The sequence below is a fragment of the Thalia democratica genome, chromosome 1, assembly GCF_965202585.1.
Source record: "Thalia democratica chromosome 1, ktThaDemo2.hap1.1, whole genome shotgun sequence".
NCBI classification, from domain to species: domain Eukaryota; kingdom Metazoa; phylum Chordata; class Thaliacea; order Salpida; family Salpidae; genus Thalia; species Thalia democratica.
In genome coordinates this window covers 67,332,593-67,395,895 of record NC_139165.1, presented here as the reverse complement: position 1 = coordinate 67,395,895, position 63,303 = coordinate 67,332,593, and the positions used below count along the sequence as shown (strand labels likewise).

Below are 63,303 nucleotides of genomic sequence, written 5' to 3'. Positions count from 1 at the left end.
AAATTGATGTAGAGAAAGTTATGAAAAACAAGGAATATAATATAAGTCATCACTAATAGTTCAGAAATAATCTAGTAAACTTAAAAAATTTGTTTAAGAGTACATATATGTCAAAATTTCCTCTCAGGAGTGCATAAATGAATACTAAGCTTTTCAGGACGAAATAACAGCAATTTTTTTCGCACGTATACGTTTCTGTAGATTTGCAGAAACGTACCTAGATACGTGCCTGGTTTGCACCAATATGGTAATTTTATATAACTTATGTTTAATATTTTTTGGTATATGATTTCTTTATAAAAGTTTGTCTAATAATTCTACTTTGCGTTTGCCAATTTCAACTGATTTACAAAATGAATGTGGAGGGGTATTTACTTTTTTTTTGGTCTTATCGTTGTTGTTATAATAAAGTTACTTAAGATTTAATCCAATTCAACATGATTGAAACTCATTTTGTTTGTTGCATTTTGGTATAAGCTTATTGTGATATTATAAAACATGTTATCAAGGTTTTTGGAACCGTTAATGATATTATTGGTTCTATTATTTGGTTTTGGTATGGGCTACAGGGGCGTGATTTGACTGGTTTCCTATTTCACAACCCCTGAAAAAACTGGAACAAACGTAATAAAAAGCGGTTGAAAATGTTTTTTTTAAACAGTTTACTTAAAATTCATATTTTGCTGTTACCTTTTTGTTAAGAAAATTTTAATTTTTAATTTTTGCAAAAATTGACGCTGTTTTATAAGTTATTCATTAAAAAAATTGAGCAGCAGAGTAACGACTATAAAATCAAACAAATGTTTCAAATTTTATATTAGCAATAAATCGGCAATAATAATCGATAGAATACTATAAAAAGTATAAGATTTATAATTTTATTGACTTCTTCTTAGAGATACAAACTTTTAAATATTTTTATTATAAAAGAAACTTTTTTTTACAAAGATACAGTCAAATTTTTAGTAGTCTAAGCTTGTTTTTAAATAAGTACAGCAACGTTTTTTTAATGTTTTAAATCAACTGATTTTAAGTTTTATCTAAATCTTGTCAATTATAAGGTTATCATTTTTAAATATTTAGTATTAATTTATTATACTCTTCTTTAAACTTTAAACGCAATATATTTTCTGAAGGACAAAGAGTACCATAGAAAAACGTTTTAAGGACTTCTAACGTGTAGTTCTTAACTAGTGTAGATTTTAATTAAGTAATAATTTTAAAGTAAAGAATATTAGTACTATCAATCTTAAAGACTGACCTAAAAACTTTTACTAACACAGGTCTAAAATTTATAAAACATTGAACAGTTGATTTAATTTTTTCTAATGACTAAAAAATTATGTCTTTGTCTTCATACTTTTATCAGCCAATTTTCATAAGTTTTAGCAAATTTTTTTATTGTAACAGTTTTGCAGTACAATATCTAACTTTCTATATCTTTTTGATTGTATTGAGTGCTTAAACAGGATTGCTACTCGACAAGATTTAAAACAATTACTAACAACTTGACTGAATTTTTAAATAATCTCTTAGAAGCTTATTTGAACTTTGTAAATTATGTTATTGTCCTAGACTTTAAAAGGTATCCGTGGTGTGCGACTCAATAACCGAAAAGGTTTTTTCTGCACCAGGTCCTAGGACCAAATATTTTGAGCGCTTTTTTTTGTCGTTCAATAAACTATACTAAACAAAATGCTTTTAAAACAAACGAAAAATTTTAAATTTACAATACATAGCGTTTGAAGTTTATTTGAAAAAAAAATCGGACACGACTATTTAAATTATTTAATAGACTTTTTAGCATTTCTAGAAAAGTATCTAAGTATAATAAAACTATAAAAAAAATTTTTTTTAAGTATTGAAATATAAAATAATGGGACACGTTCAAAATCCAACCGTGATCGAAATCCATCCGCGTTCAAAATCCACTCAGTCAAATTTGAAAACCGCTCACCGATCGAGGGTAAGGGTTAGGGGTTACAGTGATAGTGAAAAATGGATAAAAAATAAATTTTAAAAATACGAAAAAATATATGAAATAAGTTAATAAATAAAGAAAATAAAAAAATAAATCGGGTGGATTTTGAACGCGGGTGGATTTTGATAGTATACCAAAATAATATTGTTACATTTAAAGCTTGTAGAATATTACAAAAAATATTCAAAGCTGCTGTTTGAAAATTCAGTGTGCATAAGCACCTATATTTCATGTCATCTACGCTAGTCCTTTTAAACCACAACAATTTATGAGTTTTATTTTCCAGATTATTGATAAAGATTTTAAAATTTATATATAAATGTAATTTATGCACACTTATTTCTTTTAATTTTGGCTATGCTTTTATAATTACTGTTTTTATAATTGATATATTTTATAATTTAAAAACATATAATAAAAATTTAAAATAAAATATGTAACCACGTTAAATAATACCTTCGTAAAATTTTAAAAAATTCAAGTTTTCAAAAAGAACTGTTCTGTTATTTATTTTATATTTAAAATAAATATGGTAATCATTTGAAAACATTATCTAAAAACAATTTAAATTTTTGCTATGAAACTTGATTCGAAGGTGTTATACTTTGTCTTTTAATTTAAAATCACAAGTAAGAGTTAAATCAAGTTTAAACTTACAGTCCTAGAAGCAATTACTTTTAGCGCTTTTTTTTGTTAACTAAACAATTTCAAGTATAAATGTTTACTTTTAGTAAAGTTTGACTTAGCCTTTATTAATATTTAACTTCTGATTCATAAGATGTTTCATTTTTGCTTAGGTATGCTGTAATAATTTTTAGTAGAAGAACTGGGAACAACTTTAGCAAACTCGCTACTTTATTGAACTTAGCTGTTTATTCTCATTGAACTAAAATAACACAGTTATGAAAAAGATAAAAAAATTGAATTAACAAAAAGAACCTTTAATTATAAGGAGTTATGAAAAGAATGCTTAAAAAGAAAAGCAATTTTTAATGCCTACTGTCTATAAAAGACGTTGAAAATTTTAAAGGTTTTAGATACGGGTCATAATTTGAAAATTTTAAGGGGCTATAAGCTGCAAAAGATGCCAAAGGGGTATAAAGAATGACTAGTAAAGGGGCCATTAATTGAAACTTACAATAGATATCCTGTTTTGATGTTGAAAGACAAAAAAAAGTTTTAGGCATATTTAAGGATAGTTTTGGAACTTACACCAGATGTTATGGAAAATTTTGAAACTTTTACTAGGCCACGGCTTCCCAAAATGTGCCATTTTACAAAGTTAGGAGGGCCATAAGTTGTAAAAGGAGGGGACATAAGAAACTTACACTAGATATTCTTGAGTTAGTAATGAACAGCAAAAACAAATTTTAGTTTAGTTTTTTGAGAAATTTCAAAGGGGCCTTATAAAAAATAGTTTAGGAAACTTTGTTTTAGATATTTGAAAGACAGCAATATTAAAACTGTACATGCACTTTTTTTAGTAGTAGGCGGTTTGGAAACCACTACTAAAAATTACGTTAAGAGTAGTGTTTGGTAAGACGGAGCTTATTACAATTGTAGCAAAACTAATGAAGAAATGTTTTATAACGGTAAACCCGGAAAAGGATGGTGCTACAAAATTTTCATAAACTTTGAACAACTAACACATGTAAATGAATCAAAAATAATGAAGTTTAATTGTGGTACATATTTTCATGCATAGGTTTTGTGCCTACGAAAAAAAGAACTGTTTCTTTGGAAACAAAGTCTAAAAACCATGGGAAAAGTTTAAATCAAAAAAATCAGATAAATCAGATAAAAGTCAACAGTAAAGTAATTAAAACATACTAAACAACAAGTTTTGATAGTAAACGTATTAGCAGAACAGAAATTTAAAAAATTGCAACAACCAACAATTTTTCAGCAAACTTCTCAACTGAAAAAGGATAATAAGAAAACAACTGGTATAAAACTTCAAAACGCTAGTAGTACACTTTTTCAGGTAAAATAAAAGCGTCTTAAACAAAGGTCCAAACCAAATTCAAAAAAATACACCTACCATTTATAGTCTAACTATTGACTAACATAAAAAACAATCGAAAAATAAAACTACAAAATATGATAAAAGTTCTATTGACATTAAAAAAATATAATGACAACTAACAAACTATAAAACAATACACAGCAGAGTAAAAACTAGCATGATTCAATTGCTACTAAGGGTCAAATATTACAAAAAAAAATTAAACACTACCATGAGCTCAAAAAAACTGTTATATCCTAAACACGTACAGAAGTAAACACAAAAAAATACAATGGTCAGACCGACCACTTCAAACTAAATAACATCTACCGAAAAAATTAAATCTCTGTCGCAAGTACAAAGTTAATTATGCTGGGAGAGTCGTTTTAATTTTTTATTGCAATATTATTTATGGTTTGTCGCAAAAAAAATCACAAGTCTACGAAGTTAATAAAGCTGAAGTTATTAGAAATGGGAAATCCTACCAGGAAAAAATTAAATAAAGCTTTTTATTGAAAAGTCAAAACTTTATAATTTTTTGTTTCAACTGTTTTTGTTGTGCAATGTTTAAAAATGTTAATAATTTTTTCGTCCTTAACTTTTTGCTATTCGTTAAGTCAAAGTTTAAATGTTCTTTTAAAATTTTTAGTACTAACAGGTCAAGTTATTTTTTTACAAATACTTGAAAATTTTATTAAAGTTAGTAAAGAATTTATTTAAAATTGTTCTACAATTACATTTCCCCGAATTCGAATATCTTTTAAAACTAGTAAAATATAGCTTTTGTTTAAACAATTGAATAAAAAAACAATATTTTTTCCTTATAGTATACTCTACTAAAAAGTTAATGTCTATTTTGAAATGGTACAAACACTAGGTATACTATAAAGATAAGCTGTGAAGAACAGTAAACTTTCTACTAAGTACGCACATTGAACACAGCCTAAACACGTACTTAACAGGAAGTGCGTACCTAAAAAGTACCATAAAAATTGCAAATTTAACTTTAAACAAACATTTTCGGCTTAAACTAGGTACAAAACAGGAAGATTACTGTATTGTATTGTAAGTGTTTATTTATTGTTAATTTAATTTTTTTGAAAATATTTAATTTTTAATAGTGGCAACTTTGTTAGTTTTTTTAAGTTTAAAAATATTGAAGTTTTAGGTATCTGAAAAAAAATAACTAAATGTTTTTTTCAATACAAATAAACTAATTTTTTACGTGTGAAAGTTTTTATTCTTGGAAAAAGAAAAAATTCGACAAATAAATAATTTATTAGTTGAATTTTATCAATAATTTAAAACTTACAGTTAACTTAATCAAATTAATTTGATGTTCTAAGTCCTTAAAAAAAAGCTGCAATACAATGAATAAACTGAAAAAATCATAATTTTATAAACAAGTTTCACTTTATTAAAAATTGATTATTATTTGTTTCAACTAAGAATTAACTTAAAAACACTTTCAGTTTTTAAATTAAATTTAAAACTGATTATTTAGTAAAATACATACATGTATAGAAATAAACTATATTCACGGTTGTTATATATTTAATAAAAAGTACAAAATTGCTTTATCATAAGCTAAAAGAAAACTTTCAGAGTTTAGCCAGAAAAACATTATTTTTTAGAACGTGCAATAAGAAGAACTTGGTAAAGTCGATGCAAACTTCATGAAATATATGACACAGTTTACTGAGGGACGAAAACATCAGAATGAAGTGTAAAGCGTTAAAAAAAAGTGTATAAACTGAGTTTTGACGAAACAAAAAAGATTGCAATAACGATATAAAACAAGCATAACTGATTCAGGTCTCTCAGAGGTATTGCTAATTATTGCTGGAACCTCAAACAAAAGCTCAAAACATACATTTATACAAAAACAATGATGACTTTAGTGTTAGCTTTTTTGAAGTGCTAAAATGCACTTGTCGAACTTAATGATCTAAATAAATAGAGCACGTCAAAACATTTGTTAAAGTTCCAAACAAACTAGTTTATAAATAAAATCAAGCTCTAGCTTAGAACTTTCGTTAAATTAGGTTTTCGTTAGTACTTATTCCAATCCAAAACCTTCAGAGTGCTGAATGGCGATAAGAAGTTTACCTTGAAGTTTTTCCCTGCTTTTGTAAGGAGGCAACATGAGCTGGTTGAAGCAAGTGTGAGCCATCGGTAGCCTAAAGTTAGTTTATAAATTGTTTATGGTATGCAAACCGATAACTTTAAAAAAAATAGTTTGAATGACGCTTATGTTTATCAAACCTTCTTGCATAAACTTGTAAACAAAAAATTAAAGACTTTATTTTAAAAATTACCTAATTTTTATAACTTTTGTTTTTAAAAAAAAATTCAGTTTCACTGATTTTTTTTATTACCTCGTGACTTTGTTTTTAAGGAAATGAGAAAACTAATGCGTAAAAAATTCTAAACGTTTTAATTTTTTTTTATTGACTTTGTTTAAATAATACTTAAAATGACACTATTAGAATAATTAATGACATAAAAAATATAACTGTACTAGTATAATATAAAATTTATTTCATAAATGATACAATATTAATTTTAAAGCAACAACTTTACTTAATTTTTAATAGTTTTAATACTTTTACAAACTGAAATATATAACCTTAAATAACAACAAACTAACATTTATTCGAAATACAGCTAAATACTTATAAAATTGAATAATGGATACCTAAATGTGCTTTCTGTTTTGAAAATATTTTAAACGAAATTTTTAACTTCTAAGAACAATATATAATGTTTTTTATCTTACTGTTTAAACTACTTTACTGATTCATCGGATCGAAATTAAGGACATTTAAAATTCTTATTTAAAAATCAAGACCCGGTTGGATCTAAATATTAAAAAAATAAAAGATTTGGCCGGATCCAATTGGTGTGAAACCGGTAAATCACTAATTTTAACAAAATAAACTAAGTAGTAATCAGCTAAGCTTTTAAATTTTTAAAAAATTAATCTGTAGAAGCTTAATAGGTACTAGTGATTTAAAAATAAGCACTCAACAGCTGAATTTAGTGTATAAAAAAGTATTTTTTTAAAGATTTCGATATATGCACTAACAAATTTCAATAGTAATAACATATGCATATAATATAAATACATTTTACCAATTAGTTTTACTTACATATTTGTCGACATGGGCGCTTTAATCACAGTGAAATTCAGTTCACGCCACCCAGTTACTGGAATTCTGTCACCTCCCGTACAAAAGTGCAGGAAGTTTCTCTGCTGTTGTGACGTCATAGTGGAAAGAACATGCCACAGGTGCTTCACTGTCTCATCGTCTTCAGTGTATCCCTGTTGAAAATATATTTTTCAATCAAAACAAAATTTTATGTATAAACTTTTATGCTTTGAAACAAATTTTTAGTGCAAAAAAAGAAGTTTTATTTTGCAGTATTGTATAGGAAAAATACTAAAATAGTTCAAAATATTATGTTTGTTATATATTTGAAAAATAATAATAAACATTAACCGCTTACAACTTAATGGTTTGATTTCACTATAAAAAATTACTATGAAAAATTAACTAACTTATTAAAACTTAAAACTTTATAAACTGCTTTATGTGCATCAGAAAGCAAGCCTGAGCTTGATTGCTTTACACCCTAAAAGTCATATAAACTGTTTTGAAATACTTATACAATTAAAGCTTTAACAGCGAACATTTAAAAAAGGTATAAACATCAAAAATACCTTATAAGTCGTAAACTTTCGCAAGTCACATATAGAGAAACCCACAACTCCACAGATAAGAACTTCTAACTCCTCAGCGCACAGAAATGATAAAGCCACGGATGAACAAACAGTGTGGAAACCACGTGAAAAAGATATAAATTGCCTGTGATTGAATCATTGATTCTAATAGTCATTCCTACAATTAAAAAATGTTCAAAAGTCTTTACAAAAAAGTATTTTTTATACAATAAATATTTCAGAATTACTATTTTATAATAAGATTCTTAGTTAAAGCTAAAATTTGTTTACATGTTATTCCTATACTACAGTTTTACCAAAAAAAACAAGTTATCCAATTTTATTAAGCATAAGAAAGCTTAATAAAACATACTTCATTAATACTGACTTTTATGTACAACTAAAAAGTTCTATCTACAGTGACCTTCAGTGCGCTCTTTCTGTACACTAGTCTAAACTGTGTATATAATTGATTTTTTCTCACTTGTGAACGGATTTGTTGAGCTTGTGATCGACGATGAGGCGGACGTATTCCTCCCTGTTGTCATTGGTAACCGGGATTTCGCTGCCCCCAGCAACCAGCTGCACCGTGTTCACTGCACCCAGATCTTCCTCACACGTCTCCATGCTCATGTGAAGATCACTTTCCACGTCTCCCTCGTACTTCAGCAGCTCCTCTAATCCGTGCGCGAGCTCCTACAATATTTTGTAAGATATGTTTTTGGTTCAATTGCACGTTTTTTAATTTATCTTTTGTTTGAATTTTTTTTTTAATTATTTTTTTTTATTATTAACAGAGGTTTTTGAATCAACATTTGAATACTTTGCTTGCTTTTAAAAACTGTAAAAAAACCTTTTTTTTCAAAAACTAAGGAAACTTTACATTATTTAATAGCTTTTTCAGCAATCACATAACACAACTTACTTGATCGACCAAGTTCAAATCATGCAGCGAGCAATCCACGTGACCCAGTTTGGAGTGGTCACGTGAGCAATTTCCGACTGCTGATTGGTTGTTAGTGAGTTTGGATGGAATGGACAGGAGTTTTCTGTAGCAGATGAGTGGCAGCCTCATGTGCAGTGTGATGTTGTTGTACACTGCTAACCCGAGCAACTGAAAAAAATGTCAATAACTGAAGAAAAAACAATATACCTTTTAGGAAAGGTATAAAACTTAAAAATATTGCATAAATATTATAACCAAACAAACTATTTACCAATAACAAACCAAATAAAGTTTTTAAATACAGTAAACTAAAGTAAATGAACTGATGATAAAACAAAAACACAGATTGAAACAACTACTTTTAGCTAAATTATCAACAAACGACATTTTTTATAACGCAAAACAAAGTTCAACTGAAAGCATAACTTACTACACCAACGAGAAAAAGGTCAGAAGTGTTGTCAGCAGAGTTATGAGCGAACCAGTAACATCTGGTTTGTTTGTTGTAAACAAAAGTGTTGTACTCTGGTTGCAATATCTTCAAAAAGTTTAAAAAATAGTACTTCAGTAAATTAAAAGAAAACTTGTATCTGTTTCCAATTATGATTTTATGAAAAAAATATAATAAAAACATTTGATTGTTATCTATCTAAGTGTTTATATCAAAAAATCTACAACACGAAACGAATAGTTTTAAGCTTAAGTAGAGTTTTCATCTTATGAAAAACTAATTTCAACAAAAATTGATCAAACAAACTTGTCTTAGCAGCAATAGGAACCACTCTTTAGTGATTCCTCCCATATCAAAACCAGGTTCTCCTACAAACTCTACTCGTAGTTTTTTCTTCAAATCATTTTTGTGTCTGTTTTTAAGTTGAAAATTGTATTTTATATATGCAGTCTCAAATTATTTAACTATTTTAAGCTAAAAAAACTATTTGCAATTAGTTAGAACCGTAGTATACATTCGGTAAACTGTGATATTTTATTTTAGAATAAAATAGTTTTTTTAATGTTATTAATTATTAGATTTATTTGTTTCATTTTGTGTGTGTTTCATTATTGTTTATTTTATTTTTATGTCTTTTCTCTTCGTGTGCTTTTGTGTAAGTATCTCGTGTTCTGATCTAGTGCTTGTACAATAAACAACAACAATAATAATAACAACAATACAAAAATGTAATTTACATAATGCCGTTTTCAAACTTATACATTAATATATATTTATCATACCAAAAATAAATATTTTAAATCCACAAACAGGATTTTACTTGTTATTTACTATTTGATCTTATTTTGCACTTATACTATTTCATTAAAAACATGTCTTCTTCTACAACGTTTAATCAAACAGTATTTTATAAGGGGTCAAAGCTTATTTCAATTAGTTAGTTTTGAAATGAGATATATGATTTTTTTTTAGTTTTTAGAAAAAATTACGTTTTTAACATAAACATTTTTTTTGTAGTTTTGGTCTATTTTTATTTTTACCAATCAAATACGTGTGAGTTTTTAAACTGTTAAAGAAATATTCTCAAAAACTTGAACTATCTAGCATAAAAGTTAAAAAGTAGGTAGACTCATAGTGATTTTTTATTTCTGAGAGTATTAACAATAAAAAAATGTCTGTACTTAAATTTTTATAAAATTGACTATATCTCAAAAACTATATGATATCTTAAATTTCTGCGAAAACTGGAATATATTAATAATTTATTTTTAAGCTTTCAGATTTTGTAAATTTTGTAAACAAAGTTCCTTGGCAATATATCACTTTAAACTGGTTGTGTATGGAAAAACGTTAAACCGAAACAACAAATTTAAGTATAAGAACGAATACAAGCAGTTTTATAATAATTAGTTCTTTTTTTCTTGTTGTAATTAGTTCTATAATTTTAATTCATAACTATTCTAATAATAAGTTGGTATAATCTTAATTCCTACCAGCGCACAATTCATACCCGAATAAATTTCAAACATTTTATTTATATATATATTTTTTTATAATTGTGACCCCTAACCTTTACCCTTGGTCGGTATTTTTTTCTTAAAATATTATCTTATTTTCTCTTTCTTTTTTCTTTTATACTTAATTTTTACTTTGAATTGATCCGGGTGGGAATTGTGCGCGGTTTGGAAACGAGTGTGTCCCTAGTAACTTATATAATTTACTTCCACTAAATTTGAATTATCGTTTATATAAATAAAACATGAAGCTTGTTTAAAAAACATTACAAAGTACATTGAAAAAACACACAGGAAAATTTGATCGAGGGAATCTTGCAACAAATGATCTCTTCGGACTTGTATGTTGAGGAAGAGCTTGTCCGTTGAAGGCAATCTGGAAGGTCTTCTGCAATGTTCATATTGAAAAATTATGACTTCACATATTCAAGTAAAATATTTTTTTAAAGCACAAAAAATAGTTTTTGGTGCTTTCAAAATGATTTTATAAAAACATTTTATGCAAGCTATACTTTTAATGGTTGATAAAAATCACTACATTTCAATGAATAGACTTAAACACAATGAATTATGTTAAACTTTATTTATGCTACGCCGTTGCGCTGAAAAACAGCTTCAGAGACTAGAATAAAGCTTATCCAAATATAAAAATGAAATAATAACAAAAAAGATAACTACGAAAAATGTATTGACATTTATAATTTTTTTTTCAGCTGTATATCATTTTATAAATTAAGTGCAACCTCTATATTATAAATTCATACGCAAAAAATAAATTTAAAATGGGAGCTTAAACCTTGTTCTATTTTAAATACTTAAATTACTTTTGTTAAACTTTATTATCTATAAATTAAATTAAATAAAAACATCAAATGAAGAAACTTAATTACTTGTTAACAGAATATTAATATTTAAGTTATCGTTTCAAAATAGACCTACAATATGTCAAAGAATACTAATTTGATAAAGTAAAGCCGTGTTTAAATATTTATTTATAATTCTATGCTGGCTAAAAATTAATCGATCTAACTGTATTGTCATAATTTGAAAATAAAATTATCAATTATAAAAAATATCTAAAGTTGTGGTGCACAGAGTTAAAGTAAAAATGTTGACACTGTTCTAGTACAAAGCTTTTTTTTTCATATTGCTTATAAACTGAATTTTATATAAATATTCGTATTTGTCCAATTAATGAAACACGGATAAAGCATCAAATCTTGCAAATAAAACAAAAATATTAGTTAAAGTTATCAACATGCTCCAGCATATAAAATAACAATTGAGTGTTAACTCTTCTGCTTTGAAAGTTTAAACCAAGTATATAATTAAAATAGCTGCATACGATTTTGTTTTAAAAATGTTATTCTTGAATTATTAGGTAGGAAGTTTGTAATCTTACATATCAAAATGGTAAACTACGATTACCATAATTAAATTTGTAAATGTAAAAGTTATCATAAATTTTAACAAGTATTCAAGTAAGTTATTAGCTTGAAATTTACAATCATATTTGTACAATACACCTGTGTGTATAATTAACCTTGTGCCTTTTTATTTATAACACTTGAGAAAACTTTAATGTGGTAAAACATGTAATACAGAATAATTCGATAAAATCTAATATACATAAAGCAACAATCAATCGAAAGATGCCTAACAACATGAACAAATATTTATACAATGAACTAAATTATATTTGTTAACAAAAGTATATTCAAAAAAAATTGACCAGATATTTATAGGATTTTTTTGTAATTAATCTAACATTTTATTACGTATAAAAAATCTAGTCATACAAATATACAGCTTTTGTGTAAAATATGCGAAAAATACGTTTACTTTAATTTAAAGCTTTGAAAATTACATGTTTTTGATTTATATATATATATACTTTGTATGAGCACAAAAACCCAATAATTCAGTTATTAAACAACATCTCGTCCAAAAATAAAAAAATTTTCTGAGTACAAATTATTTTTTTTATTATAACACTTTGTAGATGTATTTCGCTTCTAATTTTTACAAGATACTATATATGCGTCGCCAGAACAAAAAATGTCAACATAAATAAATCTTTTATATTAAGCAAAACAATAATAATGATATAAGGTACACACATTTACTATGGAGAATAAAAGTATAAATGCAAAACTACTTGAAAATTTTAAAACAAAATACATATTGTTTGTTCTAAAATATATTATTAAAACTATTAAGATTGTTGTCTCTAACAACAAATAATAGTAGAAAAAACATGCAAATGCAAGAACTTTTTTGTTGAATTAATTTAAAATATTACAGGGAAACCTTAACTCAAACTTAAACTTCGCAGTTCCTACAAAATAAAATTTAGCTCTAAAACAATTTAAGCGTTAAATATTTATGATAATAAAAATTTGGAAAGCTTCACCGAATGAATTGCAGTAAAAGCATCGAACCTGCGAAGTTGTGTTTCGAGTTCGTCTTTGGCGTTGCTGATCATTTCAGATTGCTGCTCGTGCTTTATAATGCGTTGTTTCGATATCAGCGTGAATGCGCATGGGTATTGGCAGTAATTAAACCTACGATTTTAATTATATAAATTTTAAATTAAAATAATTGTAAATATTATTTAATACAGTAATTCGCAACAAAACTTTTAAAATGCTTAGTGTTGAAATGTTTTTTAATCAATTTTGAACTTCTCAGTCTTGCATTTATCAGTTATTTACTTACATTTGATCGAAACAGAAGCTCAATTTGCTTACCTATACGAAAAATTAGAAATGTTTCTATAAAAGATTTTCGTACCAATGATATTTAAAATAAAGCTTTTAATATTCAATTCTACAACTAAAACTAAAAATTTCAAAAACACATACTTGGCTCAAGTTAAATAATAAAGTCAAACATACAGAAACAATTTAAATAATACTAACTCAGAAGAGCTAGTGCTGAATTTCCACAGGTCAAATTCTTTTAGAAGATCCATTTGGTTTATAGAGTTGTTATAAAATTCACGGAATGAAATTAGTCTTGGTTTTAAGCAATTATTCGATGTGTCTGTTTTAAAATACAAACTTACAAGTATATAATATTAAGCTCTTAAAATTTCTATATAAGCTACAATATAAAACCTTTTTAAAAAACTGTATTTAACTCATTAATTAAAAGATTTAGATATTTTTCGTTGAATACTTATAAAATATGTTTACTAAATAAAAACTACAAAACGAAATGAAAAAGTTTTAAGCTAAAGTTTTAAGCTAAGCTAAATCATAACAAAAATTTTAGAAAATAATCATAATTTAAGTAATCATTCCTTTTAAATGTCCTTATATGCATAATAAACATTTTAATATTCGGCAAAAAACATTTTATAAAGACACAACTTTTTCAATATACTTAAGTACTATATGTTTTATAAATAGTTACTAATTAAGTTTTTTTTAGTTCGACAAACTTTTTAAAATATAAAGTAAAACGGATTTTGCATATATTTGTTATTCAAATTTGTTTTGCTTTGAAAAAAAACTCCTTATTTACAACTTAAATAATGATAAACCAATAACAGCTTTGAAAATTAATGTATAATTAAGATAAAACTTTAAAGCGAAAAAACTTTGCAAAAGACTATAAAATAAAACAACTTTGAAATATCAATGTTATTTTCTTTACTAGTCAAGTCTAAAAAGAATAAATTAAACAATCAATCAAGCTTTAAACCAATGGTATAACCAAAATAAAATAAATTTATTCCAGATATTATTCTACTAAACTAAGTATCATCGGCAAACTTATAATATTGACAACTGAATTGCTTATTTACATTAAAAACATTTAAATCAATGTTTTTGATCCTATTCAAGAGCCAAGAACATTTTAAATACTTAGAGTTATTTTATATTTTACTTTTAAAATAGCAAGGTTATATAACACATTGATATTTCAAAAAAAAAAAACTAACAAAGCAATTGAAGAGTATCAAGCGCTGAAGGGAGCCACCACTTGGTGAGGTTTTTGTCGTTTTGTCGCAGTAAGCTTATCGACTTTGTGATGAATTTGTGCAAACTTTCTACTATCGGACGAAACTTTGGAGTAGACAATCTATAAAGTTTTACATAGTTATTTTAAAGACTGAACTCTGCAATAGTATTCTTATGACACTAAAGCTATTATTGATTCATTTTTGATTTATGGTGAAGTTAAAGCGTAGTTTAACGAGCTAAAAAAATGAATGATAACTGTTTTTAATTCCATATAAAAAAACAAACACAAAAAGTATCAAAAAAAATTCAAATATATTGTGTAATTCTAGTTTAACTTTAATTTTTTAGTACAATGTACAATCAGTTTTGAGCTTTTATGGCAATGATATCAAAAAAATCAAAATTAGTCGAAATTGATAAAAATAAAATAAACAATTAAACAATTGTATAAACCTTCTTAGCCACTGCGAAAGAGTAAGCTTCGAAGATGAATTGAGATTAGCAATTTGCTTGAGGAGGTGGGCAAAGACCACGTACGAATCACAACTAGCAAACATTGGATTCTGTATCAACATGTAGTATGCTCTCAATGAGTCTATATTCGTCTTCCTTTATTATACATATATTTTTTTAATTCGGGTAAAAAGTAATTATCAGCAAAATTTAAAGTGTTAATAACTTTAGAAATAAAAACTAATTAAACTTTAAACAACATATAAACCTTGCACAGAATAAAATTATATGGAGTTTATAACTATGGAAAATTGCAAAGGTCAGCTTGTACTAAAGCTTTAGTTAAACCTATTTAAATATACATTGTAGAAAGGTTTGGAAATGGGTTAAGTCCAACATTTAATTTTCACAACAAAATATGATAGGCAGTAAAAACAAAAAAAAAGGATAATTTTCTAATTATGTTGTAATAAAAAAACGTTCTTTAATTTGGTTATCTGGATTTATAAATTTAATAATAAGAACTGCAATTATAACTTTGTCATTCAATTAAACAACTTTTCATGCGTATTTAAAATGTTAAAACTTTATTAAATACAATATATTTGTGAAATTGGTCTTTTAAAGTTTAGGTTAATATTGTTTCTCTAAATGGATTCAGATTATTATTTTGCTTAGTGTTATCGTTAAAAGAATACAAAAATTATACAAAAATATAAAACTGTTTTTATATTAAAAAAGTTTGTGTAGCATATTATTATTATTAAATAAAACATTTTAAAAACCCACATTTACGAGCTTGTATTTTTAACATAATTCCGCAAACAAAACACGAAGAGTAGAAGTGACACACAAAAAACAGATAAGTTTTCTTAAAAACAACTGCAGACTTAATTCAAGTTCAAAGCTGCGCCAATATAAAGTCGCTATGAAAACGTGCGTTCTGCCTTTGGTAACGCACACTGTTCAAACGAGCTTTTTCTATATGTGGAGTGTTTTCGCAAAATCACTGAACCAAAAACACCAGTACACAAATAGCCACTTATAAAAATATTTTAAATAAGCACTAGGTAATTTTCCATAAATTGACCACAGCCAAGTATCAATTATGATTAATAAAATATTTCTGAAATAAAGCAAGCATTTATTACGTAGAAAGTAAATAGGAAAAGAAAAAAAAAACAGTTTGTCTACATATAAAAATACTTACAGTAAAATTCTTAATATTTTTACTTAAAGTACAATATTTAAAAAAAAAAGTTAAGAATGAACCTATGAAAAACTTCAGGCTCTAAATTTTTACTGTCATAAAAGTTTTAAAATAGAAATACAAAAAAAAAAAAAAAAAACTTAACATTCAAGATTTACCAAGAACTTTTAAACAAAGTAGTATTTCTATTCAAAAAAAAAATAATAAATCGTACATATTAACTTAAACTCAAAAAAGTACTGTATTAAATAATGAATACAAAGTTATCATGTTCTGCTTACTTTCTTACACACTTGTTCTTATTATATTTATTACTTTCATACGAAACTTTATAAACTTCTTTCATAGCTTTGTAAACAACTCAAAAAAAAACGTAGCATAAAAAGTATAAAACACATAAACTATATAACAAACGTGTTTTTTTGTTGCAGCAAGCAGTTACTCATCCCTAATAGAACTGTTTTCTTCACGTTTTCTGGCTAAGAGTTTTTTAAAGGATTAGGTGAAAAGAATAGAATTTAAAAAAATATAATGCTAGTTATTGCATTATAGAATAAGTAAAAATAGCATAAGTAATTTTCAAAATATCCAATAAAGTTTCAAAATATCAAATGAATAAAAAAAAAATGCTTTGTTTTGAAAGATACAATTTTATTTTAGTTTTTTATCAGCATTTCTACACAATTTTTTTTTTATTCTAGACTGACATGCCTTCATTTGTACTGACATTTTCATTTGTTGGCCAGCACCCAGTTGGGCTTATAACCTATGATGGTATTGATGTAGCACATTAGTTTAGCTGTAATTAAGTAGCTGATAAGTGTTATAACCTATTTGGATTATATTTTAATTTAAAAATAGAACTTTATGTGTCCCCTGAAAATTTTATAAGAATTAGAGTGTTCCAAACTTTAATTGTCATGTAACTGCAACAATTTTTTTAACTTAGAAAATTTCAAGCATTTGAATTAAAGTTTCCCTACTTTTTGTCCAAGAAATTAAATGTTGATTTAGAAAGAAATTTACCTTTTAATAATCATATCAAAAAATTATTCTTAAACTTTAATTTTTAGACATTTAGCAACTTTTACGTATTTGAAACGGATATTTTGCCAATGATTCAAAAAAAAAGAAGATTTAGCCTGATTTGGCTCGATTTGAAGAAACCTTGACTTTTAAAAATACTTTCAGAAAGTTAATATATTAACTATGATTCAGCATAAATAAAATAATATTTTACAATTTAAATATAATTAAAACATTAAAAAAAAAACCATCTTTGAAAATTAGTGAAATCTATATATTTTTATTTTTTAATTAACACTAACCAGTTCAATTAAAACATTGTAAACATAAGCTAAAAACTTTCTGTCAATACACGGATCTGACAAGTTTTTATTGTTGTAATGATGAGAGGATGCATCAATACTTAGTTGCTTTTTTGTTCTATAAAGTATGTTAACTTTTATTTCAAAAATAAAACGAAACAAGTTGATATGGTTTAAACTATAAAATTAGTAGTTTTATACAAATTTGCCTAGTAAGTTCATTACAAATACTAATAAAAAATGTAGTATAAATTTTCAATAAGTTCAATGTACAGAACAAAAATAAACAAAGAATATGTTCAAATGCAAAGAGAGTAAAATAGTTATTTATTTCTCATAAATACATAAATAAAATATTAATAACAGTTCATGGAAACTGGTAAACATAATTATTACACTTACAATATAACATAAAAAAATAACTTTTTATTTGAAAAATCTACAAAAAAGTATTAAGAACAGAATTTGATACATAAACAGACAAATTTTTAATTCTTTTTGTATTAGTAAATTTAGCAATTAAAAAAAAACATTAATACAATAAATAAGTATGATAAATTCGAAAACTTTTTGGTTTATTTACATTAAAAGATACCTATTTAGCTACTCTTAAATTCAACAACTAAAACAGTTTTTCAAACATATCAAACTAAAAAGATTACATTGCATGGTAGTTTGTTTAAAATACATTGCCAAATTATATATATAAGAATTAGTACACTTATTTCATAATATTTTATCAACCTTGGATGTTTCTTTTTAAAGCACTTGTTTAAAGCTTGAAATGAATTAAACAGGTTACAGTAAAACAATTCTATTTTGTTCAATTTCTTCACTTTTTTAAACTCTTTGTATTTTTCAGATTCCATTCTGTTTGTTTTTTGTAATATATATTGTTTACTTTCAATATAATGAATTTATGATAAAACAACAGTTATATCAGTTACTAATATTTAAATAGTCAAAGTTTCATCCATAACATTGAAAAATTTAAAACACAATACTGATTTAACTATATTTGTAAAAACGTAATGTATTTATTTTTGTGTATTAAATATACAGTATTCATTTTAAACTTTCTAATAATTTTTGGTTGGGTAATACTTACATTATATAACTGCCATTTTGAAAATATTATTTACTGACTTGTTATTATTCGACAATGTCTGTGTTTAACCCAACTAAATCAGTAATTAAATAAAAAGTTAACTTACATTTGTATCATAATTTATTTTTTTTAAATTGTGAAATTATTTGTGCATATTAGACATATATACAATACACACTCTTTTGTAAAAAGTAGATCTTTTTTTTAGTATACTACTTGTATTTTGGAAAATTTAACATAAAACTTTAAATACTTACATGATTTATGATTTGAACATATTTAAAGTATACATTTATAATTTAGCTTAATTGTTTTATGTGTTTAAAGCTAAAACTGCTACAAGAACTTTGAGGAAAAAAATATTATGGCTTTTCAAAAATACTCTACTGACATGGCTAAGTAAAAAAACTTAAAATAAAAGAAATGGCTTTTTACAGAATGAATTTTTCTTCAAACTTAATTACAATTTGAGTAAGCTCAAAATTACTTAACCTGACTAAATGTATAAAAATCAAGGTTACTACTTATCAAAGCTAAAATAAGTTAAGCAAGTTCAAGACTATCTTAGCGAAGTAAAATAAAATTAATAAGTAAAGATTTCAGTTTTTAGAAATTAAGTTAAATTTAATTTGACATTGTCATTAAGTAGCCTATATAACTTTATTTCAACTTATTACAAGGTTTTAAAAACGTTTTATAAAAAAATTGATAAAACCAATAACTAAGTAAATTGCAACTTACTGTTTTATATCTAATTTGTTATATGCATTCTGAAAATTATAGCTAGACTAGAGAAATAGGTAGATTAAATCTGTTTAAACTTTTTATGATAAATTCTGTATATATTTAAATTATATTAAGTTTATGTTAAACTATATATTTGTTAAGCTTTTAAGTATAAAGCTTTTTTAGTTGTTTATTCTTTGCAATATATATAAATTCTCTTCTCTTATTTTATTTTCTTGCATTATATATAATACAGCTTTGAAAACTTAAGTAGAACATGCTTAAAATATAACTAATTGTTAAAAATACAAACTTAATTCCAAAAAATAAAAACATTTAAAACTATGGCAGTCTATGAAGTATTATATACTATAACACTAGTCAAAAAATATTTATTTACAATAAATATAAATTCTATTGAACTTTGTTAACTTATTTACAGCTTTAAAAATTAAAGTAACAACTTCAAACCTGAATACTTTAAAGTTCATCAAATTGTTATGTTCTTTGTAGCTTTCAGGACTTGATTTAATGTTCATTTTGTTACTAGTACATTTTGAAGAAACACCTTTCTCAACTTCTACTATACTTTTGCAACTTTGTATCATTTGAAATAGTTTTAAATTAAATGATACTTCTTCTTTGAAGAGGTTTAGTTCTAAAAATAAGTAAAGATGCACTTTTGTTAAACTTTACAAACAAAAAACTTACTGCTTTCACTTTATATTCTTTATGGTTTAAGAAAAACAAATGAATATTAAACTTAAACAACTAGTTAAGTAAATTTTGAATATTTTTTTGTTTTTAGCAGTTAGCAGTTGTTACTTATACAAGTGTACTTCATTAAAGTAAAGATAGTTAAAGAATCTATTTTTAATTCAGACACTTAAAGTTTTCAGTGGACTTAAATTTTTCTATAACAATTAACTTTAAAAATACAAATAAAAAAAAACTACTTTATAATTTTTTTAATTATATTGCTAATTGTTTTTTTACTGTAGAAAAACATCAGTTTACTCTTCCCTCTACAACAACAAATATTAACATTGTTGTATAAAAAAGAATGCCTATAGATGTTTTTTTTATAAAAAATAGTAGTTATAATATTTGATGACACTTTTAATTTTTACTGTAATTGAATTCTAAACGATTAAAATGTATTTCAGGAATGTTATCTAGGAAAACATAAATAAGAAAACATTCATAAAAACTGTTTACTATAGCTATACATATTATTTAGCTTACAGTGTAACTAATTGTTTGTTTATTGTCAAACTTTGCTGCTGCCTAGTGGAAGTTTTCTAAGATACTTTTGTAAAAATAAAGGTACTTTTACATAAGTTTTCGAAATCGACAACTGTTATTTAAAATAGGTGGTATTGGAGAAGTAGATTTTAAACTACTAAAGATTTATTCTATTGTTTTTAGATTTAAACTTTGAGTCAAAAAAAACGCAATTATTTTCTTAAAATTTTTCCCGTTATTACAAGTAAGTATTCTAGAAGCCCTAAGCCTAGGGTGTTTAAAAGAAAACTTATCTACAAATTGGAAGTACGTATTAAGACCAGTCGCAAGACTTTTCTAAATCTGACATTGAAATTTTGATATTTTAAACTCTAATAACTCTCGTTTTAGAGTATAAATGATTAACTCAGATTGTGAATTGCTTTTCAATAAATACTTTTTTAATTGATTTTTACCAATGTAATGTTATCAATTAAGCCTCTATGAACTTTTTAAAATATTTTTTACATATATTTGATAGAAGTTTTAAAACTTATTAGAATACGGATATTTTTAAATAGTTAACACTTTTGTTTTTTAATAAATACTTGTTTTGTTTTTTATTATTGTTTTTTGCCAGTCAGACCTAAATGAGTTTTTTTTTTTTAAATTACTTTTAGATGTAGTCTTTTATAAAGTTTTTGTCTAAATTTGAACTGGAATAATGTTAATAGTCATGTAACCATCTAAAGCTATGTCAAGATCGTGCAGAAAAAGTATTCATACAAAACTAGATATTTAAAACAAATTTTAGATTCACTTACTACGATAGCCTTATTTTAAAGTGAGGTCGGCAGGCAGATAGGGTGGTCACAGGCGATATTTTAAGAATATAAATAATCGCAGGTTGCAGTAGTATTTTCGATTTTTAAATTTTATTACATACCCAATATACAGTGTAATTTTCTAATTTTCGGTTAAGTGTACCTTAGATCTTTATTTTTTATTAAATGTAAGCTTCGAGTTTTTAAAATTGTACCTAGGAATGTTTTTTTTTATTGCTTTTCATTTCAAACCCCAAAGTTTCTAGTTCAAATTTTAATATTTCCTTATGCGGGTCGCAGTTTTACCTTCTGTTGTCCACATGTAAATTCGAACGTCTTGCGGGTAGCATATATCTGCTGAATTAGAGTATAAAATTGTATTTTAGGTAACTAAAAACTAACTTAGTGTTAGCAATAACTTTTTACATGACTACAAAAGTATCTACTAAAATAAAACATAGTAGAAATTACATTAAAAATATAGCTGTGGCCTTTCTAAGAAATGCTCATATTGCTTAAGTTAAATATCACAACTACAACCTTCTAATGTTCCTGTTGCTTATTTAGTTTTATCATTTTTATGTAAATAACGTAACTTAAACAAGCTCTCTAAATTGCAACAGAATTGGTTTACGTAGAGTTTGTGTATAGTTTTTGAAATAATTATGCATTGAGTGTTAGTATTACATTACTTGAGTAGAATCCAGTAAAACCTATGCTTTGTAATCGGGTTAGAAATATTTTACATCTTAACTTTAAGCCAATTGTTTTGAAAAAAACACTTGAGAAAAAATCTTTTTTCTATAAAAGAAGTTATATAAGCTCCTTAATGTAAAGTTAGCTTGATACATTGTGTTCTGTTTAAAATACACAAGTTGAAAATGCACCCACTAAAGTACTTAGTTTGTTTCATTAAGCCCTAGCTGAGTTTTTTATAAGTTGCGAGGGGTAAAGTTTGAGACAATTCTTTTCACCATTGATAGATCTATTAATAGAAGCTCCAATCATCCAAAAATCATTAAATAGAACTTACCGGCAATGATAGAAAATGGACTGATTAAATTATCTAAAAATAGAAATATTTTTGACCAAACTATATGCACATTCCAAAACGCTTTAGACAAATCAAATTTTAAACATAAACTGACTTATAAGGAAGATTTTAACAAACAGAAAAATAAAAGAATCACAACAAGAAAAATTATTTATTTCAACCCACTATTTTGCAAATCAGTAGAAACATATATAAGAAAAATGTTTTTTGAATTGCTCAACAAGCATTTTAATCAAAACAACAGTCTAAACAAGTTAATTAAAAAAAACAAATGTAAGTTGGTGTATAGTTGTATGAGCAACATAAAAATGTTAATTCAAGGACACAATAAAAAAACTTTAAATAATATAGAAAAAACTGAAAATACTATCACAGAAGAGCCACTATGTAGTTGTAGAAACAAGAACTTATGCCCGCTAAAAAACAAATGTCTAACAAAAAACGTTATCTATAAAACTACGATTACGACAAAAAAAGAAATAAGCAGTATGTAGGGATCACAGGAGGAACTTTAAAAACAAGGTGGTATAGTCACAATAGTGATATGAAAGTTTACAAGGAAAATGGAACCGAACTGTCCAAATATACTTGGAAGGTGAAATGCAACAACACTAACTACAACATTAGATGGGAAATTTTACACCACATCGGGCATATAAGGAAATCGCAGAGAATATGCAGGACCTGACCTATGGAAAGATGGAAGTAGCGAACGCTGACGGGGGAACTTCTTTAGATAAAAGGAACGAATTGATATGTTCATGTGTACATTTTAAAAAGCTTTATTTTAAAACTTAAGAACATTTCGATAAGTGCATCACTATTTTACTTGTACAAACAAATATTTAAACCAAAATATAATTACGTCACAATACAATAGTCAAACTTTTTCAAACAAGTAAATTTAACCTAATGCTTTAGTTGAAGAGTTGTTTTCTTTGTTAGTTGTTTGCAAATTTCGCAAGGCTGCTTAATGTTAGTGTACTTACTTTTTTATTTATTTGATGAGTTTTGGAAGTATAAAATTATTAAGTAGCTTACATATTTCAAAATTTAAAATAAACAAACCTAATAACATTATGATTTTCATATCTTAGTAACTTTAAACTATAAGTTTTATCTAGTTTTAATTTTGTTTTTTAGTTTCTTTTATTTCAAGTTTAGCTTAATGTCTTTCTGCATTATATTATAAAAAAAATTTACAGATTTTATTCAACTGAAGATCTCGTTTTACTAGTTTTAAGCGAGTGAAACATTGTATTGTTAATAAAATTTATAATTGATCATTCTCCGTGTATTTAAGTTAAGAACTTTGATTGTCATCTTTAAAGTATAAAGTACACAATTTTAAAGTTTTAATATAATATCCTAATTTTAAAAAAGACCCATTTAAACTTTTAATTTAGTTAGTTTTTACTTGATTTAAACTTTTATGCAATATTTTATTCTTTTAAATTATATAATTTTTGCAAATAATTGACAATAATAAATTTATCCTGGTATTTTTAGTTTCAAAGAAAAATTCAATGATTGCAAAGTACTAAAATAACATTTAACAAGTAGCATTTGTTTTTATTTTATATTATAATGCTTTATTCATAATTAAACTATTATGTTTTTAAAAACTTTTCAATAGGAAAGTTGTACTATTTATTATTGTGATTTACATATGTAAACGTTTTTTGTAAATATTTTTGTATTAAAAAGCCCATATAATTTACCTCAATTATACTCGTATCAGTAAGCTACAATTTAAACTAGTTTTATTGTTTTTTTAGCTAAAAAAATATAACGTTAAATTCTAGGTGCTAGCAGATAAAATTTTATTAAGTAAGATGACTTGGCCAAAGATTAATGTTTTGCTGTGTTATAAATAAATAAAAAAGATAAGAATTTTAAAACAACATAATGCATCATTAAAACCTGGTTATATTCCTTAATATTTATAAAATAACTGCATACCAAAAATACTATTCAAACAAAAAGGTATTTAAAAAAAACTTAAGCTAACCAATTAAATGGTGGATTTTAAGTGTTATTAGAAAAAATAAAGTTTTTTTTATTCAGAAATCATACAACTATTTGTGCTGATTAAAAATATTGCTCAATTTAGTGAGTAAAAAACTTCTTTAATAATGATAAACGTACTATCTAAATTTTTTATTTGTTTTCAGTGATAAAAAAAACTCTGACCTTGGCAACCAATTAACAAATAGTTAACTGCACTTCCACAATATTGTTTAAACGGTAATTATAATTTATTTATGCATGAAAACATAAACAAAGATGTTGCTTATTTAAAACTTTCATTGTTATAAATGTTTAGTTAGGTAAAATATGTACTTTTTTAAAAATACTTACTCACATTTTTTATTTGTCAAAATGCTAAAAGATTTAAGACTATTTATTTTTGATATCTAAAGATTTACTAATTAATTAAAGTTAATATTTAGCCATTTTTAATACATATGACAAACGTATACATAACACTTATCAGTTTATAGAAACAAGATCAAACCATAATATCGAAAAAGCAGATGGTATATAGACTCGTTTAATGTGTAAAATACAAACAAGATTGCGTGAAGGTTATGTTTATTTTCGATTTATGACGCTGGAGCAAAAACACATGATAGTAACACAATAGCAAACAGTACAAAAATAATGGCAGCAAAAACACATTACATTCTAAATTTTTGAGTGAAGAGTTAGATGACGGTGCTACTTATAAAACACTTTTATTGAATTATTATTGATATTGTTCATTTATATTTAGGATTTTTTTACTTATCTATTACTTATAACAATTTGTTTATTAATGAAAATTTTGAAAAGTTATAAATGAGTAACCATGTAAACAAAAAACATGCGATGAAATATTAACTTCAACTTATAATTATTTTATAATATAAACGACAGTTGAATTGTTTTGGATTAAAACTATTAAAAAAACATATACATTGTTTCAAATAATTTAAAAACCCGAATAATTATAAATAAGTAATCATGTAGCATGGGGTATCATATAATTAGTAAAATACAAGGTAGATTTGCTTGTAACCAAAACAACTTTTAAATATTTTAGTGCATGTACAAGTTTTATGGAATCATCAGCTGTAAAATATTTTCATAAAAATAATTAAAACAATATAATAAGCATGCAACTAAAATTTTTGAGTATTTCTGAGCATGCAACTAAAATTTGTAAAAATTTTAAATTATTTTATTTTGAAATATTTCTCCAAAAAGCAATTTGTTGCACAATTTAAAAACCCTATTCTCTCTCTTTGATATTCAACTTTTTTTAATGGTTGTAATAAAAGTTGAACAATGACAAATTATCTGCTTTATATTCTTTATCAAAATACAAGTTTAGGTTGAAAAATTGTTGCATAAAAACTTTTCTTTTTAAGTTAAAGACCAAAAAATGATAAAAATAATTTTTTCCTAAATAAATTAAAAATAATACAGAAAACTTTAAACATTAAAACTTTTATCATAAAATCTTTAAGTTTTTTTTTCATAGTACTATATTTTATTAAGCTCAATTGATTTAAACTTAGTATAATAGAGTGTATAGTAAATTAAGTCATTCAATTTCAAGTAAAAAAGATGTTCTTTTATTTTGACTAGGTTTTTAATAATAATTAAAGCAATACACAGATCTAACAAAATCCTACATTTAAAACAAAGGGAACTTGGCAATTACAAGACATAAATACCATCGGTATGCTATCTGAAAACATTGCATGTGTTAAAAAACAAAAAAACCACCAAACTAGAAAAAAAGGCAATTTTTAAACTTCTTAACAGAAATAATAACAGTGGGGATGGTCGCAAGGCAATGCGGAAGTTCAGTGGAAGTTAGAGGCAGGTCATGTTGACGTAGCAGGGCACAGTGAACCCGGAGGAACCGTCCGCTAGCGACTGGATGACCGAATACAGGCTCGAAACCGCCCCGACCAATCCGATCGTGATGATGGTCACCATGGCGACGCGGCTGGTCAGCGACTCGATTGGGGGGTACGCGTCCTCTTTGTCGACGTCCCCCTCCAGCATTACGTCACAATCGTCGTCATCAGTGGAGCGGGGACGCTGACGCACGAGCAGCATGTAGAAAAGTGGCGGGAAAATGAAGCTGGTGGCGGTGGTGGCAACGCCGCCAACTAGCGACAGGATGATTCCGAAGTGGGGGATGGTGAGCGCAGTGAAGAGCATGAGGGCCATGTTGACCGATCTGACCGCCACTCGTTGCCAGCAGAATGCTGTGATTGGTTAGTTTTGTTTGAACACTACTTAGAAGTTTATTACGTGGTAATTGTATTTACTTTAATTAGTTACAGATTTAAGAATCATTTTTCTTACGAAACTTAAAATAATCTTTAACTTTTTTATTTCATTTTTATCATTTAGAATATAATTTAGTTCACTAAAAGTTATAAAATATTTTAAGTATAACTTATGATTTCATTTGAAGTTATAAACTATTTCAAATATAAGACTATAGTTTATTTTTTGTTTTCAATATTAAACATACAAGTAAATTAACTTTTTGGGGTGCCTAAAAGCCCTTCTAGGTCCTGGCTTACAGGGTTAATAATTATAATAAAAGCCATGAGAAGGTGAAGCGTCATGAGAATGAGAGCCGGGTACACAATCCATGACAGGTACTTTTCTTGTGACAACTCGTCCAAGATATTAGCCTTTTGCATGTCATCGCCCAACACAAAGAAACCAGCCAATGACACTGGCAAGTACAAGAACAAAGTGGCTGTAAAATATTTTTTGTTAGCTTTTAAATTATCTATAAAAAAAACCCTTGATTAAGCATTAACAAATAGTAAATTAATATTTCGGCTAAGATTAAACAACTAACAAACTAAAACGTTATCAATAAAGCTATACTATATCAAAACCGTGTTTTATTTTTTTTAAATTAAGATCTTCTATCTTTATCTTTATTGTTTAAACAGTAAATCTAACTAACGATCGACTCTGCAAGTTACTTTTTTTTTTAGTGGTTACTAAATTTGTTTAATAATTTTGTTATAAGCAAGCGTTATACTATGTTTAAAATACTTTTTACAAAAAAAAAAAGATTTAATGTATAATAAAAGTCGAGAGCTTACTTTTAAAAAATAAGCTAACAAATCAAATAAAGACTGGTAAGTTAAAAAGTATACTATGTTGTCACTTTTGTGTAAGTCATAATTGAAATATTTAATAATTTAAGGTATACTTAAAACTGGAACATTAAAAAAGCTGGAAATTAGGTTTATTGGGAAAAAAAAGTATGACTTTGAGCACAGGCTTTTCCAAACTATATAAATAATACCTTTTACATAGTAACACTTAGATGTGCTTAAGTATTGAGAAAAAATATTTCTTAACAACTTGTTATCACTAAATCATGATATTGTGGTAATTTAAGCTTGATTGTTAATCACATAATAATTATTTGATATTTATAGGTATATTTTCAGGCAATTGTTGTTTAAATACTATTTTAAATCAAACTTTTAGATAAACAAGTTTAAATGGAGACACAACATTCTTTTTCAGTATTTTTGTATTACTGTCATGTTTAACTTTGAAATAAATAAATTAGATGTGCATTTAAATATATTTAGCTTCTTTTTTTTTAGTAATTGTTTCAAAAACTAAAATACAAACTTAGCTATTTTTGTTAGACATAAACTACCTCCAAGGCCAAGGTAAACGGACCAGCTGAATTTTTTCGGTTCTTTCATGTCAACCTGCAAAGTAGGAAAGCAAGTTGAGCCGCCATAAGCGTACAGAATAGTTCCGAAGGCTGTGAAAAACTCAGTAAAATTGGGACTTTTGTGCTCTTTCGTTTGGACACCAATCTAAAATTTGTTTAAATATTTATCATTATTTCAATTTAAAATAAAAATCATAATGTATTCTTTTTTTTTTTTAATTATAGTTAAACTTGCGTTGTTTATTTTGTGGCTCGTGTTTAAGTTTATTAGCAGATGTTTAATACTTAAAATAATATTGATAGTATGATCGATGACTGTAACAACTATAAATTATAAGAAAAAAAGACAACTGGTTATGTGAATAAAAAACCTTAAATATTACATTACTAATTGAAATAAGTTAGAAATACTTTACATAGAGGCTATAAAATTGATTAACCTACAGCAATTAATCAACAATAAGAAAATTAGTTGCACAAATTAACTTCAAAAACTTAACACGAAAAAAAAGCTTTAAAAATATCATAATTGTCGGTAGTTTTTGGCTCGTTACTAATTTTTTGATTGAATTAAATACATATGTTTTTATAAGTCTTGCATATTTTTATAAGTTCCTATGTATTGATAAGTTTCTAAAAACAAACATAGAAACTTTAGAAACAACTTATTTATGTTACAAAGTTTGATTAAGTAAAATAATTAAAATAACTCTACTGACACTTCAATCAAAATTTTAATGGGTTTAGCATAACATAAAGTAAAACTTCACAATCATTTTCGTCTTACATAAGGGTGTGTATTTAAAATTGTTAACCCCGTGACATTAGAAACGCCTAATAAAAACACATTAGAGTCGTTCGAGTAGCTGGTAAAACAACAACAAACTAGGCGTTGGTTACGTAAAGGTTAATGATAAATTTTTGCTTAACAACAAGCTAACAGTTTTTCCCTATGAAATAAGTGTATATTTTTATTAAGCTATACAATTTGTCAAAAGTTAAGGTTGAAAAATTCTATTGTTTAACCTAGAGATGATGTGAAATATGAAATATTTGGACTGCTGAAATTTCAGCAAACCAAGCAAACATGAGATTTGTATTATGAGATAAAAAATATTTACAAAAACTGAAAGTTTCTAATAAAACATTACAAAATAGTAAAAGGTTTAGTAGAAGCTACATGTTTACTTAAGTTTTTTTAAATATGACTTTGAGCACAAAATACCTTGTTTTCGAAATTTTGTATTATATATAATTTATTAATATCTTTACAAAATCATAAATACTGGTTTCATGTCTAAAAAAAATTAGCAGTTTTAATATTACAATTAAAATAATTAAAAGTATGTACCAAATATAAAAACATACATAATTTATCATATTAACTATTTATCAAAAGATATAACTATTTTTGAGTACAAATTCCCTAAAAAGGTTTAGCTTGAAAATAAGTTAAAAATTTTATAACTCAGATCTTTCTTAACCTTGTACTTATATTTATAGTTTACTTAAACAGTTAAGACAAAGTATAATAGTTATGATTAAAATACTTTAAATTTATTTATAAAACAGAAAATAGGTAAATTGTTACGTTTAATAAATAAAGTTTATACACTTTTAATAGCTTATTTATCAGCACTTTATTTATTTAATATATCCGCAGTTCAGCAACGTAAACAACAAAACTTAGAACCAAATCGAAAAATAGGTGAGGTTTTATCAACCTCACCAAGGTAGGTTTTCATTACAACAAAATAATTTGTTTGGAAGAAAAATAAGTTGATGCTGTTAGTAGATGAATTGTACTAGCACACGGTTTTAAATGTATGGTTTGTATAATGATAACTATTTCCAAGTTGTTGAACTTTTTGTTGTCAAAACAGTAAACAATGGTCGCACCAGCTAATAGATTCAGCTGCAGCTATGCATTTTCGAAAATTATCAATAAATAGAATCCGAAGAAAAACCCAAATTATGAACAAAATATAATGAGTTAGATTTAGCTTTTCTGAAATTTAAGTTTAATCCTACATAAAAATTATATTTCAATCGTATGTTACTACTTTTTACTGACATTTGAAAGCTGTATAGTGAACTTTACTAAAGTCACTTACTTCTTAACTAGGTATCACAAAGTTTTTCAAACATTAACAAGCTAAAAAAAATTTAACTCATGGAAAACAAAATACTTTGCAAATACTCCCATAATAATGAACATTAACACAACTTTATTTATAATAAATAAACAAAACTTGAAAACGTTTAATATAAATGATTACCAAAACAAAATTCAAATAAAACTAATTAAAAAGTAACATTAGATGTGAGTAATGTTCAAATATACTCATAATTTAAGCGAAACAAACTATTTAAACTAATGTAAGTTATCTAATTCACTTAAGTGTGATTATCTTAAAAAGATATTTTATATAATATCAAACTAAAAATCATTAATTTTTTGTTTAGTTTTTAAAAATATAAAACAAGCTTTAAAAATAGTTTTGTAAATTCATTTATATTAACGAGCAAAGAATCTGAATTTAAATTTGTTTAATTAGATAAATATTTAGCATATAGAACAATAAAATCATTACAGTATGCTAAATAACATTCAAACTGAACTGTTTAGGCTAATAATTACCAACTCAAACAGTAAAAACTTTAAAACATAACTATGTAAAACAAAAAAAAATTGTAAAGTATTTAGATTCCAAACCAAGAGTGAAGATAATTAAATTTAATGATTTAATTTAATGAAGATAATTGCAAATAGTTTAAAAAAATGAAATTAAATATCTATCTAATAGACATAAATTTTAAAAATTTAAGAAACTAAATAGTTAAAAAGTATTAGATAATCTAATCAAAATGGTTTCACTGCAAAAAAAAAGTTTTTCGAAATGTATATTTTAATTAAAATAAATATCTTATTGTTTTTTTTTTCAAATGCATAAGTGTATATTACCTTATAAATAACATAACTATTATACAACTATTTCTTAAAAATCAACTAACAATTCCTAGATCCACAACAATAAAGATAGCAGCTATGGTAGTAGTAGCAGCAGCTAAAAAAGCAGTTAACCAAAAGTCTTTGGGAGTACCAAGCCATGTAAATGGAGTAAGAACTGCTGCAACAACCATAATCCAATAACAAGCAGGCAAATTTGAAGATGACAGATTTCTGATTATGTTAGAGATATTGCCAGATATCAACAAAAGATATACAACACCTGTTAATTTGCATTGTCAATAACTATAAAAATACCATTGAAACTATGTTTAAAATAAATAACTATTTTTTAGTATGCATAAAACTTTCAAAATAAACGAGCTTACATATTACTATTGTCATGGATTGGTTACATATAATGACCTAAAATTAGACACTACTTTGCAGTAACTATTAAAGACACAAGACAGGGTTACAATTCTTTTGGGGAAAAAAAACTAGAATGAGTTACTAACTATAAAATAGCCTTAGTCAACCAAAATTTATAAAAAAAAATCAACAAATAATTTTGTGCACATAATTTGTTTAAATGTGTACAGAAGAACATGTGATCTAAAAAAAAATATGTTTGAATATAAACTTAATTATTATTGCTAGATTTTTTAGCTAAATTTATAACTAAAAAGATTAAAATCATATTATACACTTTGCCAAAATATTTTACTTAATAGTTTGGTTTTGGTACTGGTTTTAACTGAAAAATTTATACATAAGTCACTCATTAAAAAAAAGGTTTTTTATTAATTTCATTTACCGCGTCATCAGAATAAGCTTGCTAAAAACTGATTAGAATATAGTGTAAATTTAGTTATAAAGAATGATTTTAAAATGTCTAGCTAAAAATAGTTATGTCATTAAGAGTTAAGTGTAAAAGTCTGTTTAAAAGATTTGAAATAGAATTAAGTTATACATTGCTGATTTGAAGTTATTAATAAGACAAAATTCTTAAAACAAAAACATTTAAGATAGTAGAAATTTTATTTGAAACTAAATTAAAAAGTACATTACAAAATACGACAAAAAAAATAATACTAAAAATATTTATAAAGTTTTAAATTGTAAAAATCTCGTTGTTAATAAATTTTTGGCTTGGGAGTTTTAATAAACAATGATTCTAGAACTGAGAGATGGTAAGAGTTTCTCACTCTGGATAGAATTTCGAATCTACTATCCAGGTAGTTCTCAGCACAACTAGGGTTATTGAGGAGGTGTTCATGGATGGATCATTGTTCACCTTTTGGCTTAACGTCGTCATCAAAAATAAACCTTTTTTTTTTTTGTGACATGCTGCTCTTGCCTGACATGGAAACATTGAGATGATCGACCAACATTTCCGCAATGACATTTAAATATGTATACTACATTATTAAAATCATGGGTAGGTGTGGCATCTTTCACAAATCCGTTAAGCGGGCGGTTGGTGTTGTACACAACACGTAGCAAAACGCTAGTAAAGGTGGATTTTATTGCTGATGAAGCTTTCTTAGCCAACCTTATTAAGTTTTTACCCATATAAGGATTTTTTATATGAGTGACTTGTGTTTAAAATTTTTAGTTAATATTTTATTAGTAATTCACTGTGAACAGTTTTTAAAGATATTTTGAACCACTGCTTTTGTCTTTTACATACTTATACTTTATTTTAAAACATTATAAAGCAAGACAGTAAATATAAGCTTTCATAATTTATATTTTCAAGGTCTACAAAAACATATTTTGTTATATTTTAGTATAGTTATCACCATAACTGAGAACTTTGTTTTATCAAATTTAAACTGAAACTGTAAGTAAACAAAAATTGAATAGCTGAACATATAAATTACTTTTATAATATTATATAAAAGACCAAAATACTTAAAACTGAAACAATTCAAACTTGTTTAAAATGGAACCAAAATTAGACTATGCTATTCGAAAACCTCAGAAAAATTAAAAACCAGCCTGAGAAAACTTACAAAATTTAAACCACTTAAACTAGCCAGAAGGTGTGAAATCCCTGATAAAACTACTCAAAAAAACATGAGTAAAAACCACCAAGCTTCTAAAACAAATACTTTTCTGTATTCATCTTACTTTTATAGACTTTTATTTTAATACATAAATTTTCAGACCTACATCATTAAGTTACCTACCCTCAGACAGTTTTTTAAATACATTTTTTACTGTCTCCAGGTACTTATTAGTTTTTACTTAAGTATTATAGGCTCTGTATACCTGAATTTTTTAATCATGCAGCTACTTACTTAAAGTATTTCAGATAAAATATAAATTTTTGTTTAGTCACATACAATTACTCACTTAAATTATCTTATTTTAGCTATCAAATTATTAACTAGTGGTAAAAAGTTTTAACGTAAATATATTACACTTTTTGACAAAAAAAAACTTTTAGTTATAGCACTTTAATTTTTTTTTAAATGTTATACACTAAAATGGTATACTAGTTGTCAAAAAACACAAAAATAACCTGCACCAAACAGAGAAGAAATTACACTAATACGACACAGAATCCTGCCTAGCTTGCCAGCAGCTTCATATGCAATTACAGGATAAGGATCAGATACAGTACCCGTAATGTAGATTGGATTTCTTGCTCTAACAATTGACCAACAATTTCCTAACACCATGCCAGTGTATGTTGAGATAAGACCACATATGATCAACATAGGAATAGCTAAGATTAACAAAACATTTTAAATTGCTTTAATTATTACATTTTATGAAATGTAAAAAAAAAACCTGTTTAATGATATTCAGTTTATAATAAGTTAAGACTATTACATTATAACACATTTAGACTGTTTCTCTATACTAAATTAGTATTAAAGATAAATTACAAATATATCATAGAAATATTGAAACATAAACAATTACCAAGTAATAACAAACTGCTGATTATTTTTCAATAGAACTGTGATAAATTTTAAAATAGAGAAACAATTTTAGTTTTTAAATAGATTGAGATCAATACAAATTTTTGCATAAAAAAATTGGCTACATTTTTCAAAAAAGTTTTTATAACAATAACTAGAACATTTTTGAAACAACTAAATACAATACCGGCATAGCCGCCCTGAACAATAGACATTGGAAGAGCAAGTATTCCACTTCCAGCCATCATTCCAACTATAAAAACTGCAGTCAGTCCAACTCCAATTCCATGTTCCTTTAAAAAATCATTAATATTTAAATAGTTCCAACTATTTGTATTAGTTTTAAAACTTAAATATCATTATTTAAGTTAAAAAAATAAAACACCTTTATTGATTCATCGAGTTTTTGAACACTTGTATCACTCATTTCTGCTTATCTAAATAGTCTAAAAAATTACTTCAACATGAACAATGTTGTAAGAATTACTAATACGGTCTGTTTGTAAAGAAAATTGTAAAAAAAAAATTATTTTTATTTTTGAATTTTTCATCACACTTCCTTCTAAAAAAAAGCTACTTTTATTGAATATTATACTTTAAAAACATAAGAAAACAGAATTTACCAAGTGTACCAAACCATTACATCACTTATATTTCAATTTCTTATATAATCACATTTTCTTGTTGCCCTTTGTACAGGAGTAACTATAAAAATGCAACAGACAACTCAATAACAGTTAAGCAGGAAAAATGGTTTATTTTATCAGCCAAAAATTTTTTTAACTAAAGCATATAGTGTTTGCTAATACAATTTGAAATTTTGAATCAATATACTTAAGAGGAAGATAAAAAGCTAGAAAATTTTATTGATAACAAATTAAAATCTAAACCTTCAATTAAATCTATATACACAAACAAATCACTAAAACTACTAGCTTTTAACTAAAGTAGATTAAAGCTAAACTAGCTAGGTACTATTAGCATTATATTAAGTTTTTAAAAAATTTAGTTTACAATATAACTTTCACAATAACTACTAAAAATGTTGTATACTTGTGGAATTCTCACATGACTGTTAATACTCTTACAAGTTTAAGGAGACTAAACATAATTAGTTATTTTAGTAACTAAAATATATAAAAAGACTAATAACTTTGAATATTTATATTTTCTGACATCATAAAATGTATAAGTTATTCATTAACATTTAAAAAATATCAAAATTACATAACCAACAAAAACTTTAGCAACTATTATTTTAAATTTTTCATAACTTTAAATAATGAAAGCAAACAAAACTGTGAAGTTTAAGCTTGTATTTTTGTATGGTACAATTGAAGTATAGTACAAATGTTTACTGAAGCAAATAATAGTAAATATAGTACTGTTGATAGTTACATATATAAATTAAAGTCATTTTGGACAATCATCTTGTAGGGCTTGAAAATTTTTGGCTGAAAAGCACCTACTTTGAAAAAAAAAACTTCAAATTTTTAAGATAAAGTATCAATTGTAAAGTAATGATAGTAGACAGAATTTTAATAAATTTTATTTTCTCAGTTGTTGATATAAAAAAAACTTCAGTACATATACGTTTGTATCCAAGTTTTTTTCACGACATTTATGTTTCAAATTTTCAATACTTAATTTAAATTATTTAGCTCTACAAAATCATCTTATTCTATTCTTTAAGTTTAAAAACTTGGAAAAATGTTAATGCAGTTATATAAGTATTAAAAACTCAATGCTGTAATACCTTAGTGTCCCCTAGCCTCAAATTCTATTTTAGTTTATTTTTTTAAACAAGCAAACTCACTGCACTCTGCAGCATATAATTTTATGATAATTTTTCTACATACTTCAAAAAAGTTTTAATTTAAGCTGATTCATAAAGTATTTATGACTTCACAACTAAAATTTGTTTATTTAATCAATAGAAAAGACTAAAAACGATTTTTGATCTAATATCATGATTTTCGTATGGATCGACTTAAAAGAAAAAAAATTGGATTTAAAAAGGTTTATATTAGTTCACGTAAACGAACTTTTATAAAATTCTAACAGTATTTTACATAAAAGGTTGTTTTTCAGACTGGACTCTAAATGTCTCACAAAATAAAAAATAAGTTTCTTTATACAATTACTTTAAAATAACTTCAGTGTTTTCTAATTTTTTTTTTGTTAGATTTGTTGAATATTAATATTTTATATGTTTATTAGTAGCAATATTTTGGCTATCATCACCAAAGCCAAAAAGTGTACCGACTAGAATAGAGTTTAACTTACGACTATTAACAACAATTCATGTGAGATTTAACAACTATGATCATCAAAACTACAGTTTGCGTAGCGATGCTCTGCATCGTCCTCAATAAGAGTCATCAGGCATACATAGTCATGACTCGTACTCACTTACGTCACGACTAATCAAGTCAAACCAAAGGTGCTCAAGACTTGAGCCTAAAGTACATTTGCACTTTGGCGTTCGTTTTAGGGTAAAACAATTCGAAAAACTCTGCGCAACTAAACCGTTTGCGCTTCAACGTCGGAGAAATTGTCAGTTTTTGAGACTATATTTTATAAATTTCTAAATATCACCTTAAATATAGATTTTTTTTGCATATTTTGTTTTACCATCATAAAATTAATTAGATCTACAACCACTTTTTTTTTTAAATATATATATATTAATCTTGATATATGGCCTCTTAATTAAAAATTTGGAATTTAAATTGTCATATAACCAGCAGCGTGTTTTGAATGGTTTCCTGTGCGCCCCTGAAAAAAAAAATTAAAAAACGTAATAAAAAAACGATGGAATATATATTTTGTTTTAATATTTTACTAATAATTCATATCAATATGTTAATTTTTTGATATTAAGTAGATTTTAGTTTATACTTTTAAAAGAACTACATTAAAATGACGTAATTTTGTTTGTAGAAAAAACTGTATAAATTATAAAAAATTTGTACAATTTTATAAAAGTTTTACATTTAAGTAGTAAAAATTTCATTTAAAATCAATGTGTTTTGAAAAACTATTTTTTAAGGAATTTAGGAATTTACAACTTATATGGTTTCAGTTTTAGCTTTGGAAACTTTTGACGAAATCAAACACAGTTTTTATTTTTACAGCAAAAGAAAAACCGTAGCTTTACAATTTATTAATTTTGTCATCAAATTTAAACATTTTTAACTACTGCTATTATTTTGTTTAAAAAAAATTAATTGGTTTTTGATCAAAAGTTTATTTTTAGCTAGATATTTTAACTGAAACTCTTTGACTAAATAATTTATTCACATATCATTGAACATTTGAATGTTTTTCTAGGATTTAATACAAACTAATTACAAATTTTGTTTAGTACTTTGTTTTTGGTTTCTTATGTATAAAATATTTCGTTATTGATGTTAACTTCACAATGTAAGGCAAAATTTTCACATTGTCAACAAAAACAGGACTTATGTTTATATTTATATCATTTTATAAAAATTAAAGAACTGGCTATTAAGATTTTGAATTCTGTTTTACTGGTATATTCAAATTGTACAAAGTTTAAAAATTTCATGTACCTGAGAAATTTTGACAGTGATACAATTTTCTATAGTGTATTATTAAATACTGCTACAAAACACCGTAAAAATACGAAATAAATAAACTGTGCAAGTGCAACCCCACTGAAAAAGTCACGCCAGCAAACGGCTCTTACTTCCCAATCAATAACAAATTTTTTTAATATGCTTTAGCTCAATACCTTTTTAAGTTTAATAAAAAAAATCTGGTTTATTGATTATTAAATAATTTATTTGTTGTTTTAATCTTGATGCCATTTTTATGCACTTTATATATTTTTTAAAGAGATATAATTTGTAATTATTTTTTATATCTATCAAAACATATAATTTAAGAAAATTTTAAAATTTTTGAATGCTAAACAAGAGAAGCTCTTATAATGTTTTAATAAGACACAAACTGAGTTAACAAAAGATCTGAACAATAAAAAGCATGTAGACATTAGAACAAAATTTTACTAACACACTAAAAAATTAAAAAATTAAAATTCTATAATACTAATAACTTAATTTAACTGTAGAGTATACGTATATGATTTTAAGTTCATCTAAACTTTAAATTTTCTCATTCTTTTGTTGATGCTTTTTTGCAATTTTAATTTTTATCTCTTAATCATATACTAATCTACTTTTCAATGTGAAACTTAAACTTTTATAAATAAAAACTTAAACTTATATTATCTGCTTGTTTATAAATTATTAATTCAGCTATATATCTAAAAATTATATATATGTATAGTACGATTTTGTTTTTTTGTCAATTATTACAAGGATCAATCATGACTTAAACTAACTTGTAATTTATAATTTATTTTAGTTATTATAAAGGTGTACGTTATTTAATTACAGTTTTCTATTTTTTAATTGGAAACACTTTGTTGTTGGGCAAGCTATAATTTATATATATATATATATATATATATTGTTGACAAGTTAAAGTACAAGAAGTTTGAAATTGTTGCTATAACAACTGTCATCACTCACAGAAATCACTATTGTGAGCTTGGGTCATGGTTAGAGACAGTAGTCTGAGTTCTGAGGAAAGAATTGGAGTGGAGTTGATTGTCGTCCAGTAGATCCACCTTTTCCTGTGTGCTAGTGACTAATTTTATTGACTTTTTTTATAACCAAGTTACTTCAATTTTCTTTAGACAAATTTAAGTTTTTTCTTGATTTTTATTAATATTGTTCAAAATTTATAACAGTTTATAAAATTTTGTTGATTTTTACAAACCTGAGTTTTTTATTGTAATTTTTGTCTAATTTTAACTACTTTATTCATTTTTAGTTTTTTATATTTTGTTACAAATTGGTTTACTTTTAAGTTTTTAGTATATAAATTTATCCCAACTGCTTTGTATTTTATACTATTAAATAGGTTTTGTTAAAGTAAATTTAAACTATGTCACGGGTCAGTCCAAATCCAGAGTGTCTTCCAGACACTATGATTCAAACTCGGGCTAAGAGTGCTCGCATTCAGAGCCTAAGACCTATTAGCCATGAGTCAACCTTTAACCCCCCTACCCTTCTAAACAAACCCTTGGAAGTTGGCGTGCCTTCAAAGGTTTGATCATAACACTTCGATCATGAAAACAAGAGCTTTCAGAAGACGGAGACCGGTTTTCGTTTTTATTGAAACTCGTCAGTCATTCACAACCTAAATTCTTGCAGTCATCGAAATACATACAGCTTATCACGTTTTACAATAAAGCTACCGTTTGATGGCTTCACATCAGCTTTGTCTAACTGCTGTGAAACATTTATTACAGTGTCCTCTTGGTGAGACAGATTTTACGCTCGTCTAGTCTACCGAAAGCATGTGGTCTGATGTTCAAAGTGGTATGATCTCAAATCTTTATTTTAACTTAAGCTTGTCTCACGGATTATTCAAGTCCAGGCTTAGACTCAGTTAGGCTTTTGCCGATGTTTTTTAATTATGTTTTAGGTATACACAATTTTATTTAATTATCAAATTCTAAACATTAAGATAAGTCCAAGCTTTTGTAATAATCATGGTTATAATATTTTTGCTTAGTTTTTCTATAATTTAAATAGTTCCGTTCATTGTATTTTGTAAAGTAAATATTTTTTTACACAGTATAAGGGATAAAACACTGTGTTAAGTACTTCTTATCTTATTAGTTGAGCTTACTATGAACACAAAACTAAATTTATAATGTGCTTTAATTTTAAAAAAATAAAGCATTCATAAATAAAGCTTGGGCTTGACAACACGTTAAATGGTATCTGGGGTGTGTGACCCGATAGCCGAAAGGTTCTTCGTGCACCAGGTCCTAAGATCAAATATTTTTAGCGCCTTTTTTATCGTTAAATAAACTATAATAAAAAGTCTATTTGAAAAACTTCGCCTATTTATACGAAATGCTGCTACATTTGGTTAACTAACAAAAAAATACATAGCTCTTTTATAGAGTATTGAAAAAGTGTATCAGGACTGCTTATTAGAAATAAAATAACTTATAATCGTTTTGTGCACTACAAAAAAATTATTATTGGTTTGACATAAAAAGAAAGAAGAAAAGTTGCTCAATCAATATGTACTTATTGGCACAATTAAAGTAACCATGTGCCTATGAGGAGCAAACAAAAAGTTTACCTTTTCGGTAGAGCCTTATTGTATTTTTTAACAAAAAGAAGAGCTAATATATACTAATTTATACTTAATTGTTTAATTTTGTGTTTTATGAGAACGTTTTAAAAATGTAGACTGTTTTTCATATATAAGAATATTTCACTTTTCAAATTATTAGATAACAACTTTCAATTACTGCTTATCAAAAAATGACCTTATCCTGGATCCAGTAGATCACTAATTTGGAGTATAAGGATCAAGTAAATTTCAAATATTTTATTTTGATCTCTTGTTGATCGTTCAAATTTTTGATAAGAAAACGTTACTTAAAAATGACAGTTTTATCAAAGGTTATTTTTTATAAATGATCTATTAAAGTTTTTTGTTTTCATGATTTTAAATGATAAGCTTTAAAAATAAATTAAATTTTTATTCTAAAAAATAATTTTAATCTTTATTAAACTATAGGTATCTTTTCTAAACTTAATTTCTCTAACTACTAAGAACTTAAGTTTAAAACATGCTTTTGATACTATTGCCACCGTATTAAAATTCTTGTTTAGAAAAATATTTTTAATCATCTGTTTATTTTTTATAGAATCTAATTCTACTAAAATCACATTATTTTTTTTTATTCCAAAAACTTAATGATAAAATATTAATGATAAATTCTAAAAAAAAGATATTTTAAAGTCCATAAAATAATAATTAGTTTTCTTCTTACATTTTAGTTAGTTTCAAATTTCATACTGACAACACAAAAACTAATAAACTATTATTTAACTAAAAACTTAGTTTTCAAATAAAAAATTTTCGAAACTTACTGCATCGAATTTTTTCACCAAGAAGATTAAGTACTTGAAATTTTTAATAATAATTGAAAGCAGTAAATAGTTAATGTGTAAAAATACAAAACATTGATTTAAAAACATAAGTATTAAAAAATATTTCAACTTTAAGGCGGAACCTTGAGTATACATTGATTTTAATATATATTAATTTTTTTAAAAATTTCAAGATATTTTAAAAACATTAAAAGTGCAAGCAGTTGTTTAAGTTGCATATAAAATCTAACAGATATATGAACTAATTTCCAATAAAAACTTAATAATTTTTCAATTTTGATAAAATCAATCGTTATTTAGTACCTAAATATGAAAGTCAGTTACTAATTTATACATCAAACTTCAGAAGTTTAACATAAAAATTTATTGTATTAAACTTAAAAAACAATGAATAAAGTTAACAGAGCTTTGTCGTAAGCTAACTTTAAAATATATGATGCTTTATCTACAAGTTCAAGTAGTTAAACATGAAGAAATTGAAAAACACCTTGCAGTAAAAAGTGTAGTTTGATGAGCTGGAACTAGATACTTGACGATTTGTGATGTTTTTACATACACTTCAAATGAGTTTTTTATTTCATTATCCTTTCTTCTCTCGAAGCAATAAAAGTTTTATCAAAATTCTGATAAGCTTCAAATTGTTATTTTTTATCGAACGACAAAAAACGCTTAAAATATTTGGTCCTAGGATCTGGTTTACGAAAAAACCTCACGAGTTGTACACCAATTGGTTGAATACAGTTAAACGTCAGTTCAGAACAAAACATTTGCAATCAGCTTCAGCTTCTTGTGATTTGTTACACAAAGATAAGTGTTAACTATCAGCAAAATCCAGAACTTCATCGCAACTTTAAAATAATTAAATTTTAGTTTTGGTTGTAGCTCTCTACGTAGATTTTCATTCGGATTTGAACACATAATGGAAATTAAAGGTGTTGAAAAAAATAATTTCAATCCATAATAAATAAGATTTTTTTTTATAGCCTAAAGAGTTTTTTTACTTTACTAATTTTTTCATGTTGTTAATTGTATTACGGTCTATTAAACTTTACTTAAAAGAAAGCTTCGCAAGAGAAATCAGCCTTTTTTTATCGAACAATAATATTTGTTGTTATGTTTTTTTTTGTTAAATTCAAACGATAGAGTTATACATTAAATCAAAGTCAATCCTTGTGCTTTATTTCAAAGTTTATTTATTTTTCGGTCTTATTTTAATTGCACAATAAGGTGCAATTCTTTTAGTAAGTATTTGTTTTTTTTAATCTTTTAATTAAATTCATAGTAAATATAGTAGTAAAAACAGTAATAAATACACCAACTTGAATTATAATTATGCAATTTACTAAAAATTTGCTAAAAAATGTAAACGAATTTAAATTTATGTCTAGATAACTGTAAAGAAAAACATAAAATTAAACAACAAAATAAAAACTTTTAACATTTATGTTGTAATAATAAAGTTAAGATAAACTCAATTAAATTTGTTATTTTATTTTACCATAATATATAACAAAGTCATAACATTAAAAGTAATGCATTTTTTAAAATAAAATAAATTTTTTTTTTGATTAAAGAAGACACCTTCAATATTGTACACAATAAATATTTTACTACGTTTCTCTATTTATTAAAGTTGTATATACTATAAAGTAAAAAATATTTAAATATTAACCTTTTATTGGTAAAATAAAAAATCAGGTTTGTCAGAAACAAAAATTGATTAAATCTAGCTGTTTAAAAAGTGCTTTAAAACCGTCTCAAAGCATTGATTTGAAACAGCTTTTATAATCAAAGGTATATAAAATAAAGAAATGTATACAATATTTTACAATGATCTTTTTGTCAATTACTTTATTTTAGGCACTAATTAAAGAAAACAGTTTATTCTTGCAAGTAAGCCTCAGTCAGAACAGAACATAATACAAAAAAGGTTCTGTTTACCTAATAAACATTTTTTGCATAAGTTCAAAATATCATGCATTGCTAATTGTCAGATATACGTTATTCGATAAAACAAAAAAATGTATAACTAAGTCCTAACCTAAGAGCTTCAATGCTAAGCCAATGTCATAAACTAAGAGACATAAAACAAATAGTTTGGTACTTTTGAAAAGTAAGAACTGGTAGTTGAATTTTAAATTTTATTTCGGCTAGGGGGATTTTATAAAGATGAAATAGCATATGTAGTACAGCTATATCAAAACAATCAAATCTGGTGTGGTGGCATAGTATCTTGAGCCCAGCTTAAGAAGCAATACATTGTAAAATTAAAACAGCCTCAATTCGGTGAATTGATAAAGTACTTACTTTTTTATTCGTTTAACTCTATGAAAGCTCATTCAATTGATGAAGAAAGAAGTAAATGTCTTAGGAAGCTGAGATCAAAGCCCTGATTGAAAGTTTCAAAACAGGACAAACTTATGAAAGAAAAGTTAATTGCTTTTGTAGAAAAGACAATGAATTCAATATACTTCAAGCTGATACTTTTAGATTAAAAAGTTTAAAAAAAAACAGAAAAAAAAAGACCATTGAGAAGAGTATTGTTGAAATTCAGAAAGATGACAAAAATTTGATGTGTAGTAATAAAGTTATTTTCTTGGAAAGTAAATTTCTGAGTTACAAAGAAGTTTGTAGAATTTAAAACAGAGTTTTCTTAACAAAAGTTTTAATAAATTTAATATGAAATAGGTACTAAACAATTTATAAAATCAACTGTGCTAGGAAAAGCTAAAGTCCAAACTTTATACTATTATATAGTAAACAATGAACTTTACCGCAAGATCAACAACAACAGCATCCAAGACAATCCTACGACCAGTTTTGTCCTTATTAGGACTCATCAGGCTGGAATAGTTGTGAGAAACCGCTATTGTGATCTTAAACAAGCGGGCTTAAGTACAAAGTACTGAAGCAACCGTTTGTGGGCAAAGTTGAAAAAATGACACAGCTAAATCATTCACAGACCAACGTCTCAGACATTGTCAGCTTATTTTACCGCAAGATCAACAACAACAGCAGCATATTGTCTCGGATGCTGTTGTTGTTGCGTTAAAGTTTATTGTTTATTATTGATGGCATATAACATCTCAACTTTGTTGATGATGGCCAAAATAAATACTGGCTAAAACTGATCAAACGAGAGCAGACTATAATCTCACAATAAGCTGACAATGTCTGAGACGTTGGGCTGTGAATGATTTAGCTGTGTCATTTTATCAACTTTGCCCACAAACGGTTGCTTCAGTACTTTGTACTTAAGCCCGCTTGTTTAAGATCACAATAGCGGTTTCTCACAACTATTCCTGCCTGATGAGTCCTAATAAGGACAAAAATGGTCGTAGGATTGTCTTGGATGCTGTACTATTATATAGATCAGGGTTTCCCAACCAGGGGTGCAAGGCAGTTTTCCAAGGGGGTGCGAGATCGCTTTTCATTTTTGTTTGATAAACAAGATTTTTCTTTAACTTGGGCCACTGTAAGCCTTAAGTTATTATAATAAACAAAACATAATTATCGATTTTTAACGCTAACAAGCAATTCAAACCATATGAAAAATTAAAGTTTCGATTATTACGTCATACTCTAGTTGCATAATTTTAATGAAGCTTTCAAACTCAATACTAATTTTGTTATTATTTAGATTTTAACTGTTGATTAACAAAAGACATTACTACTATTACCCAAATCTAAAGCTTGTTATAGTAATTGTATCTTTTAAAAACCAAAATTGTTTTTTACAAATTTTAGACTAATGTTAGTGTATTGTTTTTAATTGAAAATATTATTTCGGCTTTTCTTAGCACAGTTGATTTTATAATGTTTTTAGTACCTATATCATTCAAAATATATAAAAATTGTTGTATCAAGTATAAGCCTAATTTTATTAACTCTTGAGTGCCTTTTCCTCAATTCTTATAACTTTTTTTTAGATCTTAAAAAACAAACTAATGAGGTCATAGACCAAAGCATTGTTTTTGTTAAATAAATATTATAAAAAATAAGTGTCCTAGTAATTTACTTTTTTATACTTCTTAGAATACATTTTTTTAATTAGCACTTAATCCTTAATTATGTCAAAGCTAAGGAAGTGGAACAATAAATATGTGAAGTTTGGTTTTACTTGCTCTGAAACAACTGAAGCCCTGCAAAAACCGCAATGCATGTTTTGTAATATTGTATTTTCAAACGCAAATTTGAAAGTTACTTTTAAGGAAAAGTTACATCTCTGGTGTAGACAAGTTAAAAGAGGCAATTTAACAAATTTTTCATCACTCAAAGAACTGAATGATGAAAATGAGTCTTTAATTCGATGTGTGCGTGAAGAAATTATGAATTGTTTGAAAATACTGTCCAAGTCATTTAATGGATATTTTGGAGTAGGAGAACAGGAAACTTCTGAAGAATGGATAATAAATCTACATTCTTTTAGTTTTGGATTATATGTTGGATGATAAAATGTTAAAACTAAACTTATTGAATTGTGCATGAACTGTTTTCTTAAAATGCAGTTTGAAAGCAAAACTTTGGAACAATATTGGTGTTGTGCTATAAATATGTTTCCAACACTTTGTGAAAAAGCACTAAGTATGCTCATCCCATTTGCGACGTCTTACTTGTGCAAATCATTATTTAGTACTCTTTGTCAATCAAAACTAAATCTAGAAATTGCTTGAATGCACAGGCAGACATGTGAATTGCTATCAGCAACAAAGTGCCACGTTTTGTGCAATAGACAGGAACAAAAGAGTCATTAAATTTAAAGTATATTCGAAATTGAGTACTAAATTTTTTCAAAATAATATAGCATATATAGAAGTTTAATTTTTGTTAGATACCTTATGAGTGTTTGCCAAACACCGTGTCCTTTAGGGTTTTACATTAAAGATATAGGATTAGTTTCTTATTTCTGTTTACATTAGTTAAAAAAAAATTTTAGTTTGAAAATAGATTCGTTTTTAATTTGTTTGATTAAAAACAGTAAATTAAAAACAAAAATTTATTTAAAGATAGGGCAGGTAGAGCAACAATGTATGAGCTAAAAACTCACTTGCTTGACCTTCAGAAAACGATTATTGTTGCAAAGGGGATAGTAATTTCTGATGTTTTCTACCTTAGAAAAAAAAAATAAGTAGAACTTGTTTAAACATAGTTTGTTGTATTTTTTAGCTTCTATAAATTTAATTTTGTTTAATATAGTACACTATAAAAAAATTGATATACAAGTCTTTATCGTTCTGCTTCAAAATATTTCTAAAAAAAACCATTGCATCTACTGCAAAGGGTGCGAGAACAAATCAAAATATTTCAGGGGTGCAGGGAATCAAAAAGGCTAGGAACCACCGATAAAGATTAAACAAATTTTGTATAACTTTTTTTTCAATAAAAAACTCATTTAAAGTAGGTTTACAGTATCTTTTCAATTTTGTTGTACTATTTAAGACAGATTTTACACTAACTTTAATTTTATAATAGAAACAGACTTTTCTTTAAAAAACCTGGAAAAAATTTACAAAAGCCTTTGGCAACAGTGAATCTAGTTATTTTACCCTGCTACTTATGGATTAATTTACAAATGTCTAAAATATTTTTTATCTCTTGGTGTTTTTTTTTTATTATTATTAAAGATTTAGGTATAATTAGTAAGTACAGTAGTTTGTGGTTTTATTTAAAATGGATGTTAACAATCCTACTACAAGTGAATCAAAAAGAGGCAGAAGAAAAGACATGCTTAACATGTTTTATGGTGGAGAGAAGAAGCAAGTTGGAAGTTTAAATGACCCACTTAGTATTGACAGCTCTTCATTCAATTCAGAAATGTACTTGCAGAAACTTAAACAAGCTAGTTGATAAAGTATTTTAATTAAGAAACAATTGAAACTGTTTTTGTTTCATAAAAAATAAGATTAATTGAAATTTTAAAAGTCTTTTGAAGTTTTTTTTATTGTTGCGAAAATCTTAAACTTGTACATAAACTTTAAACAATTTTATGGTCTACAGGAGAAATCTCTGGCAGAACTAATGGATACTGAAAATGATATGGCAAAACAAATAAGAACCTTAGACAGCCAGATGCAGGTTTCAAATTATTTATAAGTAATAATTAATGAAATAAACAATTTAATAATTTAACTTTTTACAATCTTTTTTCCCTGAAAATTACGTAAAATAATTTGTAGACTCTTGTGTATGAAAACTACAACAAATTTATAAGTGCCACTGACACAATTAGAACAATGAAACGAGATTTTAGACAAATGGAAGACCAAATGGAAAAGCTTAATGAAAACATAGAGTCTATAACTAAACTAAGTTCAGATATCAATCAGTCTATGAAGGTACATATGACAACACAATTTGTAATTTAGTTTTAAAATATATTTTAAATAGTAACAGATTTAAAGTTTTAAGCATAGTTTTAGTAACATTTTTTGTTGTGTAAAAGTTTAAATTTTTTCTAAATGTTGGTTAAACAGTGTAAAAGTATTGCAATTAAACTATAGTAACTTGACAACTAAGTTAGAACTTCCTAGGTACAACTGTATGGTACGAATTTTGTAGCTAAAAAGGTCTGTGTTCAAAGTTTTTCATTTTTTTAAAATTTGAAACCATGCCTAAAAGTAGTAATACAAAAGTATTATATTTGGAAATATATACAGATATAAAAAGAAGTATATAAAAAGAGGCAAACTATGTTATAAATAAGATTGGAAAAGTTTAAATCAAAATTAATTAAAACATTTGAATTTTGTTCTCAAAAATATTTTTTTCATGGAAATTATTACCAGATTACATTCCTTTTGTCTGGTATCAACAATAAACAAAACCTTTAAAGAAAAGTTTGAAACTTTTTGGAAAGCTCAAGCAAAATAGATGTTTTAATCAAAGTTGTATGAAATATTTTTTTAAATTGGCTTTAACGTTTTTCAGTGATAAAGTTAATTTTTAATTTAATTTGGTAGTTATTTTGATAATTGTTGTAATGAAGATTTGATGTAGTAGTGTGATCAGTAAAAAGTCAGGCTTAATCAGATTTGTCTAAATTTTCACTCAAGATTTACTTATTCGTCAAAGAGTGAAGTTTTGATTTTTAAGTATTTTAAATATGGCAGCTACACATAACTTTAACATTGACTTATATACCAATGATTTAAAAGTTTAAACTTTAACTTTTTTTAACTAGAAATATTATAGCAAAGGTATAGTTTATTCTTTCAAAACTTAAACTAGTAAACTAAATATATTAATATATTAAAAAAAATACTAATTAAAACTATAATTTATTTTATTATAATTTATATTAAATAATAACTATAAATTAAAATTAATGATAATAGTATAAATTATTGAATATTAGTTCTCCTCTAGAAGTTGAGATCTTACTATTTGTTTAAAGTAATTAAAACTATATTAATTGAGATATATTAAGATTAATTTTAGTTAAATTTATAATTTTAAAAAATCTCTTTGTGCTATAAATGAGTATTTTATTGCTGGTAGTTTTCATATTATATGACTTGCGTGTCATAAACTGATTTTACTTATAGGGTAACAGGGAGAAAATAGATAAACTTTCTGGTGTTCATTCAGTGCTACAAAAGTTGCGTTTTCTATTCCAATTACCTGCAAGATTGCAAAAGTGTTTGGAAATTGGTTCATATTCTGATGCTGTTTCATGCTATGTAAGAACAAAGAGCATACTACATCGTTATCAAGAAGTGGAATCTTTTAGTGGCATTAATAATGACTGTAAAACTATAATAGAAAAAATTATTGACAAGCTAAACGACTCTTTTCTGAATAAGGTTTGATTAAATCAATTAAAACCATTTTTTAAATTAATTTGTACATTTCATTCAAACTTATATAGAAAATATTATGTTACTAAAATTAACATACTACACTATTTACTACACAACAAAATAAATTAATTGTATAGAAATTTATAGTGTAAGATTATCAGCTGACTATTGAAATTTATCTCTTTAATTCTGTTTTTTGATACTTATTTTACCATAGATTTACTTTTTCAAAAGTAATATTACTATGAATGAATAAAATCAATTTTACAACAATAAAAAACTAAATCAATATGTTTAGATAAAAAACTTGTTTAAATATCTAAAATAACTTTTAATAGTTATAAGTTCTTTCTCCAATATACATTCTACACGTGATAATTTTGAATATAATAAAAATTTTTATTAAACTTTTTTTTTGTTATGCAAACTTTATAGTCACCTTATAAAGTTTAGATCTTTCTACACTTTCATTATTTTTTGTTTTATTTGAACATTATTTAAAAGACAGTTAATGCTAAGCTTCGAGGTTTTTTACAATTTTTTTTTGAATTAATTTCTTTATTTTTTATACTCTTTCAGCTTAGTTTCCAATAAAATACTGTGTATTTAGTAAACTTTTTTACTTACATTCAAAAGTATAAACAATAATTTTTTTAATTTTTAAAAGGGTTCAGATACTTCACAGCTTAAAACTTGTGTTGAACTGTTGCTTAAGTTAGAAGAGCCAGCAGACGTGTTATGTGACAAGTACTTGCAACATTATAGAAACAAGCTTGAATCAAACTTAAAAGTTTGTTTTTTTTTACTTTTCGTTTGTACTTCGTTTATTCTCTGAAACGAAGTTATATGTTTTTTCTTTACAGGATTTAAAAACTCAACTTGAAGAAGAATTAAGTAAAGAAACTTCCACAGGTATTTGTAGTGTTAATATTGTATGTTGATTAGTAAGAATTTAGAGCATTGAATTAATTTCATTATTTTTCAAATAAACAATAACAGTTGCAGACTTTATTTTCACAAATACTTCTGTTTTATTAAAAGTCATTATTAAGCATAAAACGGCTTCTTTTTTTAAAGCAAGCATCATGGAGTTTGTAGACAGTTGTAATGGTTTTCTTACAAACTTGGGTTTAACAATAGCTAATTATGGAAAGCTCTTTCTCAACAACAAAGAAACATCTGATTTTCAAGTAGTTTATCTCCATATATAATAAAAAGAAAATATAGAATTTTGAAGTATATAGTAAAACTTTTTTTAGTTATGTTTTTTATACCTCCTCTGCATGTATGAAAAACTAGATATTTTGAAATTAAAAGTCTAATGTTAAAAAGCGAAAATAAATATTTTACTAGTTTTCAGTATGTTGTAAACACTTAATTTTTTTTTTAATATTAATTTTTTTTAGTCAACCATTTATAAAATCAAAGACCATTTTTTTAAGTTGTTCTTTTTTGCATTAACTTAATTTTCAGGCATAATAAAGCTACCATTATATAAATTTTAATTTTTGCCAAGAAATAGTTACTTTTTAAATGTGTTACAGTGAAGTTTTTACATTCTTTCAGCAGTTGTTAAAGTTTTTAACTATAAATATTCGTAAAGTTTGATATGTTTTTTTAAGAATTTATAATATCTGGATAAATCTTAGCTATATGAAAATTTTAAAACTTTAAAAAGACCTTTTTTGCATAAAAACTAGTTATAAAAGTAAAGACCATTTTAAAAAGTTTACTTTATTTGCATAAATTTAATTTTCAGGTATTATAAAGCTGCCATTGTATGTTTTAAAGTTTTTGTCAAGAAGTAGAATTTTTAAATGTGAAACTTTTTTAATCATGCAACAACTGTTAAAAATTTTAAATATAAATAATAATAAAATTATATATGTTTTTTTAAACAACTTATAATATCTAGAGAAATAATGGCTATAAAAAATCTTACGACTAAAAAATCTTACTCTTTGCATGATAACCTGTATTTCTCAAAACAGTCAAATATATTGTACTAACAACTTGTAGTGTTATCTAAAAAATCTTGTGTTGAAAATTAAAAATGATTTATTTTCAGTTTTTTAAACTTTAAAAGTGCACATTTTTTTAGTTTAAGAATTCATATTTCTTTTAATTCTATAAAATCAACAGTTTATATTTTCTATTTTAGTATTTGAAGTTGTAGTCATATTCTTAATGTTTCAGGAAAAAAAAGTTACAGTTTCTGAAGCTTCAGAAAAATTGTCTCGTTTTGCACAAGAACTGCTAGATGTTTACTTTGAGCTGATAGAATCAAGATTTATGGCAGATAAGTCTACCGAAGATAATGCTTTAGTTGTAAAAGCACTTGACAAATTTTACAGAAGGTAAAAAATAATTATCAGCTGTTCAATTTTGTTAGAAATTTGTATCAAGGTAAGATGATTGTTATTAAATTAATTTCAGGCTACAAGCGACGAAAAATCTACTACCTTCCTCTGACATGATGAATCATGGTAGAGAAATTGTTATCCGAGTTACAAAAGCCCGCTGTCGGTATTTTACAAACAGCTTATATGAATTTTTTGAGATATGTGTGAATGATGTCAAAAGTGCCATTTCACCTAACAAAAATTCATCTGGTATATTATTATTTTTTTCTTTTATAAATTTTACTGACTAAAAGTTGAAATAACAGTTGATTTACTTCACATTTTAAATAAATTTATTACCTTAATCAGGGTTGCCAAAAAACCTCTAAACCTGGAAAAACCTGGAATTTTTAACAATTTTACATATTAAGTAGTAAAATTTCGATTTGACACAAAAAATGTAGCATATAGATTTAAAAAAACTGTCATAACCAAAGTATTTTATTATTGAAAAACACATTTAAAGTAGCTTTACAGTATCATTTCAATGTTTTTAAACTATTTAACACAGTTTTTTACTTTAAACTTAACTTTAAGCTAAAAATAGACCTAAAAATGTATACTTTTAAAAAACTGAAAGAAATTTTGAAAATCTGGAGAAAATTTATCAAAAACATTTGGCAACCTTGACTAATATTTCTATCAAGCATTGATTAGTGTCAAAAAGAGATACCTAAATTGTATTTGATATATCTTAAAGAAGTTCTTATAATCACAAGCAATCTTGAGTTTTCTTTAGAAGTTTTTACTATTTATTTTGCAGTCAAGAATAATTTATATAAAGTTATTTTATAAGTAAATGTTATTTGAATAAACTGATAAAAAACTTTAGCTTATTTTGATGTGTTTTTATTCAGTTATGCTGAACTTATCTTGTCTTTACAGTAAATAAACAAAATGATTTGCCTGAACTTGTTTCTTCTACTGCTTCCAATTTACTTAATCAAGTTAAATCTACATTGGCTGATGTTCAGTTGTTTACTATTAGTGACAATAATTTTTCTAGCATTGACTACTTTCAGTTAGTTGTTTGTTTAGTTTAAATTATCAAATCAAATTTAAGGTTCCATTAGTGCTAAATTGACAAAAACAACTGTTAATATTTCACTATGTGTAATTTCAAGGAATTTATTTTTAATGTTTACGCTATAAAACTTATACAATGTTGTGCAATCTTAATTGCATCTATTGCTCTTTATTTAAGCTATTTTTTGGTTAGCAGGAATTCTACTTGATTAATAATTGTTTTTATACTTCTGTATCTATTTCTTTAGGCAGGACTTTAGTTGTGAAGATGTACGGGAGGATTTAATTGTTAACTTCATATATCATATCAACAAGTTAGTTTTTGTTACTTAGATATTTTTCTTTCAAATCATAATGTTTATTATATAATGCTGTTTTGAAGTAGTTCATAACTTAAAAGTGCTAAATATGTTCCTTAGATTTAAAGTCAATTGTGTCTGGTTGAATTTTATTAAACAAAGTTTACTTTTTGTTTTTTTTAAATTAATTCCAACTGTAAAGCTTAATGTTTGATATCTTATAATCAACTTTTAAACAAACTTGAGAAAAACAGTTTCTTTTTTACAAATTAAACTTTACTTTAATTTCTCTTAAACTCGTGTAAATATGAACGATTTTTTTTTTATATGTAAACAATGCACTTGAAATAGTATGAGTATATGTTCTGCAAACTGCTTTTAATATAGCAATTTATGCAATGTTTAATAATTATGATGTTTATTCCTAACTGATTTTATGATAAGTTTTATAGTACGAATATTCTTTTCTCAGAAGCAAGATAAGATACTATAACTAGAAAAGTTAAAACTAAATTCTTTGTAGTAACATGTACAAATACAACAGCGTCATGGGAGAAATGTGCGAACAGTCACTATCAAATGCAGCATCTCACCCTGTTGATTTGCTGCTTGTCATGTCCAAGCTTTGTCGTGACTTTGAACTGTCCACAGTTGAATACATACTTACACTGACCGATGAACAGTTTCATATTAACCCCAGAAACAAAAAGACTTCTGTTAGTTTTTAATTGTTAATGTTTCAGTTTCGTTATGTTCTATGGTCTAATGGATTTAATTAATACTCAGCTCTATTGATAATAATAAAACTTGTTATTTAAGATTTACTAAGTACATTTAGTTACATTATTCTAAACCATTCTAGTTTCTAAATTATTTTTTTCCGGTAACAAGTTTTTTTTATTTAAACGTTTAATGTCTGTAAATATTACACTGAGATTTTTTACACTTGATGTATTGTTTTGGTAATATCAACGCTTTTTGAGCAAAACCTGAATAAAAATATATTAAACAATTTTATATGTTATTATCTTTTAATAAAAATAATATTTGTTTTTAAAGTGATTGATATATGCTAAGCTCAAAGACAGTATTAATGAAATTTTTTTGAAAAAAAAAATCTTTAGTTGTTTAGTTATTTATTTTTAATTATATAATATAACAAACGTGATATAGTGGTAACGAAGTTTGTATAAGTTTATTTATGAGAGATACATAGGAAAAAAAAACGTTACAAAATAGGAAACAAACCAACAAAACATGTTTATAACATTTTTTTTTATTAACAAAATATTTAAAAAGTCTCTCTACTTATGTTGTGATTTTAAATTCCTTTGGTAATTATAACATGTTTTTAATATTTTATCTGTTCAGTTGATGCTTTAAATTTAAATAATTAAAAAAAAAATTAAATTATAGTAGTAGGATCATTATAAAATATGTTTTTAAAAGACATTTGATTCTTTAATTTATTTAAAAAATAATATAATGATTAGAAATATTTGTCGTTGGCTTTCTATAAAGCTACTTCATTAAATTTTAATAAAATTAAAATGTTTGTTAATTTTTTTTTTTTAATAAAACCAACTGCATTCTAAATAAATTTTTTAAAGTTTAGTAAATTATTAATACAATTAATTTTCGGTATATTTATGAAAAGGTTATTTATGTATTTTGTGTATTTTCTTTCCTTTGGCTATTACAGCATGTTTTTACTAACTTATAACTTAAATTGGTTCTTAAAAGTTGAAAAAAACTTTGTAACACTTATTTACAATTTTTTTTCAAAAACTGTTTAAATTTTGAATTCATTTGTTATATAAAAACTTGATAAAGAGTTTTTTGATCGTATAAATAGCTACATGGACTTTTGTTAACTAAACTTCAAATGCACAGTTATTATTTGGGTTTTAATAAAACCACTAAAATCTTTGTAAGTTTGTAAAGTTAATGAAGAACACATATAAGTTGTTTTCGATTCTTAAGTTGCAATAAAATACTTCAGCTGACCGACCTGACAGTGGAGATGGGCCGAACCGCCAGCAAGTTGCTGGCAACCTACGTCACCTGCTCGTCCAATCAGATATCAAAGATGATCCGCGCCTCCGTCGACACTCGTGATTGGCTGCAGTCGTCGGAGCCGCGGCAGATCAAGGGAGTGATGCGGAGAGTTGTGGAGGAGGTCACTCGAACCGACAGCATGGTGATCAATTTATTGATATTTACCATATAACAAAATAAACTTGTGAAAAATATTTTTTTTTTTTTATTGTCTAGGTGGGTTCGTTGTACGAAGAGGGCTTGTCGAAGAAGCAGGACCGAAGCAGCGACACAAGCAGCAGAAGAACCTACTTAGGCCAGCAGAGCTTGAGCAGAGGTAGAAATGACAGAAACAAGTGGGGCGCCTATGCTCCCAGGTAGGAATAAAAGTTATTAAAATAGATGTTATATTAACGGGAATGTTTTAGTTGAATTAAAATGTTATGTAACAATAATTGAACGCTACGTTTTTCAAAAATAAGTTTTAAAATGATAAGTGTATGCTTAAAGAATTAAAAAAATTATTTAAGACAATGTGTTAACTTGCTCTAAATTAAATGTTTTTTTAGCAAAATAAACTATTTTTTTATTCGATTTAAAACTTATAGTTATCTTTATATACATGAACTAATTTTCTAAAAAATACGTATAAAAATTTATTTTTTTAAAGTGTATATTTTTTCCGTCGTAATAGTAATCCAGTTGTGTATACTTGCTCCCAACTATTACCGTTTAGTGAGATTTTTATTATAAAACTAGAATAAAACGCATCTAAAAAAACTACTTTTTTTCAGTTCTACTTTAGACAACAGCCTACTCAGTCACGTGCAGAAGCTGTTTTCAGAACGTGTTGAAATATTTTCTCCCGTTTTGTTCACACGAAACAGCGTTGTGACTGGAATCGTGAAACTCGTACTGAAGACCTTCCTTGAATGCGTGCGAATGAAAACATTGGGGAAGTTCGGCCTTCAGCAATTACAGGTGCGTTTTTTGTTTTAGACATCGTTTGTTATACTTTTTGATGCCATACTCATAATTTTTAATCTTTAATCAATAAAGCTTCTAATCCGCTTTAAAATATTTAGGTCAAATGAATTTATTTTATACAATATTTTCCATTTAGGAGCAATTTTATAACTAACTTCAAGTCCATTACTATTGATCATTGTTTTAATTCTTTATTTTTGTTATCAAACTTATTACATGCTAGCTAATATAGTAACACTTAAAAAACATGTAATTAACAATTAAGTTTTTTGAACACAAAGATAATAAATAAAAACTTTGTTGTGGAGGTGGTTGATAAAATTTTACCTACAAAAGACCCATCTTTAATCAACCCTCTTTGCTTTTATATTTAAGTTGAACTTTTTTCCTTATCTGACTTACTTCTTTAGATCATTATTGTATTTAAAGGAGTTTTAATTTCTGTTACAGACCAACTACTTAAATGGTATAACATTAATTAGAAATTTATTAATATAGGAAGAAGGTAAATAACTAAAAGTTTTATAAAGTGTATTTTTTTAGGTAGGTAAAAACTGATCTGATACTGTTTGTTACTATAACTTGAAAACTTCTGATTTAAAAAAAATAAACTTAAGAATAACGTTTTTTTCGAAAACATAATTAGATACAAATGGTTTTGTAACATACGCAAAAAATAGGGATTTATCAATCTGAAAATTTTGAATTGACGCATTAATGATTTATTCTTAAAAAGGTGAGTGTGTTAGCTAGTTAGAGTGTTTAGTTCAAAAAGTGAGTTTATCAGTGTTGCTGTAATAAAATTAATTAAAATAAAAATTAAGTTGAGTGAGCTGACTCAGAAAGTAAATTTTTGAATATGTTTTTGGCTGTTTCGTGACTATTCAAGTTCTGAAAAATCAATTTCTTATGATATTTTCTAAAGGCTATATCTGATAAAATAAATTCAAGTTGTAGAAATAAAAATATATCGAAAGTTCCATTATTAATCGGCTCTATCATTACAATTAAACTAACAAGCTATTAATATTTCAATTAATTTCAATGCATGTTAGTCTAAATTACAAAACTTTACTTTATTATCAGAGTATAAACTCTGATAATAAAGCTTAAATCCAAACCAAAAAAACTTACTGGTATAAATTTTTGTAAAAGTACAAAATAAACCAAAAAACTTATTGATTATTTTGTTGTAAAAATATCAAAAAAATTAGTAACCAACCGATTTTGTAAATTAAATATAAATATTTTTTATTACCATACAATATTTATACTAGTGCTCTTAATTGAATCTGTACCCTGTCAGGTCCAGCCTTTTTTGCTTAGATCCATGTCAGGTACAATTGATTGAAAAGATCATAAGTTAAGTTTTTTAGAAAGAAAACCCTAATTATTTGAAATATTGAAAGTAAGTTTGTAACAAAAGTATTGTCTAAGCGAGCCATCAAACACAAGCAAATTCACAGTTTAGATACTTTTAAAGATAGCAGTAGACTTACGTTGAAAAGTTTACAACTTAAAAAAAATCTTGTTTATATAGAAATTATAAAAATAATTATAAAATAAGTACAAAGTTATATTTCAACTTGCACCTTGTTGGTATTTTAAAACCTAAGTTTGATCGATAAAAGCTAGATAGATTGATTCATCTAAATTTTGCTTTTTTATTTAAACGAAACACCGATATTGTTTTTATTTTCTATACTATTATAGACACTTTATTTATAAATAAGTTAACCTTTAAATACTTTATGTAATATTCATTAACAAATTTTGTTGTTATGGAAAACAATAAAAAATAATATATTTATAAAATTTCTATAACTTTTGTTTTCTATATCTTTATATTTTTTGTTAATTTAAATTCTTATCTAAGAATATAATAATAGGTAATGTACAAATGACAATACCTTATTTGGAGTTTTTCTAGCATCAATTAATTTAAAACTTTTAAAATATACAAATCTGGCCGGATCCTTATTTGAAAAAGATCCGGATCCTAATTTGTTGATCATGTCGACAGTTGTTCAATATAATTAGGGATCAAGTTATAAATAAATATATATGTATAGCTTATTTAATTTACATAAAACTTTTGAATAAAAGAAAAACTTTTTAATTTAACAAAATGCATATTAGTCGTTAAAAACTTGCAGGTCGACTGCCATTACTTGCAGTTGTACCTGTGGAGGTTTGTCTCAGACGAGAAGATAGTGACAAGTTTACTCGATGAAGTTCTGTCGAGTGCAGTTAACAGGTGCGTCGATGTCGTTTACATGGAACAATCAGTTGTCGAGGTCATCTGCGAAAAGGGTTGATTTTTTAGAACATCAAGTTTTGACTTTAAGTCTCATTGAACAATTGTGAGTTGGTACGTGTATTACTTTATAAGGTTATTAACTTATTTTTTGATTTAATAAATACATTTTTGTAAATTTGTTTGAATTAAATTTAATTATTTAATTTTGTTTCATAAAGTATTTGATACTTGGCGTTTCCATAAGACTTTTCTATTTCAAACAAATCACTTAGGAAATTTACTAAAAATTGACAAATATTCAAAATTACTAGCTAATAGTCTGTTAATGCAGGTATTAACAAAACAAGTTCGTTAGAATATACAACAATAAGAACAATAAGCACAATAATTTTCTTTACTTAACTGCTATATGTTTCTCTGCGTTAAACAATTATTACAGTTCAACGCTGCTGTCAACTATTTAACACAGAGAAAGTTAGTTAAATAAAGAAAATTATTGTGCATATTGTTCATATTATAATAGTTTGATGTTTTTTTTTACTATAGACAGTTTGGAAAGACGTTCCATAAAATAATAATTAATAGTTAAGAAAGTGAATTTTGTTATTTATAGACAAAAATTTTCTTTTGTATAACTTTTTTTTACGTCTAAATATTATGTTTTATAATAAGTTGCCGAAAAAGTAAACTTATTGTTAATATGTTGATAAATTAGTATGCATAAATTGTTTTTAACCATGTTATATGTTTTTGTTTTTTAATTTACTCTGTGCAATTAACTTTGAAATTTTTGTTTATTTTTTAAGTTTTAAGCTTGGTTTAATATTTTCTTTAAGTGGTGATTTATCACTTTTTATGTTTTAAATTATGCTGATAGATATCAAAATCAATTATAAAACTTAATATTTTTGTTCTTTAATAAGTATGCATAAGATAAAAGTTTCTTCTAATAAAAAATAATAATATTCAGTATACCTATTAAAATATTATTATGTGCTTTGTTACGTCTTTTTATTTATTGTTTAGTATGTTTATGTTTTTTACTATGCTAATTTATAATATAGTTTTTGTTATTGATATCTGAGTTTTATAGCTAAAAAAATGGAAAAGTATTGTTTTTTAAGATTAATTCCAGATGATCCAATTTTATTTAAAGCTATTAACAGTTAAACACAGCATTTTTGTTCTACTGAATAGCATCTATTTTACGTTTACTTGATACTATTTATATAGTTTCTTTTCTTTGAATTGAAAAACTTTATTGTGTGTATGTTTTTTTTTCAGTCAGTATAAATAAATTAATTGAAAAGTCTCAAACGTTTTTATTGTATACAATTAAGGTTTTAGTAATTTGACTTTAATTTATAAGTTTTTTTTTTTTGATTTTTTAACAAATATACTGAATATTCTGCACATTCTAAAATTGATGATTAAAACATTTATGAACCAATAATATTTTTATTTCAATTAGCTTTTTTCAAACACTTTTTTAAGCAGTCGTTTTTAAGTTTATTATGCTTTTATTTGTTTCTAATTTTCGTTAAATTTTTATTATTCTCAAAATATTTTGTTGTTTTAAACTGAGTTTTGTGAAAAAAGAAGATGATACTACTTTAAACTAATAAATTTAAAAAAAATCAGATAAATATATACTAGTTTAAATAAGAAAAGTATGTATTCATATCATTTCAATTTATAAAGAACTTTTAAAACAGCAATCAAACATAAGTAATATGTCTAATTTAGTAACCATCTTACATAACCGATTATCATATTTAAAAAAAAAAAAAAAAAAATTATATAAAAGTATAATTCAATTGAATGGAGGGTTGCTAAAAAACCTTGAAAAACTTGAACTTGAGATATAAAAAAAAGTTCTTGAAAAACCTAAAATTTCAAACAATCTGAAATTTTGATTATATATAACAAATTATTTTTGTATAATTTAGAGTTTTAATTATTTTACAGCGTCTTTTCAGCATTTTAATACTATTTTAATTTAAGACAGTTTTTTTAATCTAAATTTAAATTTTATACTAAAAATAAACAAATAAAACTTGAACTATTGAGAACCTGGAATAAATTATGTAAACTTAGTTGAAATTTCTCAAAAACCTTTGGCAACCCTGTGAGTGCCATTCGATCATTAAGTTACGGAAGTTTTTTTTTTTATAAACTTTGTCATTAAAAATCCGTGTTATTTTTTAGTTTTGTTAAAGTATTTTTTCCTTGCAGTAAATTTTGATTTTTTTAATAAATCTTTATTACTTTTACATTTATCACTAACTGTTAAAAAAAAAAATTCGTTTCATAAGTTAGCTGTTTTTTTTTTTTGAATTATTTTTAGTAGACTTTTCTAAATTGTTCTAGGATTTAAAAGACAATTACATCAGTTTGAATTAAAAATAACTGTTACTCCCGTTTTGCTTTTATTTTTATACCACAAAAATCATAAATTTTGAGTAAGACTTCTCCTACAATACTGTTTGAATTACTTGTTAGTTTTTCAATCACATAATGAAAAAGTAAGCTTTTTTAGTGTTTTGATTTTAAATTTTCAGTTTAGTTTAAGATATTTTTGCCGCAATAATATCATTTCAAAACTTAGAAAAAATTTAGATATAGCTGTACTTCCTATTCTAAGTAATTTTTTAAATTTTTTAAGACCATAGGGGGGCTTAAAATTTTTTTTTTTTACAAAAATTAATTTTGGATTTTATATGAAAGCTTTAAGTATAAACTACAAACCAGTTTTTATAGAATTCAAGAAATATAATTTAAATTTTGAGATATTTTATTTTTTTTGAACAAAAAACTGATACAAACGTATGGACCGCAAATATTTCGGGGTCAGTTTTCTCGGAAATTCTAAAAATCACTAAAATATATCTCCTCCTTCATTTTTCAAGCAATCTTCTTTAAATTTTTAGGAAATTTTAATAGTTTAAAAAAATAAAAGTTTTATGACAATAATAAAATAAAAAAGTCTTTTATTTTTCAAAAAAAAAATCTTACTTACAATTTTTTAAATTCCAAAGTAACGTTTTTTTGTTATTGTATAAATATTAGACTGTCAAATTTTGAAGAGATTGCTTAAAAAATATAGGAGGAGATAGATTTTAAGTAAAATAGTCTTTTTTCGCTGTTTTAGATTTCCCTTCCCATAGGGAACCTATTATTCGGCCCGACTTTGACTGGTCCTATCTTAAAATTTTTTTTAATTCTTTAAAAACATAAAAAGCATCTTGAAGCTTAGAAAAAACTCTATAAGATCAACTTGTAATAAACATGGCTTAACCCCTCCCCCCGTTATGTCCTTAATATGGTAAAGCAGTATAACATATGAAGGGTATGACTTTTTTTATACGTATAATATAAATGTATTATTTCAAACGCCATAAAGTATGTTTTTTTCAAAAACTCTTTAGCACCATCTAATTAAATTTTATTAAATCTAGTTTACATAAAATATGTTTAAAATACATTTTTCTTTTTAATACCTTCAATTAAATAACTATCTGTTTATGAAATTTTCTAGTTGTGTTGTATTGATAAACAGTAACGCAAAAAAAAGTTCTAGCAAATGTTAGTAGTTTTTTTAAGTAGCTCCTTTTTAACAGTAACTAAAAATGAAAAAGCTTTAAATTTTCAATAATGTCAAAAAATGTGTATTTATTTATACAATTTAAAAAAATTAGAACTGTATAATCCCATAAAGTATATTTAGTTTAAGAGTCTATAAAAGGAATATTTATGAAACATTTCGCAATTACGTTTGTTGCTAGGTAGTGATCTACCGGATCCGGCCGGAACCAGATCCTAAATCTTTAAAGTTTTATGTAGTTTCAATACAGAACAAACTAATAAAATTAAATTGTTATAACACTATTAACTTGTAAAAATTGCTTAATAAAAATATTTTGTTTAAAAGAAACAATGTTATTGTCTAAATATTTTATTTGAACACTAGGAAACAGAACGTTCTAAAAAAAACTCTACCTATACAACAGCTCAGTTTAAATGTTAAATATCAAGCTACTTATACGACTAAACTTGAATTTTGTACCTTCTATGACGTAAAATAAAAAGAAATTAAATGTAACAATGCTTTAAAAATAACAATTTTTTTTTAATGATAAGCCTTACATTATACTTTTATTTACGAAAGTTGGAACTATAACATCAACAATAACTTCTTAAGCAACTGTTTACAACTACAAAAGTAAGTAATTTATTAAACAACATTCACTCATATCAACGCCATTAAGAAACCTACTTTTGTTTTTTCAAGTTGTAATGAACAAATAAAAGTTTTTCGCCGGCTTTTTGAAGCAATCGATTTTTCGTTGGATAGTACTAGTTACCAGATTCTGAAATAAACTTTCAGAATAAACAGAAGATGGCGGTGCCGAAAGATACGTTTTTGAAAACCTAGCAAGGTGTGTGTATTTTTTTTGTTTGAGTTATACCAAAAAAAATTTCAGCTTCTTCAGCAGATAAATTTTCTTCAACCAAAAACAACTTAACTTCTGTCTCAATCTCTTGATCAACTGAATCTTCTTGCTCACTTTCGTGAGTGTTTGCACTTGTTTCCGATTTAAATGTAGATAAAAACGACAAAAAGTTTTTGAGAACATTATTTTAAGGTAGTTGAGCTTTAAGTTTATTAGGCGGTACTAGAGGAACTTGACAAGTGTCACGACAACTATGATTTTTTACTTCTGATTTCTGTAGCTTTACAACTTTATGTTTGAGATTTTAAAGGAAAAATCAAGTGGATACCGTTGATCATAAGCTGCTGTGAGTAAAAACAAGTCGTTATCATAAAGGTTTTTTCGTGTGCTCTTATTAGTAGTATAAAACCTTCTTTCGAAAGCCTGTAAAACTTGAAGAAGCTGATCGCGGAAAACAAAGTCTTTTCAAACTAACTGGATCCGGATCCAAGCAAAAAACGCCTGTATCTTAGATCCGTTAGGTCACTATTGCTAGGTTTTGAAAAGTAGGTAAACTATGAATTTATAAATACATAATATACTTATAAAGTATAAAATTATAAGAAAGCACTTAATTTGTCTGTGTGATAAAATTGTAAATTGGGTAAAGCAAGCGTAGTTTTTTATAGCATACTTCATAAGATTAGTATCCGTGTATCTCAAAATTGTTTTCAGTCAAATTTAATTTAAAACGTTTCATAAAGCTATTAAAACATTTTTTAGTAAAAAATAATACTTAGGACCATGTTTTATAGTTTAGTTTGCTACAGATTATTTTGCAAAATTTGAGGTTATTTTTTTTTCAATAAACAGCAAATGAAAAGACTATGTTAAGTTAGTCTTTTAGTAACTTAAATTGT

The 63,303-nt window shown here is 25.4% G+C and overlaps 3 protein-coding genes across 4 annotated transcripts; 1 reads left to right on the top strand and 2 right to left on the bottom strand.

Annotated features, from left to right (window-relative positions):
* Positions 1–5,322: 5,322 nt before the first annotated feature.
* Positions 5,323–20,071, bottom strand: LOC145830090 (putative E3 ubiquitin-protein ligase HECTD2). 2 transcript variants are annotated; one of them, XM_082938010.1, is made up of 16 exons: positions 19,889–20,071; positions 18,328–18,453; positions 17,584–17,701; positions 16,670–16,734; positions 15,046–15,201; positions 14,571–14,710; positions 13,543–13,666; positions 13,063–13,185; positions 10,914–11,009; positions 9,414–9,519; positions 9,087–9,194; positions 8,636–8,824; positions 8,195–8,406; positions 7,711–7,855; positions 7,139–7,311; positions 5,323–6,166 (listed from the first exon to the last, which is right to left on the bottom strand). In XM_082938010.1, exons 1-16 carry the CDS (start codon positions 20,023–20,025, stop codon positions 6,046–6,048), a joined length of 2,139 nt encoding a protein of 712 aa, XP_082794136.1. In that variant the 5' UTR covers positions 20,026–20,071; the 3' UTR covers positions 5,323–6,045. The 2 variants fall into 2 exon arrangements, with proteins under 2 accessions (XP_082794136.1, XP_082794217.1); XM_082938091.1 differs by lacking the exons at positions 16,670–16,734; positions 17,584–17,701.
* A 5,038-nt stretch (positions 20,072–25,109) lies between these two features.
* On the bottom strand, positions 25,110–34,644 carry LOC145830237 (uncharacterized). Its single transcript, XM_082938210.1, has 7 exons — positions 34,513–34,644; positions 34,315–34,420; positions 33,722–33,928; positions 31,257–31,474; positions 28,221–28,386; positions 27,069–27,290; positions 25,110–26,784 (listed from the first exon to the last, which is right to left on the bottom strand). Exons 1-7 carry the CDS (start codon positions 34,552–34,554, stop codon positions 26,384–26,386), a joined length of 1,362 nt encoding a protein of 453 aa, XP_082794336.1. The 5' UTR covers positions 34,555–34,644; the 3' UTR covers positions 25,110–26,383.
* Positions 34,645–46,767: 12,123 nt separating this feature from the next.
* LOC145833725 (vacuolar protein sorting-associated protein 51 homolog) lies at positions 46,768–58,685 on the top strand. Its single transcript, XM_082940922.1, has 16 exons — positions 46,768–46,978; positions 47,138–47,215; positions 47,317–47,475; positions 48,685–48,942; positions 49,607–49,729; positions 49,803–49,851; positions 50,017–50,129; positions 51,136–51,296; positions 51,376–51,551; positions 52,227–52,362; positions 52,616–52,681; positions 53,211–53,382; positions 54,669–54,866; positions 54,941–55,080; positions 55,498–55,684; positions 57,847–58,685. Exons 1-16 carry the CDS (start codon positions 46,811–46,813, stop codon positions 58,006–58,008), a joined length of 2,346 nt encoding a protein of 781 aa, XP_082797048.1. The 5' UTR covers positions 46,768–46,810; the 3' UTR covers positions 58,009–58,685.
* Positions 58,686–63,303: the final 4,618 nt, after the last annotated feature.

What these genes read in the sequence shown, in the direction of transcription:
- LOC145830237 (XM_082938210.1), bottom strand. Translation starts at nt 34,554, where the DNA reads ATGAGTGATACAAGTGTTCAAAAACTCGATGAATCAATAAAG. An exon ending in TTGTTGTGGATCTAGGAATT is followed by an intron (nt 28,387 to 31,256) that starts GTTAGTTGATTT and finishes AACAAATTTTAG; the next exon opens with ATTGGTGTCCAAACGAAAGA. An exon ending in GCTTTTAGGCACCCCAAAAA is followed by an intron (nt 26,785 to 27,068) that starts GTTAATTTACTT and finishes AACCAATCACAG; the next exon opens with CATTCTGCTGGCAACGAGTG.
- LOC145830090 (XM_082938010.1), bottom strand. Translation starts at nt 20,025, where the DNA reads ATGATACAAAGTTGCAAAAGTATAGTAGAAGTTGAGAAAGGTGTTTCT. An exon ending in ACCTTTTTCTCGTTGGTGTA is followed by an intron (nt 8,825 to 9,086) that starts GTAAGTTATGCT and finishes CATTTTTTTCAG; the next exon opens with TTGCTCGGGTTAGCAGTGTA. An exon ending in CTCAACAAATCCGTTCACAA is followed by an intron (nt 7,856 to 8,194) that starts GTGAGAAAAAAT and finishes ATTCAATCACAG; the next exon opens with GCAATTTATATCTTTTTCAC.
- LOC145833725 (XM_082940922.1), top strand. Translation starts at nt 46,811, where the DNA reads ATGGATGTTAACAATCCTACTACAAGTGAATCAAAAAGAGGCAGAAGA. An exon ending in CTTGACAAATTTTACAGAAG is followed by an intron (nt 51,297 to 51,375) that starts GTAAAAAATAAT and finishes AATTAATTTCAG; the next exon opens with GCTACAAGCGACGAAAAATC. An exon ending in TGGGGCGCCTATGCTCCCAG is followed by an intron (nt 55,081 to 55,497) that starts GTAGGAATAAAA and finishes ACTTTTTTTCAG; the next exon opens with TTCTACTTTAGACAACAGCC.